At 32.5% G+C, this 69872-nt stretch overlaps 8 protein-coding genes and 1 long non-coding RNA gene across 24 annotated transcripts in view; 6 read left to right on the forward strand and 3 right to left on the reverse strand.

Moving 5' to 3' along the window:
* The window catches only part of LOC106358750 (probable cyclic nucleotide-gated ion channel 20, chloroplastic), a 5440-nt gene extending 1744 nt beyond the window's left edge, over positions 1-3696 (reverse strand). The window contains exons 1-8 of the mRNA XM_013798554.3: positions 3197-3696; positions 2913-3104; positions 2743-2841; positions 2234-2371; positions 1745-1993; positions 1372-1620; positions 1048-1193; positions 850-927 (exon numbers count right to left, since the gene is read on the reverse strand). Of these exons, the coding sequence (XP_013654008.2) occupies positions 850-927; positions 1048-1193; positions 1372-1620; positions 1745-1993; positions 2234-2371; positions 2743-2841; positions 2913-3104; positions 3197-3652 (1607 nt within the window). The 5' untranslated portion in view covers positions 3653-3696. The remainder of the gene's footprint in view (positions 1-849; positions 928-1047; positions 1194-1371; positions 1621-1744; positions 1994-2233; positions 2372-2742; positions 2842-2912; positions 3105-3196) is intronic.
* Positions 3697-12116: 8420 nt separating this feature from the next.
* Positions 12117-14529, forward strand: LOC106359536. 9 transcript variants are annotated; one of them, XR_001272567.3, is made up of 5 exons: positions 12118-12599; positions 12781-12974; positions 13061-13131; positions 13365-13751; positions 14058-14529. It is a non-coding gene; the product is annotated as an uncharacterized LOC106359536 (long non-coding RNA). The 9 variants fall into 9 exon arrangements; XR_007338352.1 differs by having other exon boundaries at positions 12122-12599; positions 12781-13131; positions 13522-13751; positions 14058-14225; positions 14337-14529; XR_007338363.1 differs by having other exon boundaries at positions 12123-12599; positions 13061-13127; positions 13522-13751.
* Positions 14530-18070: 3541 nt separating this feature from the next.
* Positions 18071-23092, forward strand: LOC106360573 (RNA-dependent RNA polymerase 6). Of its 3 annotated transcripts, none has more exons than XM_048776666.1 (3): positions 18071-18284; positions 18949-21667; positions 21950-23092. In XM_048776666.1, exons 2-3 carry the CDS (start codon positions 18953-18955, stop codon positions 22829-22831), a joined length of 3597 nt encoding a protein of 1198 aa, XP_048632623.1. In that variant the 5' UTR covers positions 18071-18284; positions 18949-18952; the 3' UTR covers positions 22832-23092. The 3 variants fall into 3 exon arrangements, with proteins under 3 accessions (XP_048632623.1, XP_048632628.1, XP_048632624.1); XM_048776671.1 differs by having other exon boundaries at positions 18124-18284; positions 18952-21667; XM_048776667.1 differs by lacking the exon at positions 18071-18284 and adding an exon at positions 18512-18768.
* A 3026-nt stretch (positions 23093-26118) lies between these two features.
* On the forward strand, positions 26119-29696 carry LOC106359534. Of its 2 annotated transcripts, none has more exons than XM_048776680.1 (5): positions 26119-26838; positions 26963-27885; positions 28046-28156; positions 28219-28393; positions 28772-29696. In XM_048776680.1, the coding sequence occupies exons 1-5, from the start codon at positions 26613-26615 to the stop codon at positions 29518-29520; spliced, it is 2184 nt and encodes a 727-aa protein (XP_048632637.1). In that variant the 5' UTR covers positions 26119-26612; the 3' UTR covers positions 29521-29696. The 2 variants fall into 2 exon arrangements, with proteins under 2 accessions (XP_048632637.1, XP_013654668.2); XM_013799214.3 differs by having other exon boundaries at positions 26120-26838; positions 26960-27885.
* A 5135-nt stretch (positions 29697-34831) lies between these two features.
* On the reverse strand, positions 34832-37826 carry LOC106360571 (serine/arginine-rich splicing factor SR34A). Of its 2 annotated transcripts, XM_013800187.3 has the most exons (13): positions 37680-37821; positions 36980-37227; positions 36774-36904; positions 36619-36684; positions 36454-36528; positions 36200-36350; positions 36060-36106; positions 35927-35984; positions 35766-35815; positions 35612-35668; positions 35404-35531; positions 35194-35317; positions 34832-35076 (listed from the first exon to the last, which is right to left on the reverse strand). In XM_013800187.3, the coding sequence occupies exons 3-13, from the start codon at positions 36858-36860 to the stop codon at positions 35056-35058; spliced, it is 864 nt and encodes a 287-aa protein (XP_013655641.1). In that variant the 5' UTR covers positions 36861-36904; positions 36980-37227; positions 37680-37821; the 3' UTR covers positions 34832-35055. The 2 variants fall into 2 exon arrangements, with proteins under 2 accessions (XP_013655641.1, XP_013655640.1); XM_013800186.3 differs by lacking the exon at positions 36980-37227 and having other exon boundaries at positions 37680-37826.
* A 327-nt stretch (positions 37827-38153) lies between these two features.
* On the reverse strand, positions 38154-42736 carry LOC106360570 (general transcription factor 3C polypeptide 5-like). Of its 3 annotated transcripts, XM_013800184.3 has the most exons (15): positions 42605-42734; positions 42260-42412; positions 41605-41845; positions 41351-41531; positions 41187-41253; positions 40887-40929; positions 40626-40797; positions 40443-40541; positions 40294-40362; positions 40036-40174; positions 39764-39965; positions 39410-39531; positions 39286-39325; positions 38987-39204; positions 38154-38425 (listed from the first exon to the last, which is right to left on the reverse strand). In XM_013800184.3, the coding sequence occupies exons 2-14, from the start codon at positions 42392-42394 to the stop codon at positions 39011-39013; spliced, it is 1704 nt and encodes a 567-aa protein (XP_013655638.2). In that variant the 5' UTR covers positions 42395-42412; positions 42605-42734; the 3' UTR covers positions 38154-38425; positions 38987-39010. The 3 variants fall into 3 exon arrangements, with proteins under 3 accessions (XP_013655638.2, XP_048632652.1, XP_048632655.1); XM_048776695.1 differs by having other exon boundaries at positions 39286-39531; positions 42605-42736; XM_048776698.1 differs by having other exon boundaries at positions 39286-39531; positions 42260-42409; positions 42605-42719.
* Positions 42737-42945: 209 nt separating this feature from the next.
* LOC106360569 lies at positions 42946-48187 on the forward strand. 2 transcript variants are annotated; one of them, XM_022719286.2, is made up of 16 exons: positions 42946-43232; positions 43304-43388; positions 43459-43561; positions 43653-43737; positions 43828-43920; positions 44188-44276; positions 44417-44486; positions 44979-45403; positions 45575-45656; positions 45903-46076; positions 46168-46221; positions 46394-46486; positions 46577-46642; positions 46720-46766; positions 46844-47527; positions 47619-48187. In XM_022719286.2, the coding sequence occupies exons 1-16, from the start codon at positions 43116-43118 to the stop codon at positions 48013-48015; spliced, it is 2664 nt and encodes an 887-aa protein (XP_022575007.2). In that variant the 5' UTR covers positions 42946-43115; the 3' UTR covers positions 48016-48187. The 2 variants fall into 2 exon arrangements, with proteins under 2 accessions (XP_022575007.2, XP_022575012.2); XM_022719291.2 differs by having other exon boundaries at positions 42972-43232; positions 43304-43375.
* Positions 48188-51524: 3337 nt separating this feature from the next.
* Positions 51525-53539, forward strand: LOC106358747. Its single transcript, XM_013798550.3, has 3 exons — positions 51525-51808; positions 51903-52115; positions 52311-53539. The coding sequence occupies exons 1-3, from the start codon at positions 51602-51604 to the stop codon at positions 52539-52541; spliced, it is 651 nt and encodes a 216-aa protein (XP_013654004.1). The 5' UTR covers positions 51525-51601; the 3' UTR covers positions 52542-53539.
* Positions 53540-65822: 12283 nt separating this feature from the next.
* LOC106356629 (probable 6-phosphogluconolactonase 2) lies at positions 65823-67289 on the forward strand. Its single transcript, XM_013796359.3, has 3 exons — positions 65823-66129; positions 66201-66336; positions 66649-67289. The coding sequence occupies exons 1-3, from the start codon at positions 65978-65980 to the stop codon at positions 67135-67137; spliced, it is 777 nt and encodes a 258-aa protein (XP_013651813.1). The 5' UTR covers positions 65823-65977; the 3' UTR covers positions 67138-67289.
* The last annotated feature ends 2583 nt before the right edge of the window (positions 67290-69872 follow it).

Raw genomic sequence — 69872 nt, forward strand, 5'->3', positions numbered from 1 at the left:
CTGATTTCAAAAATTTTTAGCTTGTTACAAATTAAAAATAAAGAAAGTCATTTTGAACTTCGAAATGCACCCATTGATCATATATCCATTACGGATATAATTTTTTGGAATAATGTGGTATTTTTCTTGAGTTTAATATCAACTATGTATTTCTATTTAAAATCTGATATTTTAATGTAACATTTTATTAATTAATATTGTTGTAATATTTTTATACGTGTGCCAGTTATTTACAAAAATCTTATGAATATAAATTAATTATGACAAATAAAAATATCATAATATAAAATACAAATAATTTTGATGTTAAATTTGAAATTTTCTTTTTAGAGAAGAGCATCTTTAAACTTCAAATATAGAGCTGTGAAAACTTCAAAATAGAGTGTCTTATTGGAGATGCTCTAAAGTCACACATCCCGTAGACAACAGTTATTTGGGCAATATATGTATAGGTGATGTAACAATCATACACCTTGAATTAGTTTTTGGATGTAAGTTAGGTATATTACTAATATTGTATCAAAGCCAATGATAAAGCCAAAAATTACTTTTGGACATAAACAATTTTTCTTTTATTTATGTAGTATGTATAACTAGCACATCTTGTTGCGGTATATCCGAGATGTTGGATTTGACTTGTTCCCTTAAATTATTTCTCACCCACATTTCAAGATGATTTATTAAAGTCTCACATGGCTTAGAAAAAATAAAATTCATGCAATTTATAAGTGATGTGATAATACTCTACTATTGAGTTAGTTTTTGAGTTAGTTTTTGAGTGTGAGTTAAAGTTTTTTTACTAAGACTAGACAAAGTTTAAATGATTAGGCATAGATATAGTACACATACTTTCTTATCCCTTCTGGCAACCGTCTATGGCTCATCCACTGCTCTACATCACGCCGTCTTAGCGTCATTTCCAAGCTCCTACGGATGCACAAAGCACAATCACCAGAGCACAAGTTGATTTATAAACCATCCATTATGTCTCAAAATATCTTATTATATACATTGATGATGTATGTAATGATGGGTTTATTTTCTAACCTTTTACCGAGAGACTGAAGGAAGTTTTGCATATTACCAATAAGAAGCGCGAAAAGCAAAAGTCCCAGTCCGATGATACCCATAGTAAAAACGACCTCAGGGAAAAAGTAGCTTGGGACTTGGTTTCCAGCAAGCGTGCTAATTTGCTTTGAAACGTTATTAGAACATGACATCAGTTTAAGAGTTCCACCACTACAAGAATTAACTAACATAGTTTGTAGCTATGGGACACAACCCATAGCCAAAATCAAGTACGCAATGGATAGCAACATAGCAATTCTGTAGCTAGGACAGTTACCAAACATTGTTTGAGTAAACCATTACCTGAAATCCCCATAGCAAAGAGTAACTATATCTTGTCAAGAGACTAGTATGAGTTGTAAGATTGACCATTTTCAAATATATTCCGTAAGAAAACCCATCTTCTTGGAAACAAGCATTTGCACTCGCACTATTTCTCCAGATAGCTCGTAGGGATGCTGATATATTACTATTTCCATGGCCACAATCAATAAGACCTCTACATTCACGCCCAGAATGACCACAAGCATTTCGAAGGCATTGGTTAACTCTCTAAAACGACCAAACACAACAAGAGAAGAGGTAGAAGGCAATGAGAAGAATCAATAAATCACTTGAAATATATACAAAAGTCTTCTATTGCATTTGGACAAGACATGCATTAAATTGAATGTACCTGCAGACCAAAAAGATACCAGCACGAGCCGACAACATGTCCAGCAAGCATGAAGGTGAGAAGATTAATAACAAAGTTAGCCCAAGCTGACTCAAATATGAGGCCTGTTGGTGTTTGTCCAGCAAGCAGTGGTAGAAGTCTATATAGCTTTGGAATGTATTGGACAAGAATTCCAGTACGTAAAAGGTTTTTCGCATAGTTTGTCCCGGATATGGCTAACTGTGCTGGTATTACCGATAGTACCAATACCTGTAAGGCCAAAAAAAAATGAAAAGGTAAGATTTGTGGTAGATGAACATCTTCCAAATACCATACTCAAAACACGAATAGTAGTATTCGGGGGCGGATCTATGTGGTCAGTGGGTGGGGCAGTAGCCCATGAAATTTTCTAGTTAGTGTAATTTTGTAAATATATAGTAGTATTTTTTTTTTGTTTTTCCCCGGACTAGATCCGCCACTGGTAGTATTGAGTATTTAACATTACAAAACCTGTGGAAATGGCATCACTATGATCATGTCTACGATAAAATATCCTCGAAAGTAATGGAGAGCAATTTTTTTGGGACGATCAACCAACTGGCCAGCACCAACTACCGTAGACTCACGAGCTACATATGCCAGTCGGAACTGCAACAAAATATAAAGTAAAAATTGTATTAAATGTAAACCAATATTTATTTGTAAGAAGAATCAGGCCTAATTATGAGGTTTGAAACAATTACGGTAGCTATCGGCCAATCAATCACTATGCGCCAAATTACATTAAGATTTTACAGACATAACAACAGTACAAAATTATTATCTTCTAGTGGTTGTAAAATGATGTGTACCGGGACAGGCTCCTGTAAATGATTAATACATATATTTTTCTTAATCAGTTTGAAAGACGAATAATCTAAACATATCAGCCACTTAAATTTAGGGCTGATGCGAATGTTTTATCTCGCTATGTCCAGTACCGACTTTGCTTACAATAAATGGAGTAAAAGGAAACACACCTGAAGCAGCATGTTAGCAAAGAATATAACATCCGTCAGAGTTCTAACAATAACAAATGCGGTAGCAATCGGCCAATCAATCACTATGCATTTGTTGTTCTGCAGTCAGAAAGATGGTCAAAAATATATTCAAACGGAAGAAAGAGATCCAAGAAGAAACATATATATACCTTTTGGACTAATATGATGAAGAAGAAGAGGGGGTCTATAAAAATGGCTAACAAGCTTGAGACGGCAAAGAACTTAGTCCATATTTGAACGAATTTGGAATGAGGATTCATGATTCCAGGTAAGCATCTATTAACAGAAGAAGCAAATCGCCTAGCCCAACTTCTAGCATCATCATACAAGGCATTATGGAACTAATATGAAAAAGAAAAAAAAAACTCCATGTCAGCAAAATTTTCTCGAGTCTCAAGCGTATTTAGTGCTGTTAGGGTAAAATCAAACATACCGTGGAAGCAGAAACAGTTGGATTGGGAAGCCGGGATGCTTTGGGGTTATAGTTAGAAGGGCAAGTGGTACAGTAAGGATCGTTACACATCCCCAGCTTTCCAGATCTCAGGCGATGTGCGTGTTTCAATAACTCATCGTTGTCTGAGGAGTTTACCTCTTCCAGGTCACCAAAAAAGCCAGAAGATCTTCGAGTAGGGGGATGAGCAGGACGAGGGAAGAGAGGTTCAGGTCTACGAGTAGAAGAGGAAAGAGGGCCAGTCACTGGGAATAAAGGAGGACGTTGGCTCGGAAGAGAACCTGCGTAGCCTAAAGTCGCAGCATTCGAGTTGCCAGTAGGGTTTGAGAGAGGAACGCTACGAGTCCTGGAAGTGAAAACCCTAGTCTGAGATGAAGATGACGATGCGTCTGAAATCGGAAGCATGTGAATCTTATCGTTTTTGTTTGGGGAAACCATTTCTAGACACGGAAAAGTTGAAGTAGAGACTAGAGTTTGCTCAATCGGGAATAAATAAGGAAGGAGACAACGAGTCATATGACTGAGTCAGGGTTTTGTTTCCTTATAAAGCAAGTGTGTCATTATTGTAATCCATAATCAAAGTGTGTGGGAAGCCACGTCTGAAATAAATAACCACATTTTTGTTCTTTCATTGGCCGAGACTACAAATTGGGTCAAGTAACCTAATATTCATTAGCTATAGAAAATTTACAACATAGCACGTAACCATTTGACATGTAAATATATCAAAATTGATCAATACGGCGCATTATTTTTAACACAAGTAGAAGTAGATGACGCCATCATACAACGTTACTAGACCATGTATTTTCAGAAGTTTGAATACTAGAAGTGTAGAAATGCTATTGATAGAAGAGTTGATTATACTCAATGATACTTTTTGACTTTCTATTACATCTAGAGACATTTTTCTCTTTTAAAGAAAAAAACAAGTTTAATCCTAATTCGTTAGTTTATTACTAGAATAACTCTAATTTTATTTTAATTACTAAAATAATTTTCGTACCTATTTTACCCCTAATTCCTTTGTTATGAAAAAAATAATTACAAAAATATCATTACTCACAGACTTATTTTGTTTATATTTTATGTAGCCAAAGATTTTTTTTAATTTTCTTTGTCAACAGATTTATTTTAAATTTTACAGACTTAATTATATTTTTACAGATTTATTTTAATAAATTTGTCAAGTTTTGTCATAGATTTATAAAATTTTCACAGATTTAAAAAAATTTAGTTTCTTTGATGACAGATTTACTTAATTTTAACAGATTCTTATAAAATTCGACTGATACTAGTTTAAGAGCCATATACGAGGATCCTGTCAAGATTTTTCGCAATAGGATTAGCCAAATGCTAGTTTGTGGCGAGGTCCGTAAGATTACACGTCGAGACAACTGCTGTGTCATGTTTTTGACACATTCTAAAAATATTTTCTAAAGTGCTTTCAAGCCTTTTAGTCCTTCAAGTTTGGATTAAAATTTTGGATGAAATATGAATCATTTAGAGCAAAACATGCTGAACTGAGTGCATTCGGAGATGATTTTCCTATGCAGTAGTTGCTCCAGACTTGGCCCCCATACCCTTATATATTAATAGATAATCATTTAAAAAGTTGTAATCTTAAGTTTGTATTAATTAAAAAAAGTTTTGTTTAGATGTCACTTAATTAAGATATCAATTTGGCTTACATGGCAAGTTGGCAACATAAGAATCAATTGAAAAATTAGTAAATCCAAAATCCAATTGATAGAAAAACTTATAATAACCTAAACACTGATGTATATGATAAACTTAATACTTGCTGATCTCATTAACTTAGTACTCGGTGTAATCACTTGATAAATATTAATTTTAACTATTTTATTTATAATATTATAATAATCACTTGAGTGTTTGTTAATAGTTAAATATAAAATTCTCTACGTTTGTTTATTCTTTTGCTTACCTACACCATACAGAAAAGAGCACAATTTAACAAAGCATATAATGAATTTTAATTAAAAAAAAAAGGACAGAGCAATACCAGATAACAATATTATCGAGAAGAAAGCAAAGCAAAACATTTGAAAGTTTTGTTTCGTCGTCAATGCATTGTCCGCAACATTTGACAACCTTGGAGTTAACAAAATTATAATTTTCATAACAAACAAAGCAATAATTCACAAACGAGCAGTAACCAAAATTGAATTTCAAATGTTCATTGTTAGTAGGTCCAAAACTTTGTTGATGTGAGAATCTCTATATCATTTGTGTAATTGTTATTCTGTGTTGCCGCACACAATTATATGCTTGGAAGAGACACAATCTATACTCAGAAGAGACATAGTCTATTATACTATACTATCAAGAATAAATTTCTAATCTATACTCAAGTTTTGTAAGCTATATAATTAAAAAACAACTATTTATTTCTGATTATCTATAATTGAAGTCGCTTAAATGTTCTTTTCAATTTCAATTGAGCCGAAGGAAATCGTAAACTGTCGGTATTATTATAATTAGAAGACAATAAAAATCCTAAAATTTGAACCAAATTTTCGTGATACACAATTTTAGAATCAAACTCTTTTGGTAAGTTTAATTTTTTTTTATACCAGGCTGTTTAAATAAATAAGAAACTTTTCCACCAAGTCAATGCTTCCACCGAATTTTTAAGCTTGATACAAAATTTTGAAGAAGTTTTAAATGGTAAGTTTAATTCAAGATAATAATATTCTATGTCACGAAGTCTATAATTTACACCATTGAAAAAAACTTGCCAAATATGTTTGTGTTAGTTATTGAAAATTTACATAAATATTGGTTCAAAGTATCACGCTAAAATACGGTTTCTAGGTAATTAATGCTAATTATTTTTAACTTTCCAAACAATCCAAAAACCTACATATGCCTACTATATATATATCCTGTTGAGTTTTTCCTTAGAAATACCAAAATCTCTTCAGAACTCTTAATATATGATTATAGGAGTATCAATAATATCACATTTAGATTGTTTGATTTGGGCTTTTATTCTTTTTCTATGTGTACCAAATATTTATAGTTAATTAATTATTCTATATTGAGAAAAATATAAATACCAAATATATTTTGACCACAAGAACACATGTATTTAGAAATAATCAGATTTTATAATATAAAAACATAACTTTGTTAAAAAAATATTTCATTGTGTAGGTCTTATAGTTATTAATAATGGAGAGCGCTCTTGAGACCCATACTTTAAAAAAAAAAATTAGATATTGACCCGTACAACCGTGCGGGTGTTTATTTTGACATATATATGTTGAAATTTTGTCTTTACATCATTAATAGTATATCTATACACATTAACCATATTTTTAAATTTATATATGATTTTTCATTTTTTACAATTTTATAGTTTATATTTTTATCATGCTAGATCCAATTCACACCGTCAATTGTATTATAACTTGTTATTATATATATATATTTTTTTGAATTTGAATATTAGGAGAATTAAAATAGACTTATTTCAACAAATATGTTAACTATTTTATATTTAACTTGTATATTATTTAGATAAAATATTTACAAATAAATACCCTATTAAAAATTATAAGTAATAAGGATAATTTTATTTTAAATCTAGGAATATATTCACATTTAATGCAATTGAAAAAAATATTACTATACGTAAAATATAAACATTTTGTATTAGTTACTTACCAATTTGAAAATTTGGCTTTTTGCAGAATTGACCTACAACTTAAAGTCAAACACAAAACTAACCTCCTTTTTTTTTGAAAATTGGTTTTACCCTATTCACCCCACAAGTTAATATAATTTACGAAAATTCCATCAAATTTTTTTTTCTTTTCGAAAATGACATTTTTACTCTTTCACCCTCATCATCTTCAAGTAATTACAAGATTGCCATTGTCATCAATACCACAACCACCATGAACAACCAATTTGAAGCTCTTAATGCTCCCAAAATCGATTTACCCTTCTTCTTTTTCCATTCTTGTGAACTAAACACAACATATCTCTCACTTTCTCTCCACAATGAGCTAAAAAAACCCAAGATTTGATTCTAAAATTTTTATGGTTCATAGAGTCATAGAAGCTAACGATTCTGGGTGGGTTACTTTCGTTTGTAATTATGTGTGCTTGGAGAAGCCTTATGTATGCTAAGGAACTTATCTCACCAATTTAAGGTATGACATTGAGTTTTTTTCCAGATCTGTTTGTCAGACGACTTACTTGGGAAGTCGTCTGGCTGTAGACGACTTACCTGGAAGTCATCTGGTCAACACAGAGGTTATTTTTGCAATTGACTTTGAAATCTGTAACCTGAGACGACTGAAAGTTAAGTCGTCTGTTTTTGTTTGGTTTCAAAAAAATTTCCAAAGAACCTAGACGACTTACATTTCAGTCGTCATAGGTTAGTTTTGCATTTGACTGGATAATTTCAGAAGTTTGACTTCCCCAGACGACTTACATTTCAGTCGTCTGGCGAAAATTAAAATAATAATTTTTTTAAAAAAAGTAAACGACTTACAATTAAGTAGTCATAGGTTAGTTTTGCAATTGAAAAAAAAACTTCAAGATTTAATTATACACAGGCGACTTATAATTCAGTCGTCCACGAGACGACTTACTTGTAAGTCGTCCAGGATTTTTTTCCGAGATTCTGGTCAAACCTCGTAAATCCTGGACGACTTACATTTCAGTCGTCTCGTAGACGACTGAATTATAAGTCGTCTGTATATAATTAAATCTTGAAGTTTTTTTTTTCAATTGCAAAACTAACCTATGACGACTTAACTGTAAGTCGTCTACTTTTTTAAAAAAAATATTATTTTAATTTTCACTAGACGACTGAAATGTAAGTCGTCCAGAAGAGTCAAACTTCTGAAATAATCCAGTCAAATGCAAAACTAACCTATGACGACTGAAATGTAAGTCGTCTAGCTTTTTGGAGTTTTTTTTTAACCAAACAATAGTAGACGACTTATTTTTCAGTCGTCCGAAATAACAGATTTCAAAGTCAATTTCAAAAATAACCTCTGCGTTGACCAGACGACGTATAGTTTAGTCGTCTGGACAACTTAGATTGAAGTCGTCCGCATCTTCTCCGCTAGTTTTTAAGTCTTCTACGTTAGTTTTTGAATAACTTGTATTTTTAAGAGTGATAAGTAACTTCAAGATATGTAAAACTCATATTTACAAAATATGTTCTCTCCCTTAGTTTTACTAAATTTGACTAAGTTTTCCAACGCAAACTTATAAAAAATATGATATGCTTTGACTAGTTACTATTGTTTGTTTCCATCTCTTAAGTATTATTATTATAGACAATAATGATGACTATTGTTATGAGTTGGAAGAAGGGTTAAAATGCTTCTTAAAATGTTGTATCAATATGAAGCTACCAACATTCTTGTTTATTAAGATGAGAAAAAGGCCATTAGAGTTTATTATTGCATATAAGAGATCCAAAGATAAGAAAAAGGCTACTGAAGTCTATTATTTCATTGATTTGTAAATGTGTAAACACATTGTTAGCACATTTAATACATCTTGGAAAACATTATTACTGATTTTACAAAAAAATCACAACTAAAAGAGTAGACATGCAATTCACAAAACAGACCACAAACAAAACTATTATAGATCATTCCTCTACAAAGACAAGCTTGGATTCCACTTGATATGGAAGAAAATTTTGTCAGAAGACTTCCAGGAAGTCCAGACGACTTTTAAGAAGTCCAGACGACTTCCAGGAAGTTCAGACGACTTTGTCAGAAGACTTTTAGGAAGTTCAGACGACTTCCAGACGACTTTTAGGAAGTCCAGATGACTTTTAGGAAGTCCAGACGACTTCCAGGAAGTCCAGACGACTTTGTCAGAAGACTTCCAAGAAGTCCAGACGACTTCCAGACGACTAACAGGTAAGTCGTCCCAGAAGTCTTCCAGATCTGAAAAACCTGCATATTAAATCCAGATCTGAAAAACCTGCATATCCAAAAACGTTCAAATGGCTTAAAAACAGAAAAAAATTAGTGAAAGATTAGATAAATCTACCTTTACAGAACACACAAAAATACATATCTAAAAATAATAGATATACCTTTAAATTAGTGGAAGATGAGTACCATCTAATTAAAAACCTGCAAAAAAGATAGATTAGTAAGAAAGACATGAGACAAAACTGAAAAATTCATATAAAGTTTGGTGTTTTCAACTCAAAGAGATTTGAGTGGGTTTGGAGAGTTTTAGTTTGGGAAAAAAGTAAGACTTTTATACAACAAGAAGTTACCAAATGAAGAAAAATCAGACATAAGAACTTACCAAAACGCTCAGATCTATTATGAAAGGGAGACTTCGTCAGAATACTTCCATGAAGTCCAGATGACTTCCAGGAAGTCCAGACGACTTCCTGGAAGTCCAGGCGACTTTGTCAGAAGACTTCCAAGAAGTCCAGATGACTTCCAGACGACTAACAGGTAAGTCGTCCCAGAAGTCTTCCAGATCTAAAAGACCTGCATATCAAATCCAGATCTGAAAAACCTGCATATCCAAAAACGTTCAAATGACTTAAAAATAGAGAAAATGAGTGGAAGATTAGATAAATCTACATTTATAGAACACACAAAAATATATATGTAAAATTAATAGATCTACCTTTAAATTAGTGGAAGGTGAGTACCATTTGATTAAAAACCTGCAAAAGAGATAGATTAGTAAGAAATACATGAGACAAAACTGAAAAATTCATATAAAGTTTGGTGTTTTCAAGTCAAAGAGATTAGAGAGAGGTTGGAGAGTTTTAGAATGATGAACATTACATTTTTGTTGCAGCCATTTGAGAGGAAGAGAGAGAATGTATAAATTTTTCTTTATATAGGGAGACAAAAAATCTAATTAGGTTAAATATTTTTGACTCAGACGACTACCTGGACGACTTACATTTCAGTCGTCTGGTGAAGAAATTAAAACAGACGACTTACATGTAAGTTGTCCAGAAAAGTTTAATATTTTTAGCGGAAAATTAAATATTTTTAGCGGGAAACTAAAATAGAAGACTTTCCAGACGACTTACAAGTAAGTCGTCTAGTTTAAATTATTTAAGCGGGAAAATAATTTTTAAAAAAAAATTTAGGCGGGAATATTTGGACGATTTACATGTAAGTCATCTGTTTTAATTTCTTCACCAGACGACTGAAATGTAAATCGTCTAGACCCTAAACATAACCCCTAAACTAGCTTTTATATGTCCGGTAAATGATCCGGTTAGGTTAAAACGTACATTGGTAAAATTAAAAGTTTGGTACGATGTGGACGACTGAAATATACGTCGTCCGAGTAAATTATTCAACAGACGACTGAAATATAAGTCGTCCACACCCTAAACATAACCCCTAAACTTAATTATCTAATTAAACACATATAGGTGAAAACTAATTTTTGAAAAAAACATTTTAGTTTTCCAAAATCTAACCCTAACAATACATACAATACTACAACATATGTTTGTCAAACTCCTAAACCAAAGTATTTCATGATTCACTACTTCCACTCATCTAACTTCAAAACAAATCAATTTTATCATATCTTAATTTATATCACTTAAAACTGTTTATAATTACTTGATTTTTATTTTTCACGCATCAAAATATTTTTTTACAAGATTTATAAATTATTTTTAAAATAAACTGGTACCAGACGACTTAAACTTCAGTCGTCCAGACGACTTCCAACATCTCAGACGACTCAGACGATTTACTGGGGCTATATTCGTAAAAATGGCTTCTGTTTTTTTGTTTGGTCACAAGGGGCTGAGCTGTAATTTCACTAGGTTTTTAGGTTAGTTTTGTATTTGATTCAAGTTTGGGTATAGGTTTGAGGTTAAAATCAAGTTGTGGGTTAGTTTTAGCAAAAACTCCTTGAAAATTCGGTAAATGAGAGTATATATCCTTTACGATGTTTGTGTTAGATTTGAACAGATTTTATTTACTTTCAACATTTTAGTTTTACAAAATATGGATATTATTGCGATATTTATGGTTTGTAGTTATTGGACTTTTAAATGTAGGATATAATTTTTTTCTTTGAAAACTAAATATGCCCATATCTTATGACCAGAATATATTAGATTTTAAATTTTCATGTAATTCACCATCTTCCTCTTCTCCAAATGCTTACTGTGTTTGGTTTAGAAAGTGATGATATTTCTCATGTCAAAGATAGCAGTATTGTAATTCAAGGCTAACGACATTTAAAAATAATGTTTTCAATTTTCAGAAATATATGAATTGAGCAATATGCATGAATATATGGAAGAAATTTCTGCACATCAATGGTAAACGAAGTTTAACACATCATTGTTGAAATATGAACCGATCAAATTTTGGTACAAACATGTACATGGTGCCATTATAAATCATGGATGTTACTCTCTACATGTACATAGTGTAAACTTTATTTGGATGTGTAAACTAAGGAAAATGACAGAGACATGAATTATATGACTCTAGATCAAGATCAAAAACTATGAAAATGTTTATCAGTTGCAATATATGACTGTAGATCAACTTTCAAAGATCAAATTATATGACAATGTTCATTACGTTTTTATATGAGTATGACAATGCACGTTCTATTTGGTGAATATCAATACAATACTAAAAGTTGAATAAGATCAACATCTAAGCTGTCCACATAGGACTAAAAAATCAACCAATAGAAAAGAGTTATTTTGCCATGTCATATGAGCTTCGTTCGAAAATGATAATTATCGAGACTTTCGTGTGGGCTTATGATATTTGGCCCAGTCAAACTCACTTCTGGAAATGGCTCACAAACTTTCTCTTCTCAGTTTCGGATCCTTGGAGATCTCCGTTACACGCAACATCTTTATCAATCAATTATCTTTTACTCTTTTCTTATGGTCTCATTTCACCTCCCTATTATATTCTCCTATAAAAATCGTTTCTTCCAAACTTTAATTCAACCAAAATTGAAAGCTATGGCCATGAGAAATAAATAATTCAGAGTCTCTTGCTCTTCCTCTACTCTTTGTACCCGGTAATCAAACCCCACAGTATTCATAGCTATAGGAACGGCGAAATCCACCGCCACAGCCCCGGCTTAATTTTATAAGGATGTGATCGTTTACCACCAAGTTTGCTTGCTTACATGGTTGCAGCTTCATAACTCGTGCCATGTTTGTCATACGAGTTCATGACTCATGGAGGTCAGACCAGTGGGGAAGACAGACAACAAACGGTTGAGATTTCGCCGACTCCGAGGAGGTTTAGTTTATCATATCCATGGCCACTCAAGAGACATGATACGAATTAGGATTCTGGGAGTGGATCTGATATCGATACTACGTAGGATGAATTGGATTGAGGTTAGTGGATTGTCTATCCTGTGAATCTTGGTTCTGACCAATCTATTGTTTGTGTTGTGTGTGTGCAAAGTACTTTCCCTTTTGATTTTTTAGAATAAAAAAGTATGAAAACTGTATCATTTTCCGGAATAAAGTATTGGCCTCAACTGATACATTGTTTTGTCTTCCTGTTCTGTGCAAGAAATTCATGGCATACAATGAAATTCTCAAAACATTTGAAGATCAAGAGGAGTTAAAAGAGGTTTGACCTTCAAATGCTAGCAAGAAGGCGGATCAATGGGTAGCTTTTCGAATATACTCTGTAGACATTCCTTTTACCTGTTCTCCTCTCCAATATTTGTGTTGCCACTTGCCAGTGGCCCAGTGTTAACAATGGTGGCTTCCCTAAACCCACGTCTGTTATTCTCCTCAACTAACAAAATGTGTTTCATGTAGCATTTAAAGCACTGAATTTTTCTCAGGGTTATGGAAATGGGGAAGAAGCTTGCAGAGAGGATAAGGAGCAAAGGGCCTTACATTGTCCTGAGTGTATGTACGTTAATCATTTCACTCTCACTATTGAAGCTTCTTATTTTTTTTTTTTGTTGTTGCACATACAGCTGTAAGACTAATATTATTATATATTACTTTTTTATAATTGGGTATAATATGCTTACGTGATATAATAGTTCAAATAAGAATATATATATATGATTTATAAAATTTGATTGTTACTGCTCTCAATGGTGTATATATGTTACTTTGTCTTATTTATTTTCCCTGCAGCTAATTGTGGCTTTGAAAATTCATTTTCTACACCGAAGAAAAGAAGAAGCCAGTGACTGTTTTTTAACGTTTTGTTGTCTTCTAAGCTCTGTGAATGTTTATAAAACTGGTGTTTTGATGATTATGTGCCTCACATTTTTTTTGTTTTTATGGATAGGTTGAATCACAGCTCACTGAATAAAAAAAATACCCAACTCCGTATTTTCGAATGGTCTTACATAACTGTCTCCAGTGGGATCAGTGGCCTTATGCTACTGTCGATATACTACAGATTCCACCAACGCCATATCTACAAAGCCAAAAAGGAGGAAGATGAACATGACAACTTGAAGCCAGCCTCTATCGCTGGGGGTGGAAACTGCAGCAAATCATAGTAGACACTACAAGGTACTCGCATGTAAACACTACATCCTTTGTATTACGTCTTCTTTGTTGTTTTTGTTATTCTCCCTTTCTTTAAATGGAATCTTATTAGATGTTTCCAAATGAAATTTGGTAGTTCATCACAAAACTTCTCTATTTCATTGACAAAGGGGAGTCATTCACCCATGATGTTTTATCGTTACACGGATTCCAGTTTTATTCATTTGAAACTCTGATACATGCTTACCGAACAAAATAATGTATAGCGACATTTGTATATATTAGTGAATTAAACATTTTACATGGTTCCTCATATTGCTTCATGTGCAGGTTGAAGCAAAAGAAGTTTTCTTTTCTGTTACAAAGCTTTCCCAATCTAAAGACACTGGTTTGGGAGAGAACGGTTTACTTGATCATAAAGGAACTTTCTCCATCAGCTGATAAGGTTCATAGTTTGTAATTTGCTTAGGTGGCTGAATCCTAATACCAATACTGAAGGTATAGTTTCTTAATTTGCTTCACCAGTGCCAACAATCACAAAATTATAATTTGTTCTTCTTCCTTCAGATTCTAATGATTGGTTGTTATTTGAGTCATTGTGATTTTCAGTAGGGATGTTTAAATGAAGATAGAATCTAACAAGTCAGTGTCGGAGGTTAATAATGAAATTGAGAGTGAGGATGGTAGTGAATAGGTTTGTAGTTGATCATTTTAAATTACGTTTCATTGTGTATAATCAAATTCATGATGAGAACGGTGACCAAGGTTGAAATTTGTAGCATAAGTACAGATGGTTGATCTCTTTGTCTTCTTTATGTTTTCGTAAAATTGTTATGGAAATGATTAAAAGAGAGTGTTTTTCTTTATTATTCTCTTTGTTTTAAAACTTCACAAAATGTTTTATTCCCTACATAATTTAGATTCTTATTTTATAAATTTGTGATCTCATATTTCTATTTTGACATGTGATCAATTCAAATAAAATTATAGATGAAAATTGATAAATTAAATTGATTTATTTGGCCAAGATAATGTCATTGTTTCAAACTCATGCCCAATTCTAAATTTACACATTTCTAACAAATTATATATAATATCCTTTTCTATATAAATTATCAAAAAAAGCAACAAATTAGTGATAAAGCAGTATAAGGAATTGTATTAATCTTTGATGATGCAATTAAATAAAACATAAAATATTCAGAAATTTACCAAGTATAGCTATAAAATAGTAATAATTAATAAATAAAATGAATAAAAACTAATTTCAATTTGCAACGAAGTAAGAAGAAAATAAAAAAATAAGGATTATAAAATGAAAAAATAAAGAGGAAATAAACACACAAATTTATTACTTCAATGTATTCGTGAATAAGTTTGAACCAAGATGAGTCTACTTTTTTGCTACCAAAATTGTTTTCAAGCAAATAGTAAACAATAAATCAATCAAATTAAAAAAAAAATTATTAATTATATTTTTAATTTATATAAAATTTAAAACTAAACATAATATACGTTTATATATATAATTAAGAACATATATTAAGGATTTTTGATGTATATATCATGCATTCCCATTATAGTATTTTTTTTACAAATGGTAATACATTCTAACATCATCTTCACATAACATTCAAATCACCCAAGAAACCACAATAATTCTATTAAGAAAATATACCCAAAATACATTCATACATCTTATGGTGAAACTTACAATCAACTGTTATGTCTAGCCACTTACAAACACATTCCTATTAGATTGTTTTATAAATGAATTTTGTGTTTACTTATTTAAATTTAAAAATAGAAATTTTTTTTGATTTTCAAGGTCCATCCTAATATTATTGAGAAAATACACATAACAGAAAAAAATTTAACACAAAAAAAAACTAAATACAAAAACATATTTCGTTATAGGTTTGCTTTTCTAGAGGTACAAAAAAAATATATAAATAGAAAGAAAAATTACAAAAAATGTTTTAATCTTGAAATATCTCACATCGAACTTTTATACATTTCTTAATATGAAATGGCCAAATAATAAATTTTGACAATTTCAAAGCATATAATAGGAAATATAAATTAACTTGATAACAATCACTAATCCAAATTAAACATATATAAAGCTGAATGGAAAATAAATTTCATTATCATGTTTGATTTTTTAAAACATTACAGAAATTATTATTCACCTCAACATTTAAAATAAAATATTATTCTTACTTTACTTAAGATAGTCACATTAATCCACTCAGAAGCTAATAAAAACATATATTACATAGAAGACTAATGTCACGTTCAAAAAGCAACAACATGTACCTTAAAAAAACTCAATCTATATACATTTGTTTTATTCTTTTAGAAGTTTTCTGATTTATAAATTCTAAATTCATTAAATTGTTTTAAAAATACACAAAAATCTATAAATATTATAGAGAAACTATTTCATAGTCTATTAATTGACCGAAATAATATGTAAAAGCATTTTCCGCGCGTAGCGCGGACAGAGAATCTAGTGAATATAAAGGTACATAAACCTCGATGGATGTTTATATTATGGGGGTATCATTAAATTAATTAGTTATATTAATGATAGGTCAAATTAAAATGTTAAGGATTTCTAGTGGTGGTCTATTTTTTTAAAAATCACACATTAAAAGAGTTATGACTTCTCTTTTAATAGAATAGATTCCAATTATTTATGTATTTCAGTATTTTACCTAGAAATCTCCACTTTTCTCCTAGAGCCGCCACATACCGAAATATATCAGTTCTTATTTTTTTATCGGACTACGTTAGTTCTTAAACAGACTTTAGAGAGAGACTAGCGATTTTGGCAATCTTGCAAGAGAGAAAGATTTATCTATACATTTTTGGAGAAGAACCCCTGAACCCTCATATATTATTTGCTATTGATATCATGTTCTCTATCATTGTTGTGTTCACAAAGTTATACAATCATAAAGTTAAAGATTACTTAGTTTCACAGAGTTAGACAATCAATACAGTTGAAGTTTTACTTAGTTTCACAAAGTTAGACAATCGAAACAGTTGAAGTTTTACTTAGTTTTACACAGTTATACAATCTTAATCAGTTACAGTTTCACTAAGTTCTTTAAAGTTATACTATTCAAATAAAGTTTCACCAAGTTCTCGGAGTTCTAATAAATCCTTATGAGTTACGTATCTCTTCATTCGAGTCCGTTTCATGTTGTGGCACTGAATCAGTGCTTATACTATTCAAATAAAGTCTTGCATGTGCTCTGTAGGTTTCCGGGTCGTCAGATTTGTAGATCGTGCTAGGATTTACAAGGTTGTTTCACCGCCTTCAGATGTTTCGACGACGGTACTTGGGACCATGGCCGTTTCTACTCCTCTATGACTCGACCTTCTCCGGGTTCACCTTCTCCTCTTTCATTCTCGTTCAGATCACTTTGATTCAACGGGACCGAAAGGTTCTTCGTACGAAGCCTCCTATATTGATGCATGACTAGAGTTTTGATTCTACTAGGATTCCGATTTCAAACCCCTCGAGAATGGGAATGTGATGATTAAAAGGAGAGATAACTGTCGATTGAAGAATGAGTGAGAGAGAGTGAAACCGCAATGACTTAGACGGTTTTGGGAAGTTATAGAGAAGAAGATCTTAATTCTATGGGTCGGATCTGGATGGTCCGCAAATAAAATAACCCTTGGTAGGATCGTAGTTATGCAAATTTCCCTTGGTTTCGTGGTCTTTTACAAATTTTCTTCATTTAAATAAAGTTTTATTAAATTAATAAAAAAGGGAAAAATATCACAATTTTTTTTTTCAGTTAATAGTATTGGAGCATTTGATTGGTCTCTTTCTCGGTTATTTGGGATAAAAAAATTGGAACTGTTTTATAATATTTCTATTTTAGGAGGTGTTATCGGTTTATATATTTTGATTGATTTAGAAATCCATATAGTATTTATAAATTCAAGTAAAATATACAGATTTTTAAACTTTTTCGGATTAGTATTTACAAATCTAGAAATTTTTCCTCGGAGTTGAGTCTTTGTATTTTTAACAAAAAAAATTCAAACAAATCTATTCAAATCCATTATAAAATCAAATTTATTAGTAAATATGTTCGATTGAATAACACTTGACTTGATATAGATCAATTTATGAATCATTAAACCAATAACACATGATTTTAATACAGATTTAAAAATTATGAAACCAATAACACTAGATTTAGTTTGGATTTTTAAATCCATTAAAATACAGCAACCAATAACTCCGGCTAATACAATTGAAGAGAATAAAAAGGCTTGTTGCCAAAAAAAAAAAGAAGAGAATAAAAAGGCCCATGTTTAAAAGCCCATAAAGAAACGTCTACTCATACGATTAACACAACACTGTCTCTTCCGTTGACTGGTAGAAGACGATGGTTGATGGTTTTAACTTTTGGCTATGGCGGTTCCAGTGTCCTAGTATACTAATAATCGCTCACTGTCCTGTTCTTCTCCGCATTGCTTCCATGTCTCTTCCGATCTCACTGCCAACCTTGGGATCGAAGATATCACTTTGTAAGTCTCCAGGGCCTCTTTGTATAATTTTGTACGGTCGTTAGGGTTTTAATTATCTGCATAATTAAACCATCAGTATCGTCTCCTAATTTGATGTTTCTTCTCTTTGTACGTTATTTGTCTGATCATTGGTTGATGATGATGTTAAATGCTACTTATTAAGAAGAATCTGAGATGTATCTTTCAGTGACTCAGAGCATTATTGGGGGTGATTGGTAGTTGCTGTAGGTGCTGTCCACAGCCCTATTTATTTCCACAGCACCAAATTCAGAGCAATCAAGCTTTAAATTTTTTTTTGAAACCACAGCTCTTAAAATATCCTACAGCTGTACAAGTGCTCTGCAGAGCCAAATATCCAAAGCAATTTTTTAGTGCTTCAATAAAATTCTACAGCAATAAAATCTAAAGCCACAGCAAAAAGTCTACAGATTTTTTTCTACAGCAAAATATTTAAAGCTACAGCCATTACCATAAACAATCAAAGGTGCTTATGGCGTCACTTTCCTTTGTTGATCTCACCTGTTTGGTTGTCTATGCATGATGATTCTAATGTCTTTTTCATTGCATCTGCTTATTTTCTTGCTGTTTTTTTTTTTAACTATTGTGTATTTTTGGTGATCTGATTACTGTGACTCAGAACATTTGTTCTTTTTTTTTATCTTAGGAGAATGGGGTCAGAGGGAAACATGAAGAACTCGGTTGTGACACAAGTAAGCATTGGTGGGTTTGGGGAGTCAACAACTGCAAAAGAGCTTACAGATTACCTTGAAGAAGAAGTTGGACTCGTTTGGCGATGCAGATTAAAAACTTCTTGGACTCCTCCTGGTTCTTATCCTGATTTCGAGATCACTGACACTTCAAACATCCCCACATTTGATGGTTACAAGAGAGTGGAGCCTCATGCGTTTGTCCATTTCGCGGTCCCTGAGTCAGCAGGTCGTGCAATGGATGCTGCGGGGCAGTCCAAGCTCATCCTCGATGGCCAGCCTTTGAAAGTCAGCTTGGGGCCTAAGAACCCGTACACACTTAACCAGAGAAGAAGAACGACAACACCTTATAAGCTGACTGGTGTTTCGATTGAGATTGGGACCTTGATTGCCCGGGATGAGTTTCTTGTTTCTTGGAGAGCTGAAGGGGTTGATTTCCTCGTAGACCCTTTTGACAACACCTGCAGATTTTGCTTCACAAAGAGCACTGCCTTCTCGTTGAAGGACACAATGATGTATGCTGTGATCAACTGTGATTATAAGTTGGAGTCATTGGTGAGAGACATACGAACAGTAAGGCAGTATAGAACTCTGGATGGCTATGTGCTACTCTTGCAGCTGGCTTCATCACCCCGTGTCTGGTACAGAACTGCTGATGATGATATATATGAAACTGTCCCTGTCGATCTCTTAGATGATGATGACCCTTGGATCCGTACCACTGATTTTACCCAAGCTGGGGCAATTGGGCGGTGCCTTTCATATCGAGTGCTCATCTCTCCTCGGTATGAGAAGAAAATGAATACAGCATTGGACTATCTAAGGGCGCGGAGAGTGCAAGAGGAACGTGTGAGGTGGCCTCCCAGGATTCGTGATGAGCCCTGTTTTGGGGAGCCTATTACAGATCATTTCTTCTGCATTCACCACAGGGAAGGAATCTCCTTTGAGATCATGTTCCTGGTAAATGCGGTGCTGCACAGAGGGGTTTTTAACCAGTTTCACTTGACTGAGCGCTTCTTTGATCTTCTTAGAAACCAACCCAAGGATGTCAACATTGCTTCTCTCAAGCATCTCTGTACCTATAAACGACCTGTTTTTGATGCGTACAAGAGGCTGAAGCTTGTTCAGGAATGGATTCAGAAAAATCCAAAGCTTTTAGGGAGTCACGTACAGTTGGATGATATCTCTGAGATCAGAAGGCTAGCGATCACTCCAACCAGAGCGTATTGCCTACCCCCAGAAGTTGAGCTCTCCAACAGGGTACTCAGGAAATACAAAGCATTGTCTGATAGATTTTTGCGCGTAACTTTCATGGACGAAAGCATGCAGACCATGAACTCACATGTTCTTTCTTACTTTGTTGCTCCGATTGTGAAGGACCTTACATCAAGCTCTTTCTCTCAGAAGACCCACGTTTTCAAAAGAGTGAAGACCATATTAACCGATGGGTTTAAACTATGTGGTAGACGATACAGTTTTCTAGCATTCTCGGCCAATCAGCTCAGAGACCGCTCTGCATGGTTTTTCGCTGAAGACGGGAAAACAAGAGTGTCGGATATAAAGACATGGATGGGGAAGTTCAAAGACAAGAATGTGGCAAAATGCGCTGCTAGGATGGGCCTGTGCTTCTCCTCCACATACGCCACTGTGGATGTCATGCCTCACGAGGTTGACACCGAGCTTCCAGAAATAGAGAGAAATGGGTATACTTTCTCTGATGGAATTGGTACAATCACACCTGATCTCGCTTTAGAAATAATGGAGAAACTTAAGTTGGATTCGCACTGCAGCCCTTGTGCTTACCAGATACGTTACGCCGGTTTCAAAGGAGTTGTTGCTCGTTGGCCTTCAAAAGATGATGGAATCCGGTTAGCCCTTCGACACAGTATGGATAAGTTCCATTCCAAGCATACAATCTTGGAGATCTGTTCATGGACCAGGTTTCAACCTGGGTTCTTAAACCGGCAGATAATTACCCTACTGTCTGTGCTTGGTGTTCCAGACGAAATATTCTGGGATATGCAGGAAACTATGCTCTGTAAACTGAACCGCATCCTTGATGATACCGATGTCGCATTTGAAGTTCTTACAGCATCATGTGCTGAACAGGGAAACACTGCAGCTATCATGCTAAGTGCAGGTTTCAAACCAAAAACGGAGCCACATCTACGGGGAATGCTGTCTTCAGTCAGGATTGCACAGCTCTGGGGTCTCAGAGAAAAATCTCGTATTTTTGTTACGTCAGGAAGGTGGCTAATGGGTTGCTTAGACGAAGCAGGGGTACTTGAACAGGGCCAATGCTTTATCCAAGTCTCGAAACCGTCTATAGAAAATTGTTTCTCCAAACATGGGTCTCGTTTTAAGGAGACGAAGACAGATCTGCAAGTAGTGAAAGGTTATGTAGCCATTGCTAAGAATCCTTGTCTTCACCCAGGGGATATAAGGATTCTAGAAGCTGTTGATGTACCCGAGCTGCATGACATGTATGACTGCCTACTTTTTCCTCAGAAAGGCGAGAGGCCACATACAAACGAAGCTTCTGGCAGTGACCTTGATGGCGACCTGTACTTTGTGGCTTGGGATCAGAGACTCATCCCTCCCAGCAGAACAAGCTTTCCCGCCATGCAATATACTGCAGCTGAAGAATCGAGTAAGGGCCGTCCTGTCAACCACCAGGTCCAATATCTATATCCCCACTACTTTTTTTCCGGTTAGCTGAGATGATGACGCTTAAGATGGATAGATGATTTGTTTTTGGATGCTTGTAGTGATTATTTATGCTTGCATACTGAGTTCATCCTGCTGCAGGAACTCAGATGAATGGGATATTAGAAAACTTAGTTATTATCAAAAGTGCAGTAGTGTCATGATGCTAGCGCTGCTAATCTAGTAATGATTTCTTTGTTTTACTTTCTTTTCTACGACAAGGACTTTGGTAATTGGTCGGTTTTGTTACAGGACATAATAGAGTTCTTTGTCAAAAACATGGCGAATGAGCATCTGGGTACAATATGCAATGCACACGTCGTTCATGCTGATAGGAGTGAGTATGGAGCCAGGGACGAAGAATGTTTGCTACTGGCGGAACTAGCTGCTACAGCAGTCGATTTCCCAAAGACAGGGAAGCTGGTGACAATGCCTTTCCACCTGAAACCGAAACTCTACCCTGATTTCATGGGAAAAGAAGAGTACCAGACTTACAGGTCGGAGAAGATCTTGGGTCGGCTTTACAGACGTGTAAAAGAGGTTTACGACGAAGATGCAGAAGCTTCCTCAGAAGAAAACTCAGACCCGAGTGACATCCCTTATGACACTGATCTCGAAGTACCAGGATTTGAAGATTTTGTCCCTGAGGCATGGGGTCACAAATGTAGCTATGACGGGCAGCTAATTGGTCTTCTCGGGCAATACAAGGTGCAAAAAGAGGAAGAGATTGTGACGGGTCACATCTGGTCCATGCCTAAATACACAAGTAGCAAACAAGGCGAGCTGAAAGAAAGACTGAAGCATTCTTATAACTCCCTGAAGAAAGAGCTGAGGAAAGTATTCGAGGAAACAAAACCGGAGCACGAGAGTCTCAGCGAAGAAGAAAAGAACGTCATGTATGAGAAAAAAGCTTCAGCTTGGTATCATGTCACTTACCATCCCGAGTGGGTGAAGAAGTCTACAGAGCTGCAAGAACCTGGTGAGTCGTCTGGTCATGCGGTGATGCTGAGCTTTGCTTGGATCGCAGCTGATTATCTTGCCAGAATTAAAGTCCGGTCAGGGGAAATGGGAATGAAAATGGACTCGGCCAAACCTGTTGATGCTTTGGCTAAGTATCTTTCTCAACGTCTCTAAAAAGTTAACGTTCGGAGCCGTAAGGCCACTCTGCCATGTATCTGCAGAAAACAGATACACTTCAATGTTTGTTATATAGCTAGTTTTTGGATGTGCTTTGTGTTCTTGTGAAAACTGTCTCTCTATGTGCTGAGAGAAACAAACTTCTTGCCGTTTACCATCTAAACTGGCTTTGCTTGTGGTTATGTATTTTACTGATTTTATGTTGTGGACCGAAATTGGCTTCGGGTTTGGTTAAACAATATGCTCTTTTCAGCTTCATAGATAAGTATATTCACTAACTGTTGGTTTAAGTAAGAAAAAAAAAATATTCAACTGAAAATCTATTCTTTTTTTTTTAAGAAAAAAAAGAAAAATGGGAAATAGATAAAATGCTACTTTCTGCACAATAAGAGATGAATGCTATTTTATTAAGATAAACTTATAAAATGATATTTTCTAAATTGTTAATATTTTTACCAGAACGGTTTTGATATTTACGAGTATTCTAAATTATTTTCTAAACTGTTAACTATGTCAACTCATAAATTTGATCATATTTTTTCTAGATTGCTACAGATTTTCATGAACTTGTGTTATCTTTTTCTATCATTTTTTATATTTTTCTAATTAAATTTTCTTTCAATATATCATGATTTTATTTTGTTTTTTTTGAAAACATGTTTGTTTGTACTATATAACGTCTATTCAATACACATATATTTTTGACGGAAACATATAATCACTTTCATCAAATTCTAGATACACTCATCACTTTAGTGGTTTGAGATGTTAGTGACAGTGATTCTCCTTTTATTTTCTCATATGCTGCAACCTCTGCCTGAACATCAACATCTACTTCAAAATCAAGAAATCAAAGAAATATGCTTGAATCGATTAATTTGTTCTTCCACACCATCTTCTTTCTTGCCCCCTTCTTCTTTTTGATCTTTCTCTTTCAAGAAACTTACAAGTGAATTATTATAGCCTAAACCGACAAAGTTACCACATATGAAAGTTTCTATGGGATCTCTAATTCCTTGGTTGTTTTTCCCGATCCCATAAACTCGCAATCTCATAAAGAATTAACATCAAAATTAAAATTTAGATTATCCATTCGCGCGCGAGTCTGTATTAATAGTTTAGTTTATTAAAAAATTTATTTACATAAATTTTATCTCTATGAAAATATATCAAAAATTATTTTTTTTTGTTTTTATACTTATTTTTGTCTATATAAGTATACTCTTTACAATATATATTGTTAGTTGTGAAATAGTTTTTGGATTCTTAGTTTTCAAGTTAAAAATTAGGAGTAGGCGTTTGGGTTATGTTCACAGGTCTTTTCAGTTTTAGAGTCTTCGGGATTAAAGATTTATGCCACATTCAGGTATTTATAATTTCAGTTTGGGTATGGTTCAGATTTACGTGTTCAGTTCCGATTAGAATAAAATTTTTAGATTATTTAAAAAAAATTCATATATGTTTTAAATTTCTGAAAAAAATAAAAAATAATATATAACATATAAATTTGATTGTTTAAATCAGATTGATTGTACATATTAATTTTTTAAATCAGATTGTCACTAGGCTACCACCACTTGGTTAATTGACTAAGAAGTTGATTGGTTGGAGTTTTAAAGTAGTTTTTATACTTATTTTTGTCTATATAAGTATACTCTTTACAATATATTTTGTTAATTGTGAAATAGTTTTGGATTCTTAGTTTTCAATTTAAAAATTAGGAGTAGGCGTTTGGGTTATGTTCACAGGTCTGTCAGTTTTAGAGTCTTCGGGATTAAAGATTTATACCACATTAAGGTATTTATAATTTCAGTTTGGGTATAGTTCAGATCTTTACGTGTTCAGTTCGATTAGAATAAAATTTTTAGATTATTAAAAAAAAATCATATATATTTTAAATTTCTGAATAAAATAAAAAATAATATATAACATATAAATTTGATTGTTTAAATCAGATTGATTGTACATATTAATTTTTTTAATCAGGTTGCCACTAGTCTACCACCACTTTGTTAATTGACTAAGAAGTTGATTGTTTGGAGTTTTAAAGTAGTTTTTGGTTTTTGATTTTTTAATATTCATTTTCTACCCAGTCATGATTTTGGCGAAGTAGTTTTCCCATTTTTTAGGGAAACTAGTTTTTGATTCCTTTTACCATTACTATCTGAATAAATTATTATTAATTTTTAAATATTATTAAATTTAAATAAATTATGTAGCATATAAGACCTATACTTACCATTCTACAAAGCACACAAACAAACGTAAAACAGCGCTACTTTTCTAAGCAATTCAAAAATTATCTTCACTACTATTGAAACAATTAAGGTTTTATTAAGGTAAGTTAATTTATTAATGTTTAAATCAATATTTTGTATCATAGATTTTATAGGAAATTAATTAAAGTTGTTAATTAAAATTATAATAGTTTTGTTAGACTTTATTAACTACTTTTGTTTTATAAAAGAATTTCTATTAATTTTTATATAAAATATTTTTAATAAATATTATTCATTTGCCATTGTTTTTAAAATAGAACTAAATTTTAGTTTATTCAAAAATATTATTATGTACTAGACCATATGTGTAGACCTATATTTGCCACAATTTTAGAAATATTTGTTAATTTTCGTTAAATTTTTAATTTAAATTCGTAAATATTATTTATCAACAATTATTTAATTCTAATTTTTTACATAAAATTATTGCATATATGGTTAAATTCAACACATAGAATTAAAATTTTGTAGTTAACCATTAATGAATATACAGTATAACCTCTTTAAATTAATACTCTATAAATTAATATACACTAAAAATCTCTATAAAATAATATAATTTTATAGTCCCAAATTAAGTTTTTGGTTTAATTAATATATCGATAAATTAATATCTCTATAAATTAATAAAAAAAAATTATACTTTTGGTGTAATCCCAACATTATTAATTTATAGAGATTTCACTGTATATAGATTATAGTTATGGTAAAAGTTTATTGAAAAATTATGTCTACTTTAAGGTTTTACTTGTAGGGATATCAATATATATAATATGTACAGTTTTATAAAACAAAGTATATATATATATATATATATATAAATTTATGTTTAAACATAGAATTAAATTTTTAAGTTTATGTTTAAGCATAGATTCTATATTTTGTGTTTGCTATTTTTTTAAATTTTTAAATAAGCTTATATGTGTTTTGGTAATAATATTTTATATTTTATTATTTCCAGAATACATATTTTACTATGAAAATATTATTCGTTTTATTATTTTTAAAGCAAAACGCAAAAACTAAAAACCAAAATCTAAAATTATCAATATTGCTTTTTAAGAAGACTAAAATCTACTGCAAAATTAAAAACCAAAATCTAAATTTAAAATCCAAAACCCAAAAACTAAAAATAGAAACAAAAATCAAAAAATCTAGAAACCAAACAAACAATCATCAAGTAAATTGTTAACTATAATAGTACAGGTAAGTGTTTCAAAAAAAATAATAATAATAGTACTGGTATTTCCTGTATTTTTAAATAATGTGTGGTCATAATTAATTGGTCACTTCTTTTTGACGGTAATAATTAATTAAATTGTTTAAATAATTACAATTTACAAGGTTTCCCTATAAGGCTTAGGCCACTAAACGGCCCACAAAGAAGCTTCTAATACTGATTTAACTTTTATATATATTCGCAGTACTTAAGATAACTGCACAGACACTTGTTCTTCTTCAACGGTCTCTTCCACTTTTTGGGGAAGAAAAACTAAACGATGGCAGATGGTTTTGGCTACGGCAGTTTCTCCGGAGCACCGTACCCGTTCTGGCTTTCGTCTCCGTCTGCTTCTCCGTTTCCTGCAACCTATCCGTCTAATTTAACCCAAGGAGGAGGGTTTGATCCGACGATTTCTCATGGCTCTTACCACCGATCGCCATCTGATCGGTCGAGTAACCCTTCTCTAACTCAGATGCCTTCTTCATCGTGTTACGTTAAAAACGGTAAATATTATAATCCCACTGTTGAACAGTGCCGAGATGGGCTTTTCATGCATTCGTATTCAGTACATGTTAGCTAGCTAGCTTATGATCTTGTTTTAATACTGAAATGGGTTTATGTTAGGAGGAAGTTACGGTCCCAGGGGTGAAGATTCGTATACATACATGATACCACCGAGTGGATTACACCACCCTTCATCATCTGATTATTTATTAGAGACTCAACGCTTTGACCGCATTCCTTATAAATCAGACATGCTAGTCAGAAACTCTCAGGAACCATTCTATTACCCTGATAATATTCAATCCAGCTTCCCCGGTTCTTCTGTTGAACCTGTGCTTGGATATGGTGAAGCCACTGGTCATGTCAAGCCAGATCTTCGCAATGAGACAGTTGGCTCAGCAGGTTTAAGAAGTCCTCGAGCTTCCCACCCGCTACAATTTGATAGCAAGTCCTCGGAGAAACGAGAAGGTAGTGGCGTCTCCTCCCTTTATCAGACGCCAAAAACTTTCCTTGCTGACAGTGAGAATGGTGTTTCTGAAACCTCCTTGGAGAATGCTATTGACGATTTAAATTGTGATGAGCATAGATCCTGGAACCACTTCATGGTATCTTCTTCTGAGGGACCTTCAGCTCCTACTATTATGTTTTCTGTAGGAAGTGTTGCAGTGAAAGCCGGTAACGGAAATGCAGCTCAATCAGCTGTCAACCGTAAAGCCCCTTCCGATGGTAGTGCTAATCGAGATGTTCAAGCCAGTGAAAAGACATGTCAATTACCCGAAAGGCATTTATGGGATCAAGGAACTTCTTGTCCAAGAGTGACTTCCGTGGTTAATGCCATGCATAATCTGTCAGAGGTGCTTGTTTATGAATGCTTCAACAATGGGACCTGGCTGAAAAAGGAACAACTTGACAACCTTGATAAAGTAGTTGAGAATCTCACCAAGTGCTTAAACAAAAGCACCGGTAACAAGACAATAGCAGCGGAAGCATCAATTCCAACTCAAGCTATGCATGTTTCTTGTCCAAACGTGGTTGACCTTAATGAGGTATGTGATGCAGCTCAACCCTGGCATTTGCGAATTACATCTTGGGCAGAAAGTTTGTCATGCTCTGAGCTGATAATTTATTTCTTATGGGTTGTGATGGTTAAAGTTTTTGATAGAACATACACATTGCTTGTTATTTGCTTAACGATACCCTTTTCAGGCCTCAAATGTAGTTGCTAAAGACCGTGAAGGGTTTAGTGTCAAGCCATTGGATAGTTTTGGCTTGAAAGAGCTGGTGGATAAGGATAAGTATGAGAATGAGATGACCCAGGTATTACTTACATATTTGAAATATTTGTGAACTCTTCTTATTTAGGAATCTTAACTTTGCAGAGTATTAAGAACATACTTGCTTCCAACTTTCCTGATGGTGAAGAAAACCACCCACAAACTCTCTTGTACAAGAGCCTCTGGCTTGAAACTGAAGCTGCCTTATGTTCCTCAGCTTGCGTGGCTAAGTACAGTCGCATCAAGAATGAGATTGATAATCTCAAATTGCAGAATAGAGGTTCGTAACTATTAAACCAACCATCTCTTTTCTCTGATCGTATTATTGACTAGAGCTGCATTGCAAGACCATTTTGTCCACTATCCTCCTGTCATAGCTGCAACTGCTATGGTTAGTTTCTTATAAAAGAAATCCACAGGCAGTTTAAACACTAAAAAGATGCTGGTAGATGAGATTAGGATGCTGTTTGCGTCTTTGTCTAAGAAGGTCTATCAGCCAATATTGGTTTAGCAAGTTTATGAATAGTCAAGTTACGGTTTTAGATATAAATATAGTATAAGAAATCCTTTACCCTTCACATCATCTTGCGAATAACCTTCAAAAGTGTTTGTTAGACATGTGTTTTTATTTTAACAGTTCATCTTTTGCTTTTGTCAGAGATCTCTGCAGGTGCATCAACCTTTATGCAAGAACCTTTTCTTAACTCCCAGAAACCAGTTTCCATTATGAACAGTGCAGAGCAGGAAACGACTGATTCACTTATCAAACACGGAAGCAATAGTGGGAAAGATATAGTAACAATGAGTCATGCACCACAAAGCTTTAGATTCAACTCTGATTCCGTTTCTGCAGTACCATCAGTTATGTCCAGAAGCTTTTTTGGTGGTTTAGAACAGGAACATCATGGAAACTTCAAGCCTGATACTGCAATCTTTGGAAAGATACGGGACGCAATACAGCAGGAATCCTCTGGATTCACCACAGAGGAAAAACATATAGATGTTATAGACAGGTTTCAGATTCTGAAGCAGCAAGAAACAAAGCGCAAACTCATGTCTCAGAACTGCTCAGAGGCAAGAATTGGTGATCAGGAGGAGAATCCAGAAGCTTCTGAGGTGGCTAATATTGGCAGGAGCAGCCAAATGAGTGATGTCATGGATAGGTTCAAGATGCTTAAACCTGAGCAAGTTGAGGAATCTCTCAACCGCTTGGACACAGATTCAGATTCTGACAAGGACCAGCCAAGAAACAAGACACAAATTTGTGACCATCTTTGGGAGTCGATGATGATTATCGGTGGAAATTCTGTGAAAGAGACGTGTGCCAGTACTGAAGAACCATCTGCATCCGGCGAAGGCTACGAGAGCCCGATCTCGGATTGGGAACATGTCCGCAAGGATAATTGAGTACTGCAACTTCCTTGGACAAGAAGTTTCGATCGTTTTTATGGGTAGTGAATAAATAAATAATTGAGTACTGTCCTCTTAGTGAGCCAATCTTTTCATTTCTCAACACACCAGTGTTATCACACAAAACGTCCTATAAGATTACTTTGTTTATAATGCTAGTATATACAAATAAAACAAAATTACTAGTTTGAAAATAACTTTGATACTATATTTGCCGTAGTGCAAATTTAATATTGCATTAAATATAATTTTGTTATGTTCAAATTTTTTTATAAAAAATCAAAAACATTTAAAGAATTTCCAAAATAAAATAAATAAAATATATTCCTATACATTTTCTAAGACTTCATTTCAGTGAAACATTGAAACATTTTCTTTTACTTTAAACATATATATATATATATATATTATAATATATACCAATTTAGAATTGAAAACAAAATATTTATATAAAAATAAATAAAAACAAAAACCTGCGCGGTTGCACGGATCGAGATCTAGTAATTAATTAAAACTCTGCGAACCAAATTGGTAACTCTATGTCCATATAAACGATGAAAATTTTTTGTCTCCGAGATTTAATATAACTTTTTTTATCCTCTACTCTTGTATTAAGCAAAACTAAATATAGTAAATAATTTAATTTATGGGAAATTGCCACAAATACCACATTTGTGGTACCACTTTTCATGTCTACAATAATCACTTTTACTTTCACTTTTAATGAAGGGTAAAACACACTTATACCCCATAGGATTAACTAATCTAGACTTAGGGTTTAGAGTTGAGGGATGGAGTAAGGTTTTTGGAATGTGAAATTTAGTATTCTAATAAATATATAAATAAATACTTAAAAATATAAAAAAAATTTAAATAGTTTCAAACATAATTTTCAATTTTCAAAAAAGAAATTTAAAAAACAATAAAAAACAAATTTCGAAAAAAAGAAATTAAAAAAAAAGTTCTAATTTGAAAAAGAATAATTCAAAAACATAATTTTTTTTGTTTTTATTATTTATTTAAATAATGATTTATTATATATATATATATATATATAACAAAGGTATAAGAGTATTTTGCCACTTAATGAAAAATATATTTTTGAAAGTGTCCTTTTAGTAGCGGTAAAAATGAAAAGTGGTACCATGAAAGTGGTAAACATGAAATTTAACCTTAATTTATTTTTTATTTTAAGTTATAAATTAAACTTGAGTAACTATACTCAAATTAATATAAATTCATGGATTTTACTACATACTTTAATTTTTAGGTAAAACATTAAAAAAATTTAAAACTTATGTTTAGCGTGGATTAGAATCCTCTCTAAAACCTAATAATATAACCGCCTAGGAAAAATTAAAATAATCATGTACATGAATTTTAACATAAATTATGAACAAAACTTGAAAATTACAAAAGTATGTATAAGATTATAATTGGGAAATTACCACAAATATCACATTCTTTTTTTTTACAACAAAAAAAAGAGTTTCATATGGACTCTGAAAACCAAATGGGTAGCTCCGCATCCATATGGACAAAGAAAGACGGTTGTCTCCTGGCACTCCGTGCTAGGCTGTCCGCCTTTTTATTTTGCGTTCGCGAAATATGGATGATCTGTGAGCTGTGAAAACTATCATTCAAAATCTTGAGGTCTTCCAAATAAGCTTCAAAAGCTGGCAATTCCTCTGGTTCTGAAACCATCTTCACCAATTGGGAACAATCCGTTGCAAATGTGATCTGAAATTGATATAAGTTTCTCATACATTCCATAGCCCAAAGTAGTACCTTGTCCGGCCATTGGGTCAAGTTCTTTCCAGGAGGCATCCACAAGTTTTTTTTATTTACACATTTATCCATTGCATTTACAATAATAAGTATTTCCTTTTTGTATTTATTTTTATTTACAGATTCTGCTATTGCATTTAAAATCAATTTAATTTAATTAATTACAATTCCAAAGCTTATCTAACCAAATCAATATTCATATATTGATCATTATTAATATTGTATGAATATTAACTAAATCATCTGTATTAAAAGGAGAACCTTTTCAGTATGGTCAATTTAGTTAATATTCGTACAATATTAATAATGTATAATGCAAAAAACTAAATTTTAGTATGTTTATTTTATTTTATAATAAATTAAAAAAACAACAGGTTAATATATGAATAGTATAATTACATCAAATTGCATCAAAATATAATTTTTTTAAATATAATATTATGAACAAATAAAAAATATTATAACCAAACATCTATATTATAAAATATTTTATTATACTCTATATGTAAATTACAAAATAAAAAAAAATATACATGATATTTGTTTTATAAAACCAAACTCATAAACCCAAGTTAAATTAAACGTCCGCGCGCGCGGATCAAGCTCTTTAAAGTAGATAAATTTGTGTGTTTGTTAGTGTGTCTATGAATCAGTTAATTTATACTTATTGATCAAAATTAAGCATGTACAAATGATGAATAAAATATAAATAATTCTTCAAAATAGTATGTTATATTATTACACTTTATTGTCACATTGTATTACATCTCTTCTTCTTTTTCACCTCATGTGGTAGTTTTTCACCTCCTTCAACTACAACAAAAATTCTACCAACTCCTTCGCAAATCATATTTCTTCATATGTCTCGTGGCTCGTATCACGCACAAGAAAGAGAAACTCTGTCTATTTCATTCTAAATTGTCACATACTTCCTAGATCGAGGCAAAGGTATATTCTTCATTTTTTTCTGCTATGTACAAATAATTTATACACATTGTGTAACGAAGATTTGACGTGTTGAAATAGAAAAAAAAATCATAGAATATGACATTGATAGAAAATCAGAAATTTGGCGATCATTTTTTCTTTGGGTTAGCCATTTGCTCGAAAGGAACCATGCACGTAAATTAAGCTCATAAATATTATAGAGGGAAAATGTAATTTCCAGTTTTAAAGATCACTAGATTTTGACTCACGCTTTTAAAAGAACATAATTTATTAACTTTTAAAAATTGTATTTAATATATATATATATTTTACTGAAAAGATATATGTTTGTTTAAAATATTTGTAACATAGTTATATTTATAATTGCGATGATTTTTTTGATAAAGTGCCTATAATTGAGATGATTGTATATGTTTATAAGAAAAGAAAATAAATTATAATTGTAATTTGTTAGTAGGTGGAGCCTAGATGTTGGATTTAAAGAGAAGTTCACTGTGTAGTAGACACACACCTTCAAATCGCATAAGTAAATTTTGATTGGTAAAAATATTATTCGGTTATTTTGTTGTTTTGCATTGGTCTTGATTTATTTAATGATCAAACTAAGATAAGATAACCCATAACCTATTGATAATTTTTTTTTAAAGTCGTATGAGTAAATCTGATTCTAGATGAAACAATCTATTAGTATAAAAATAAAAAAATAATTTTTCAAAATAAATAATCAGAATAAATTTGTATCTTTACTTTTTTGGGTAACATACCAAAACAATATTATGGTCTTTATTTTTTCTTAATATGCCTTTATGTTTTACAAAGTGTTTTTATTTTTGTGTGCTATTATTCAACAAACTTGTATATGTAAACAAAATTAATTTCGAAAGATATGTTTCCTTATTTAATAGGCAAAATTAATTAAAAAGATCCTAAAAATAAACAATGGCATGACATTATAAATAAACTGAAAATTAATGGCAAAATCGTAACAGAGATTCTGCTTTAATAGATAACTAGACTTTGATCTCCGAGCCTGCGCGGGTATATTTTTCAAAAATATGTTTCTATTTATTTTTCATGTCAATAATATAAATGCTAGGCAAAATACCCGAATCTGAAGAACCGAACCGATCTCGATCCGAAAAATAGTACCAAACCCAAATCAAAATTGATTAAATATCTGAATTATTTAAAATTTTGGTTTTTAGAGAACCAAAACCTAATCCGATCCGAACCGAAGTATTCAGGATACCCAAATGTATCTGAAATAGATTTATATACATATATATATATATATTAATTACTTTTAGATTTAGTATATATAAAAACAACTAGAATATATATGATACTCTTAAGCTGGTTTAAATAATTTAAAACATATATAAATAATCAATAGTAAATATATAAAATAGTAAAAGTATACTTAAATCACCAAAAAATACTTAAAAATAATTATTGATTCTCTATCCAAATATTTGAACTAAAACAATTTATATGTTAAGTTTAGGTATTCTCACATATGTTATTCAAATTTATATTTAATATATTATTTATTTATAGTTTTTGAGAAATTTAAAGTATATAATATATAATGAATTTTAAAATATTTAAAGTAATTTAAATAGGTTATCCGAACTCGAACCGAACCCGCAAAAATCCGAAGCGAACCCAAACTGAAATTTAGAAATATTAGAATGATGCTGGAATCTTTGACCCCGGAAACCCAAAACCCAAACAGACCTGAACCGAACTCGATTAGGTACCAGATATATAGTTTCTCATAATATAATGGATTTCCAAATTTTCTTACAAATATAAGCCAATTACTTTTTTTTTCTCTTAATATACTGCTATCCATGTTTCTAAACAAACATATTTTTCAAAACTACAATCTATGTTTCCAAACAAACTTCTCTTGTAAAACTGCAATCCATGTTTCCAAACAAACTTTTTTTTTAAAACTACAATCTATGTTTCCAAACAAACTTTTCTTTTAAAATTGCTATACATGTTTCCAAACAAATCTAATTTGTACTTGTGTTTTAATAAGATAGATATAGATTCATTGAAAAAAAATCTGATTGACATAACTTAAAAGAAATGTGGAAGCACTTAAAGGCTTTTACACCCATGTCTGGGTTCGCAACCCATACTATGCAATTTCTTGCAGATTACAGGAAATCCAAGTTTCAAGTCATGGAAAAAATAATTTATTAATGCAGACTACGGAAGAAAGACATACAAGGACTCTTCAACATGGTACAAATATATCTGATCAGAAATAGATCTTCATAGAACGGTTCAAATGATACAGTTAAACATAAATCTCATAAGACATGTAACATTGTCAGTTATCGTCTATGTAATCTTTCTCGTAGTTGCAACATCCTATAAATCAGCATTTAAAGAAAAAACTACAAAGAAATATTTCTGGAAGAGGAAATCCTCCAGATAAGATTGTTTTTTGAGCGTTCACATTCGTTAGAAATTGAATAGGGAAGTAACCACAATGCAGATCTCAGAGAGTCTAACCAATAAAACTTCCATAAACATTAGTACAGTTGAAAGTAAACTGTAATGTTGAAAACCATTTTAATAACCATTAAGTTGAGTTATTGAAGAACTACGAAGTACGAACCGAAAAGAAATATTTCAAAGAACCGGTTTTAAAAAAGACAGAGTAGCAAATAAAAACAAAAAGTATTAAAAACAAGGATTCAGAACAAATACAGTTTTGTGCTTAAAATAAAACTTCCAGTTCATCTCATTCGATCTTTTTCTGCTTGACAACTTTCGCAATCACTCACTGCCTTGTTGAACCTGACAAGGAGACAGTTTTGTAACATGTTTCAGATTAATCTCTATTTGGCTTTTATGTCCATAAGTTAAATGTATCATTTCCAAAACTATTCTATTTGTCTACTGTCTGTTGTATACCTTTGCTGGAGATTTTGAGAGAGACCTGGACCTGGACCTGGACCTAAGGGGGCTCTTCTTCCTGTCAGGAGATGGCGATCTAGATTTTGATATTGATCTGGCAGGGGATCGTCTTGGTGATTTACTGCAATAAACATTTGATAAGCACAACAAGACTCCATCTGTTTAAAACGGGAGTTATATACACATGTTTAGTGTAAAGAAACGCACCTCATATCCTTCCTTGGGCTCTTGCTTCTGCTGATGCTGCGGCTACGGCTGCGATCACGGCCTCGGCTACGGCTACGGCTTCTGCTTCTGCTTGGGCTTCTTGACTGGGAGCTTTCATATTTCTTTACCTGCACATAAGAATAAAACACGGTCAAAAGAGGGTAAACATATAAACATAGACAACTAAGACTGCAAGGATAAACCATACCCTTATATAGCCTCTAGCCCATGGGTTTTTGAACTCTGTATCATCAAGTTTCCTTATCTGAACAACAACAACAATCACAATTTCGCAATATCAGAAACTAAACAACTCACAGCTTTGATATGCAGCAAGAGAGAAGAAAAGAGTGGAATCTTACAGCATACTTCATGTCATCGTAGTTGGTGTAGTCAACAACACCATAAGCTCCTGGTCATATTAGTTATTAAAGATATGTCATGCTCATGTGTAAGAAAAAAAATAGATAAGAAATAGTCTGCCATTTCAATTGAGCATATAAGAAAGTGTAAACCAACGCACCATCACGGTCTCGAGTGACCTCAGCGAAGCACACATCACCAGCCTTCCGCATATGATCCTGAAATGATGGTTTTAATATGAAATAAAAAAAAAACAAAATGTTGCAGCGTAGAGCATAAAGTAATCATCATACCTTCAAATCTTGCCATGAAGCAGATGATGGAAGGCCACGTACAATAACTGCAGATAGCCATCCATGAATACATCAGAAAGAGGTACACTCCAGCCAAAACTTTACCAATACGAAATTTCTCACAGAAAAAATACACAAACCTCGGAATTCAGAGTGTCGTGAGACGCCAAACCGAGCAGATCCACCACCGCCGCCACCACCACCACCACCTCCACGATAGCCACCACCACCTCCATATCCACCACGACGGTCACCTGAAGACTGTCCTCGCCCACCATGGGAAAGCTCAACCTGCATTCATAATGATTAGAAACAGCTGAGAACCAAATAAAAAAAAAACGTTTGGAATCCTGTCTGTGTCAAAGTGGTAAGGAAGTAATGAACGTTTTGTTACCCTCAAGCGGCAGCCGTCAAAGTTATAGCCATCACGGCCATCAACGGCGTCTTTGGCGTCCCGAGGGTGCTCAAACTACAAACATTCAACACAGATCTTGGTTAAGTATAACTAAATCTTGTAAATTTGGTTAAGACCAATGTAATATAAGACAACGAAGCGCACCTCAATAAAGCAATAACATGGAGGACGAGGTGGAACTTTCAATTCAATATCAACAATGCGGCCATACTGCAATTGAGAAACATTGTCTTAGAACAGTTGGGATTGTCATGCAAAAAAATGAACGGAGTAAAAAAAAAAAGGTAGCGAGAACCAACCTTGTAAAAGAGATCTTCAATCTCAGACTCCCTAATGTCGCCGGGCAAGTTACCAACATAGATTGACCGAGAAGATCGATCACTCATTGTTCCCAAAGGTTGTTGAAACGAAGCAAACTGCAGATATAGGTCTAAAAGGAAACAAAATAAATAAAAGGAGCATAGTTTACAGGTATAGACAAAGAATATTCACTCAGACAGCAAACCAAGTGAAAGCAATCCTCAGTAAGAGTAGTGCTCCACAAGCTCCAAAATGCTTAATTGCTCCAATGTGCTCCAAAAGCTATTTTTAAATATTGAAATCTATTTTTTTTTTCTCCAGATCTTCCCAAAGTGAGTAAGAATCTCCAAAGATGAAAAAAAAATGAAAATGAAACAAGTCCACATGGATCTCCCATTCCCTCTCTATATCCCTATGAACCATTGCAATGCTCATGTTCCAAGCGCATGCCATCTAACATAAAGAAAACATAAGTCATGACAAGATGTAACATAGAGACTAATGCATCTACCTTGTCCAGCTCCCTTTACTCAAAACATACAGCACAACTCTTACTGCGCAATAACAGTTTGTTTCAGACAATATATCTTTCAAGTATTTTGCTCTATCATCGTTACTCAATTATAACCATGTAGGAGAAAGAAAGCCTCCAACTTTCATAGTCCTTGTAAAGGTACTAAGAACAGTGTCGCCACTACAACAGTTCTGAAACCGTTCTAACAATTACCAATTTTTTTTAAAAAAAAGATCGAAACTTTAAGATTCAGACTTCAGTATAAAGAAGACCCATCAATTGAATCAAGAAAAGCAACCACACGAGACAACACTATTGGATTCAGAATAAACCCTAACGCTTGAAGAGAACACAATCAGAGAGAGAGAGAGAGGGGTGAACGGCGTCGTACCAGGAGAAAGCAGCAGCGGAGAAGAAGCAAGTGAGAGACTCGAAATCGAGAGATGGATGGCCGTGACAGTTTATCTCTAGGGTTTTCTTTAATTTATGGACTTATGTAAATTACCGACATTACCCTTACGTGATCTTTCAAGTCTGCCGATTTTATTTTTCGGTACCTCCTTAAGCATTTTGTTTACCGAGAGATAACTCTAAATTACATAACGAGTCAAAAAATTCCCCTTCACTAAAGAAATGGTAAAAAAAAAAAGGTAAAAGTCTCCTTTTTCTCCTCTTTTTGTGTAATGGTTTTTTTTTTTTTTGTCATCTGGTAGATTAAGATTAGATCAAACATCATTTTACATCAAGACGCTAGAGACATTACCTACCCTTCCAGAGCCAAGAGCCAGCGAGGTAACATGTACCACCCGGAGCCAAAAGATGGATACAACACAAACCCATAAAACTAACAAAGACACGAAGAAAAAAGATGTCGAGAAGCAGGAGAGTAAAACAGAACTTCAGGAGAGGAGTTACAATTGAGTTTTTGTGGAAAGAAACAAATAATTTCTGTTATTTTGAATCTTAGATTTCAAAATTGAGGTGTAGAAACTTTAATCTATTTTGTTTCCTGGAGATGCAAAAAAAAAAAAAAAAACAGATTGTCAAATTGTAGCTTTGTGTTGAAACTTGCAAGCAAGAGGCCTTGTGAAGTCATCATTTCTGGACGAAGATTCATTAGAACAAAACCTACTTTACCTGAAACATCCCAAAAGAAACAACAAAGCAGTGTAAACATTATCAATCACAAGATCTTTTTTTTTTGCTTTTGGTCAAAATATTAATCACAAGATCAAATCAGCAAAAACTAATCAGTACCTTAAACTTTCAAACCAAACTGCATAAGATCAATCATGTGACTTACAAAAGATTGCGTTTTTTCAAGAGAAAAAGACCAAAATAGCATTAAATCAAGTTTTTGTTCCCAAACTAGCACTCAAGGCCAAAAGTCACAAAAATAGCACTCAAGGGGTGGGGTTTAGGGTTTAGAATTTAGGGTTTAGAGTTCAGGTTTTAGGGTTTAGAGTTGAGAAGTGAGGTTTTGGGGATATGATTCCAAATTTTGAAAAATAAAAAAAATTTAAATTTTTCAAAAGATAAAATGCTATTTTAGTCATTTTAGTTTTTGAGTGTTATTTTCGTGATATAAACTTAGGAAGGTGCTATTTTGGAGATTTGCCCTTTTTTCAACTTTATACCACTATAAAAAAAAAAAAAAGAGTTTTCTCTGCGTTGAAGGATAAAGAGAAGAAACAGTACCCGGTGGGTGGTGTGAACTGATCTTCACGCATCATCATCTTCTTCTTCCTCGCCATCATTATCATCAATAGAATACAAACTCTCATCAGATTCTTCTTCGTATATCTGAAACTCTCCATAGTCGACAGCAAAGTCTCCATACAAACCAGGTTCACTCGTTGGAAAGCTATCGAACAAGCCTTGAAGATACGTTCTGGAGCTGTTCTCAGTATCTAGATCTTTTAATCGTATAGGAATATCTAAAGAAACAATTACTCAAAAAAGAAAAGAAAAAGAAGAAGCTAAACTTTGAAGGATACATCCATGGGAATCAATAGATATCTCATCGTCTGCTGTAGGCTGCAATAAGAAGGCAGAAGAGGAACCATTGAAACACTGAACCATTGCGGGTGAACATAAATTTATCTCTACAGTATATATTACCACATATAGTTCTTCTTCATCTTCTTCCTCTTCTTCATCCAGGTCTTCATCATCTCCATACTCATTAACAATAACATCAACATCATCGTTTGTGCTTTTAAACTTTTCCATGTCTTCAGAGCCTGCAGATCATAATACTACGGTTCAGTCGCTGCTGCGTCAAAGTCTTTGAAAGAACACATGTTCAATGACTAACGATAATAATCCTAACACAGTGATACGTATTCAGATAATGTTTTCCTCATTTCAAAATTCTTATCACATACATTCCTAACACACAGCTCACAAAGCACTCACTAGACTCTCTAAAACATTAAAAGAGATGAAAACACAATATTTTGTTGAAGATTTTACCTTTAGTTGGCTCCTTGTGCTTCACTAGAGATGGTTTATGTGTCTCTTTAAAGGTTTGAATTTTTTCTGACCTCTCAAACTCTTCTTGAATGGATTTAAATACATCTTCGAAGCCTGGCTCAGGAAACACAGACACAAATCTCACAGCCACACGGAGCCTCAAAGTATCTAGCAAGGCTTCTGAGAACCATCCTGTTTTGTGCTGCAAAACAAAAAACAAGGAATCAGATCACAAAATTTCAGGACTCACAAAAGCTAAGCTGAGAACTCACGCTACAAGTAGTCTGCTTGGGAGGCTTTCTTATCTCTCGCTGGATGTACTCGTCGTCGAGTTCAAATAACTGCAGAAACGTTTGGCATTTAAAAGGAAATAACTTAAAAGCACATATGTCGTTCCACCTTGGCTTTGATCTGTAGCATAGATAATAAAAACATATAATCAGACTTTTTTCCTGCATAAATCTAAAGCTACGATACAATTTTATTCATTATCTAAGAATGCAAATGTCATTCATATGAATAAGACTTACTTGTTAGTTGCATTGGCATCGCAATAACTTCGTAACTCAGGTGGAACCCTGAATTCCATTCTCTGATATCTGAAACACAATTATAACAATCTCAATCACTACACCTAACAAATGTCAAGAACCATACAATGACAATTTATGAAACTCACACACGAGACTCAGGATCGTTCCGTGGATCGTAGCCTCTTTTAATCCAGAACCTAAGAAACGGACCGTTTGAGAAATAATACGCAGCCCTGAGCAGATACCTACAGAGAACCATGGTTGATCAGTGCAGTACCACTAGAAACAGCTCAGCATAAGAAACTTATATTAAAAAAAAGCTGCCTCACCTGTTTAACATATGATGTGTGCATTTAAGACCTTTATCAAGTAATCGTTGAACAACAGAGTCTCTGGTCCAAATAGGACGCTCTTCAAACAATGCAGAGAGTGATACCTGCCATTGCCAGTGGTGCGAGCTGGGAGATACAAATTCTTCCCAGTTTAGATTCTTTGGGATATGTATATGAGATAGTTAAGGACAAGAACCAAACAAATATAGGTCTTCCTAACGAATTGGAAGAAATAGTATAAAGTAAAAAAAAGGATATCTTTGACGCTAAAATCAATTGCAAATACTGGGCCAATATCCATCTGCATTATAAAAGAAAACAGCATGAACAAAACAAGTTCCACGTTCGTGAAACTGAGTTATACTATTTCATTTAGACGATCCAGATTAAAAAGTTGTGAACTATCATCCAAATGGAGGTTTGTAAACCATCAAGACTCTAAACAAGACAATAAGTTCAGCTACAATGGCTTGTACTATTGAAGTCAATTTTTGTTCCAACCAGACTGCGTATAGTTTATCTAGAAAACTTGGATGTTTTTATTTTCCCTTTGTTTACCTCATAAAAGTTCTGAGTGGCCGCATCATCTTTCTTTTTGGGGCCAGAAGTTGCCGGAGGTTTCAACCTGCAACGACACAAGAAAATTGAAAGCAGCACTATAACTGAAGTCACTACAATCAAAGTAAGTTGAAACAGATAGAAGAAAAGGAGAGTAATCTTACGCCAAGTTGTCAGGTATATCTTTGGGTGCAAAGACCTGTGGCAATAACATCATAACATCTTCATCAGCCAACTCCATCAAATCACTGCCTCCTGCAAGGGGATCCACGTCCATCCACTTTCTCTTCTTCTGCCGCGCTATATCCGCGTGAATAGGAATAACATGCTGATAGTCAGCCATGCCTAGACAACGAATATGTATATGTGAGATAGTCAGTCATTTCTCAGATGCACGGGAGGAGAGCTAGACTCTGACCATCGAAGTGAAATGCATCGGAAACACGAGCGACAATATCTGCACAGAGAGCTGGACTAGCCTCCTTCAAACATACATCACTAGTGGCAACAACAGGTTGGCTTCCAGGTTTCTTGATATCTTGCTTAGAAATTTTCAACAAAAACCCGCTGCAAGGACGTTGTTCTCCCAATGCAGGATGTGCGTAAGGATCCTCTGGCCGGAAACGCAACTCAAGCTTGTTTGAAATTGATCCTCTTGCCTACCCACAAAAAAAAAAAGAAGACTCAAAACTGAATTAATCGTGCACCACTTTTAACACAAGATTTTTACTAACCAGCTTTTATAAATGTACCCAAAAAAAATCTAAAGAATTATGTTGGTTAGGGTCTTAGAGCTAAATGAATACATATACCATGACTTTATCAGCATGAAGCCTACAGAATCACTGTAATAACTAGCATACAAACACAACTTTCAGCATAAAGTAAGAGGCTCTAAAGGAAAAAATTAGAGATTTACTAACCAACAGCAACTCATAGGTATATGAACTATACCCAAAAAAATAAAAATAAAATCGAAAATATTGTGTTAGTAGCATATAGACACTACGGAATCACTGTAACAACTATGATACAAAGACAATTTGAAAGAGAGAAAAAAAAAAGAAACTTACCTCAGTAATCCCTTGAACTCCTCCAAGGGTTTCAATGGCTCGGGGAATAGATGATGGGTATCCAGGGAAGTGCACTACAAAGGCCTCCTTGCTTGGCAAGGTACCTGAGACCGCTCCGTGTTCTATGATTCCCATTGTTTCTCTCCCTCTCTACTGTAAATGACAAGAAACAATGAGATAAGCCAGAGTACGTTTCTAGCCAATGAATGCTACACGATGGGGGGAATAAGAAGTAGTGTATATATTCCAATTGAATTCAACTTATATATGTTCTTCATTGCGTTTCCTTTCCCCTTGAAATTGATTACTAAATTATAAGTTTGTAATTGGGAGATTCGGTCTTACCGGACATATAAGAAAAAAACAGGAGTTGCGGAAGATTGCTTCAAGTTTCTTGTGTGTTTCCCGATATCGGCGACGGCGAATATTTCTCGCGGCTTCAAAAACCCTTTACTGTTTCTTTATGATAAATAAAATTAAATTAAAGCCCATTATTATTAAAGAGAACTTCGGCGTCACGGCGATTCGAAGTCGGGCCTCAATATCATTCGTTAAACGACACCGTATGAACGAGCGAGCAAGGCTTGAAAGCCCTTAACTACAGAATTGATTTTGGGCTTATAGCCCATAGATAAACAGACGACTTCTTACCCAGAGAAAATAAATAATATCCTTTGAACCAGGAGCGAGCAGAGCAGGTTGACTTATCTCGAATTAAAAAAAAAAGTAAAAAAAAAGAGGATCTCAGCTGCATCAATGCGATTCGAACTAGGGTTTCCGTAGTGAATCAAAATCGGTAGTTTCGTCTCGTCGCAAAGCAAGTTCTTTTCCCTCCAAAATTGAGCTGAATTTGACGATGGCGTCGCGGTTCCAGGAGGCGTCACTGGTTACTTCGCCATCGTACCCTAACGCCGTCGCTTGGTCATCGGAAAATCTGATCGCCGTCGCCGCTGGCCACCTCGTCATCATCCTCGTGAGTTTTCCACTTGAATTGAACTTGGAATCTCCTTTTTTAAAAAAAAAATTGAACTGTGATTTGGTCAGAATCCGGCATTGCCAAGTGGACCTCGTGGGGTGATCTCAGTCCCTAACGCGGAGCCTTATCAGATTGGCAAGGTTCGCTATGAAGGTTTGTTCTTTCAATTTCCCCCCCATTATCGTGAAGATTCTGATTCTTCCTTACGGATGTTGTGCTGTAGATTTGCTTAGTGGTGGACTCTTACCTTCGAGTTTGAAGAGGGAAAGACATCCCTCTGTCCGCTCTCTCTCATGGTCTCACTTAGGAATGTCTCAAAACTACGGGTATTATTATTATTATTATCCTTATCTTTATAGCAGATTCGATTCTCCCAACTCATTCTTGTCTCTGGTTTCAAATAACTCTGCTTCTCAGCTGCTTACTGGCTGTTTGCTCAGCAGAAGGCAGGGTTAAGCTATACCGACCTCCCTTTTCTGATTTCTCTGCTGACTGGCTCGAGGTCAATAATTCATTATTACTTTTGCAAGTTTTTGTAACTTTTGCTTATGCGTTTCAGTTGATTTTATCTCTGTTTCTTTATTTTTTGTAGATTGCCGATGTATCTGATTTGCTTTTTGAGAATCTATTAAGCATCAACTTTGGAGAATCCAACAATCCTTCTTCTACCTCATTATCTAACAAGGTAACTTGTATCTTCTTAACTAATCAGTCAAACTTTCTATTTTACTTGCTCTCCCAAACTGTGTTTGTGGTCCTATATTAGAGAGGCATGATCAGATGGTTTGTAATGCGCACTCTCACCTTTCTATGTAGATGAGGACTCGTATTAACAAATAGTTTATGCTATGCATTGCCAGTTATTTAATTCAATTGTTATTATAAATCTTTGTTTCTTATCACTAACTGGTCACGGGTAACATTTTGATCCTCTGTTCTTTGTTTGTTACAGGATCAAGTGGTGCAACCTGACCATGAAGATGATGAAAGGATTCCAATTCTCAGGACACGCAAGCGAAGAAAAACGAGCCTAGACAACATGTAAGGAACATTTTTTTCTCTTTTCAATTCTTTTTTTTTGCATACTACTTTAGTATTATGAGAGAGAATTTTGCATTTATCTTTTTTTTTTCCTGCTTTGATCACTTTACTAACTTGCTTTCATCGATGACTACATCTAGAAACTTGCGTGAAATGGATATTTCAGATCAAGCATCATGTTCCAAGCAAGATAACCAAACGGTGAATAATGTACTGCCTCGTTTCTCTTCACTAACTTCTTTTATGTTGCTCTTTATATTCCCTTTGAAACCTTCGTTTTCTATCCCTCCCACTTATTTTTGTTACTCTCTTAAGTTTCAGATTTAAAATCTGTTCCTGCAAATTTGATCACATCCTTCACTTTTGTGGAAACTTTTTTTTTTGATGGAGTTAGTATTAATATGAACCAAGATTATTTGATCAAATAAATCAATATCTTGAGCAATTTTGTAACTCTATCTAGTTTTTTTTTTTGATATAATATGGGTCTGTTTTTTTTTTGGATTGAAGACTTAGTTTATGTTGTTTCGTTATTGATTTGATGCATTTCGACTTGTCATAGTTTTGAGTTCTAGGTGGTGCTTTATATGCATTTATTCACACCACATGGTTCTTAAAAGTTTTGACACACTCACTCTTAAGTGTCATTTAGTAAGAATCAAATCGCCTCATTGTGTCTATACTGATTCATTGTGTTGCCAGGTACTTGCGATTGAATTGTATGAACAGCCAAGCAATGCTCACAATTGTCACTCTTTGCCTAAAGCTCCGAAAAAGTGCAGTCGAGAGATAAGTCCAGAGAAGTATGTTTCTCGTGAGGCATTATTGTCCTCTCTTTCTGTCGCCTGGTCCTCTTTACTAACCTTCTCAACAGAAGGTTCTTCTTGTCAGAATCTGTTAAGATTCTCTCTTTTGGCAATTGGTTCAAAGTCCGGTTGTGTTTCCATATGGAAAGTCCATGCACCAGAAAGCTATCACATTGAACGTGGCAATGTATCTCCCAACGTGGAACTTACAGCTATTATTCAGGCCCATAGTTCATGGGTTTCAACGATGAGTTGGGGAATTTCTGGCTGCGATTCTTCCAATCCGCAAATGCTGTTGGTTACTGGGAGTTGCGATGGTAGGTAAGTCAGTTTTACATTACAAGATTTTTTTTGAATTTGTAAACCATTACAAAAGATGCTGTCAGTCATTGGATGTGTTATAAATCTTAATGTATATTCATTTGCATAGGTTTCTCAATGGAAGCCCTGGTTATAACATTTTCTTTCCATTTCTTTCCACAATTTTTGTAGTGTGAAGATTTGGATGAGCAACAAAGAAGACTTGCAAAAATCTGTTGAGGTCTACACATCTTCATTTTTTCTATTAAAACAGGTAACGTTTGTTATTTTTTTTCTCTGTGATTTCTACTTTGTCTTATTCTCAGCTTAGAACAGATTGGGTATGGCTTCTTGTGATTTCTGAGTTTTGTGACTATCCTCGACTTTTGATTGTGATCCTTTTGTAGTTTTCTGTAGCTAAAGTTTGATTTATATTCCGATTTGTCTCTGTAAATCCTTGTGATTTTCATCAAATGGACATTAATAGTTTTATGTTTTGCCATTTTCCGGCTTTTTATAGGTTGTAGCGGTGAACCTTGTTCCGGTTTCAACGCTTTCATTTGTTGTGAACAATTACTCTGATGAAATGCGCTTGGCAATCGGCAAAGGATCTGGTTCCTTTGAAGTATGGAAGTGTGAAATATCTACCAGAAAGTTTGAACAAGTTGCTTCAACTAATGCTCATGACCAAGTGGTAAGCCTTCATTCTTTTGCTATAAACCATTTTATTGAATGCAATATATGGGTTCGATCTATTGATATATATATATGTCAATGTCTTTTAGGTTACGGGTTTAGCTTGGTCATATGATGGCCGTTGTTTGTACAGTTGCAGTCAGGTACACTATTTCTTCTCTGTAAGCTCAGCTTTTATATTGGTTGTCTTCTGTGTGACAAACAATAGTGATTTTCTTAGCCACAAGCTGAGCTATGAACTACATTATGATCGATCAACTATATTTTTCTTTTTAGCTATGTAGGTTGCATTAACTCCTTTAAAAATTATTGCAGGATAATTATGTCCGAAACTGGATCTTATCTGAGAATACCATCTCTGAAGTGCCAATTCCTGCAAACACTCCTGGTCTCAGTAGCACAAGTGATGTACGTCACTATGTGTTGCTTTCAATCTTGCCTCTTTGTATCTCTCTTCTTCTGATTTATCTTTACAAACAATGAAAAAAAAAATTGCAGCTTCCTGACGACTTTCTGTCATGTCTTGGTGTTGCATTGTCCCCTGGAAACCTTGCTGTTGCTTTGGTATGATCTTCCAAGCAAACTTGTTTGACTGTAGTTTTCAGAATATGATAACTAAGACTTGTCTAGAATGTTTGCAGGTCCGCAGCTTTAATATTGAACTCTTGAATCCGATGTACGAAGCAAGGTGATTGTCAAGAAGAAACGTTGTTGTGTCTTGCTCATTATTGCAAAACTTGACCGTTTTGTCCTGTTTGCTTTCAGGTCACAGAAGGCTGCTGTAGAGTTCATATGGAATGGTGCACAACAATGTGGAGAATCGGAATATTGTTCGGAGACGATAACCGAAGCTATTCTGGGATTCTCCAAGAACGAATACGCATACTGGGAATCTAATTTGCTATGGTCGTTGAAAGAGTTCAAAGATTATAATAAGCCTCTAGTTCTTTGGGATATGATAGCAGCTATGTTGGCGTTCAAACAATCAATGCCGGAGTTTGTTGAATTGGTAACAACCAAATGGCTCTCTGTGTCGTACCTTGGGTTTCATGCTGATATCCCCATGGAAGATCTTGTACCAAAGATCTCCAAACGCTTCTCTGATGTTCCTTCAAGGTTATTACATATTCTCAACGTAATCTCCAGACGTGTAATGTTATCAGAGCTCAAAACGGATGAAATCAACAGAAAACTGCAAGGTCAGAGAATGAACAATGAAGAAGAGACTGATCTGTGGCTCAAACTGCTCCAGGAAAGCGAAAGAGAGCTCCGGGAAAGATTGGTTGGTCTCAGCTTCTCCGCTTATCTAACTGCTGAGTCAGCTCCTTCCACTGGGAACTGGCATCCAGCGGGATTGGCTCAGATGCAACAATGGGTTGAGATCAATCACGATATCGTCGATAATCAGCTCCAAACACTTTCATTAGAAGTAAAATCTAGTCTAACAAGGTAATTAATCTCACATGTCTGCTTCTTCCCTTTCTTAACAACATACTAGAATGTTTCAGTTTCATATCTGCTATGTTTCTAATTCACACAGATCAAGTAGTAATAGCACAGAAACCGCATTAGAGGAAGAGACCTGTCCTTATTGTGCGGCGCCAGTCCATTTCAAGTCGCCAGAAGAAGCTGTTTGCCAAGCTCCGCACCAAAAGAAGAAGAAAGAGAGATGCGATCAAGGACACAAACTTGAGAGGTGTTGCGTCTCAATGCAAGTATGTCCACCCACTCCTTTATGGTTCTGCAAATGCTGCAACCGTTTGACTTTAGAGCTCGCTCCAGAGGCCTTATTCACATTGCCGTCGTTCCCGAATGATCTCAAGTGGCTTCCGGAATATTCCTTTAGCAAAGTTGCCTTCAAACCATTCTGCCTCTTCTGTGGAATTCTCTTGCAGAGAAAGCAGCCGGAGTTTCTGCTATCTGCTTCACCTGTATGATAGTAATAAGTTATTAAGAAGGGTTAAACTTGATACTGTATTTATTGGTTCTATAGTTTTTTATTTCACAAATTAAACTTTTAAGATGGTGAATCTAATCACCAATCTTGTACCATACATTAACCAATAGATGTAATGTACAAACTCGGCTATCAAAAACAATCTTGTCCCATATGTTTCTTCTTTGGAGATTTCGTGTTAAATGTTTAAAACCGATAATTGTCATCTGTTGATGTTAACACATACATGACCCCCGTTACATAACTCATTGGTAATGCGTGTTCTTATTGTGCGGCGTCAGTCCATTTCATTTAACATTCATTTAAAAAAGAAAAATAAATTGTATAACTCAAGTCTTTTTTAATTATACTTGAGATTTTACCGCGCTACGCGCGGTTTGTTTGTCTATAAACATTAAACCTTAGATTTTTTTAATAAAAATTAAGTTTTTTTTAATATTATATCATTTATTTGTTTCAATATATTTTTTGTTTGAAATAACATTAATTTATGTTAGCATATTAAATGTCTCGATTAATATTTTCGTAACCATGTTTAAATCTTTCTTAAAATTTAAAATACTCTACATTTAATAAAATAAAAATGTTTTCTATCATCTTATGTATATTATATATTTTCTTCTATATCGTCTGATTGATTTTGAATTATCTTTTGAAGCATAGGTAAATAACATTTATTTCATATAAATATATAATTTTGTAAATGTGCAATAATTTTGAATACTTAAATCTGTAAATTTTGATAACCAATATGATTCAGTAATTCTTTAAGTTTTGAAGCCATAATTTATTTTTAATATTAATTTTTTTGATATTTATTATTTTGTAAATGACTATTTGTTATAAAAATGTAAAATATGTAGTAGATTTCAATATGAAAAATTCTGTATTTCATTACTACATAAAAGTATTTTGGATAGAATGCATTACACATATGCAGATATATTAGTCATTGGTAAATTTAAAAAAAATTATAACCTTGGAATATTGTTTGTATGTTACAGTAGAAACTTATTTCAACTAGTCTTAAGCTTAAGAAGGTGTTGGAATAGCGAGAAACAATTTAGAATTTTTTTTAAAAAATTAAAATAATTCTCAATGCATTAACTGGTGATGTTCTAACCTAAATTGATCTTTAGACAAATTCATTTAATATAACATTTTAAATTAACGATGGACAAATCTAGCGGTATATTGATAGATTGAAGGTAACAATTTAAAAAAATGTAATGCGATTTACTGAATGTAATCAAAAGCAGCTCTAAACAACTTATCAAATTCATAATTTTTTATCTTATAATTTTTATTAAAAAAATATTTAAGCTTATTTCTATTTTATATTGACATATATGATTTTTAAGAATTTCAACACTTTTAAAATTTAATTTTTTTTCTTCATGTAGTTAAATTTTATTAAATTTTCACATTTAATTAAAATATTATATGCTAATTTAAAAAAATATTTATTTAATTTCTTCTTGGTATTTTTAGTCATCTTAAACTGATTTTAACCCTTTTTGGTTTTGAGAAATTGATTTTAACTTTATTTTGACATAATTATTTTTTTTGAAAGTTTTACATTTAAGACATTTTTATGTTAGTGAAACTTAGATGTTTAGTTTCCAAAAAATAGTCTAAATATAAAAATATAAATTTAATTTTAATTTTATGTTGATTTTAATTTTGTTTAGAAGATATGGAAGCTATAATGTTTTTAAAATGCAATTACAATGCTGACTAAACATAACCAATTGGTTTTTAAAAAACATTTGTGTGGTTAACTTTGAATGTGTTAAGACGTTTTTCTGGAATCAAAGAACATGTAATGAACGGAAATATATAGTGTTGAGGACGTTGCTCTAATAAACATATGAATTAAAATATATTCACTAGACTATCATAGACCATATACAAAAACAATCTCAGTGTTTTCTTGGCCAAACATGTCATAATAAGTGACCATCCGAGCAAATATATATGTATCATCTATGCATGAACATGTCCTTTAAAAGTTGTGACAATCTAACATCGTAATAGTCGTACTAATGAGGGGAAAGTTGTCAAACCAAGTGGAATTTCTGGATTATCATGAAAATATAGAGAACTTACATGGATTTAAACATCAAAGACCAAACTGATATACTAAAACAAAAAAAAGAAAAGATGACATTTTAATTTACAATTTGGCTCCTCTACAGATTCTTGATTTGAGCTCTGCAGTTCTTGGCCTAGTTCTCTTGAATAGAAGCACAAGAAATATGATTCAAAACACAATCCCTGGTAGACTTTAGATAGAAAATAAATGTGAGACTTAATTCCATGATATTTTGAGAACCATTGTAGGTTTAGGAGAGCACGCATAACTGCTTTAAGCCAAGACTCCAAGTATCATCCTCCCCGGTAAAGAGAGACTGAAGTATCTACATTAATAACTTAGGACATTATTTTCTATGCAATCATCATCTGAAAAGAAATTTACAATTTTTAACACATAACTGATAACTCGCACACATTACTGGAACCTGAAAATCAACATGAGATGCAAAAAACCCAGAGGGTTGAAACCTTCTTCTGCGCCAGACCTGGGAGAAAAAAGTCCTAACAAAACTTAAGTCTTTCAGAAATTCTCAACAACAATAAAAGAGAGAGAATGGAGCAAAAAAAAAAGACATAGATTCAGCTTATATATGAAACCTAAAACCAAAAACTCAAACGGTAAAAACATCACGTAGAAAAAAATCTTATAGTTTAGATTGATACATACTCCAGTAGAAGATATCTAACCTTGTTATGATATGGAAGGTCCAAGTGTTCTGTAACAGTTTTTGGACTCTAAGCACAAGCCGATTATCTCCATTCCAGTATACAGGAAACAATGCCTCCTCACCAAATCCACCAACAATATTATGGTTCCTTGGTCAGAAACATAAGCTAGATATAAGGACTCTGAAGGTTCAACATGTCACTCCTCTTCAACATCATATAGAGTAGATGACAAAAAAGTTTCTAAATGAGTATATTAACTGTTTATTTGATTTATTTTTAGGAACAACTTGTGGTACTTATCCGCTTGTCAATTCTTTCTTATCTTACGATATTTCTAATTACCTAGAGAGCCTTGGCTGCAATCTGCATACTCTTTCCACCAGAGTGACGAAATCTCATCTTCTATATATAGCACAAACTTCCCAGGTAACATTAGCTCATAATTTATATATACCTGCACACATAAAAAGTTAGTAACTGAAACCGTCTCTTGCAAACAAACTAAATGAATCATATAGATCCCAAGTTTAAGGACATATATTAACTCGCATTTGATGCAGTGGATCTATGAAATGAGTTTAGGTTATATGGATTCGTGTATGTTGCAGTGTTATAGAGAAACTATAAAACACAAACACTACAAAAAAAAGGATATATTGTGACTACATCTTGAGACGAACGGTTATATACTTATCCATTTGATATCATATAATTTGTAGACTAAATTTGAGTGGGATGCCTCAATTGGAAATCTTGTTAAAGAAAACTTTGATCAACTTGCCGCTACCCGTCTCAAAGGAATGGTTAGTCTCGCAAAGTCAAATGGAGAAAAACCTGATTGGATTTTGTCTGATTACTGGAGGGTAATGTCTGAGTATTGGAGAACATCAAAGGCCAAAGATAAAAGTGAGAAAGCTCGGGCTTCTCGTCTATCTAGACGTGATGGTTTAGGTGTACACCGACACAGAGCAGGCTCACGTTCTTATGCAAAAGTTCAGGATGTTTTGGTAATATTTATGCATTTTTTACTTTTAAAAACATTTATATTTCATTTTAAAAAACTTGGTAGTTTACCTTACTTTGTTTGATGTTATGCTGTAGGAGGCAAACAATGAAGACTCTTCTTTCATTGCTGTGCTGAAAAAAACACACCAGAAATCTGATGGAACTTATGTTGATGAAAGAGCTCGACTAATTGCTGAGAAATTTGATGAATGTGTTCAAGAACGCTTGTCTGAAATGGAAAATTCTAGTGGAGAGGATTTGACAATAGACAATCTCACCCTTGAAGAGAAAAATGAAATCTATTCTAAGGTAAGAGCTTAAACTTTTATTCCACTTTTAGTTTGTTTGCCCTAAATTCCGAGTTTTATACATGGTATTTTAGTTTTCGACCAAATCAGAATACATATTTTAGTTTTTTAGTTCTAAACATTTTGTTTTATTGCTTTTATGTGGTTATAAATCTGGTGTTATAATATCTGAGTTGTAAACATGACTTTTTTGTAGATTGTTGGAACATCAAAACAAGGTCGTGTATTTGGACTTGGGTCACTCCAAAGAGGTGTTTTAATGCCTTTAGAGTCTTCGACGGGTTCTCCACTAGGTAGTGCAGATGTGGAGACAATAACTCATCGAGTGGGAGAGCTTGAAGCTGAATTGCAAAAGAGTCATGATGAGTATGAAGACCTTAAGAAACGAATTGAAGATGTGGAGGCTTTCTGCTTCAACACAAACTAGTGTGGCTATGGTGTTATTTCTGGTTTTGGTTTTTGGTGTTATTTTATTGGTTTTTAGTTGCTTTATTCACTTGCTATGATTTTTTTCATTTAAATTTCTGTTCAAGTTTAAACTATATTTATAATTTTTTAATGTTATGGAATTTTTATTTTCAATAATTTGTCTTTATCAGATTTTTTTTTTTGGAAAAATAATTATCAAAAGTACGTTGTAATATAGCTAATATTTACAGAATATTTATAAAAATAAAAATATATGGATATAAATATAATTCCGTAAGATTGTGACTAATTTAATAAAAGTAATCACTACAACTTTTACATCTAAATTAGTAGCTAATTAAGATGGATTTGTGATGTTTTTTTAGTGAAGAATTGTGACGGATACGTGACAAAATATAAGTATCTAATTAAGACTGATTTGTGACAAAATTCCTGACAATTTGAGTGACAAAACTAGACTGTTTAGTGACTACGTATCGGTCCTCAGTTGTGACGGAACTGTTACTCATTTTCAGTGACAATACATAACATATCTGTGACTGCAAATTAGTAGCAAAATTAGACTGTTTAGTGACTATGTATTAGTCCTTAGTTGTGACGATTGGAGACCAATGTTTCGTCGCACCGAGTTACGAAAATGAGACGGTGTAATGGTCACATAAAATGACGGTTTTGTGACATGATTATTAGTTGCTAATTGTGGCTGTTTTGTCACTTACATATATCGTCACGACTTGTGTCGGACTTGTTACGGTCTCAATACGTTGCAAAATTGTTACGTTTTTGATACCAAAAAAAATTTGTGACGATTGTATTGCAACCGTTTGCAAACAGTTACAAATACGTCACAATGTCAATATTAAGACGAAATATTTTTTATTGTGACAAAATATTTCGTAACAATACACTCATTTTCTTGTAGTGAAATAATTATAATGAGAAAGCTAACGGTAGATAATTATCCAAGCTAATATAGGAGGAATCCTAACAGATGACCAAGTAACTATCTTTCTACCAACATCGCTTATGTGTACCTGGTGAGAACCGTTAGCTTCAGGGGGTTAGTGGCCTTGGCTTGCGTGAGCAATAAGCATAATCTGAGTTTTCATAACCTGCAACGAATCCAGGACCTTACATCAACAGGTTCACAAAGTTATAAATTATTTTTGCAAGTAAGGTTTAAACTAAACCTTGAGATTGCTTGGGTTTTGAGCTGCCACAACAGCTGCAAAGCCTGCAATTGCTGCCCTAGCTTTGATCTCCACGTCAGATCATTCTTCTTGGAGTTCACAGTTTGACGATGTAAGTGATTGGTGGTCTTCTCCATACCGCGTTCATGGTCTTCATGTCTTCTCTCAAGCTCAAGAGAAGCCATGTTTCAAAACTAAACCCAAGAATCTCACTATTCGTTCAAAATTGTCAACTCCACAACAAAGGTATATTCAGTTTTCACCTTCCTTTGCTAACTTCTTCTCGAAAAGTCCGCCGTAATCTCCATGGCTCAGTCCAATTTAGCTTTAGCCTTGGCTATCTTGCCGTTAAGAACAGTTGTCGCCGCTGATGGCTTCTGTCTATCTTCAGCTAGCCTCTAGACATCCGACCTTATCTGATCAAGCTCAGCTGCGGTTCCATTGACCACACGGGCTTCTGCCTCTGTCCTCAGCGAAGTCTGGTAAACATCATTTGCCTTAGCTTCTCTCTTGGGGGTTGTTTCAGCAGAAGTAGACGACGACTACAGATTTGTAGGTGGAGAGATGAAATTTTCTGGTGTATTTCATGGCCATGGATGTATCTTCTTCAGATTAGGTTATTTTAATTTAGGATGAATTTAGGTTTAGAGATATAGTTTTATATAGGAGAAAATTGAGGAGAGGTGAAACAAAACATTCAAGAATAGCTTTAAGATCATTATTGATTGAGAAAGTTAACTAAGAAAAAAAAATCAGACATTGGAGAAGATGAAGTGGCAGAGTCGGGGAGAGACGTTTGGAGACGATACAGTTTCTAGGCATAGGCTGAGTTGGGCCAGATAGAAATTTGAAAAAACCCCATGGCCCAATTTGAACCAACTCGTTGCTGACATGGCCGAACGCTGCTTTCTTACTGATGAATTTCTAGTCCGACGTGGACCATCTTAGAAGGTTTAATATTTGTCTTTTTAGTATAGTTTAGATAGCCTATATATAGGTGGGTTGGGTGTTGGTTATTGACAATTATGAGAAGATATAGGTTAGTTGTACGTATGATGTTGGAATCGCGAATTCAGCAAAACAAACTAGAATTTTTTAAAGTACATTAACTAATTATTGCATATGAATACGATTTCATGGTGAAACAAACTTATAGATTTCATGGCAACGCGTCATTGTTAATAATATTATATATACATCGATATTTATTTGAAATCAAGCATAATTACCAATTTTAGTTTTATAAATGTAATAATTGAACTTATTGTGGTATAAAAATATTTATATACATTAGACACTGTAGATACTTCGTAAATATAAAACTTATTACATGTTTGTATTTGGTGAGAAAGATAATCCTAATCATAAGAAATTATATATATATATATATATATATATATATATAGCTTTCTTTTAACTTTTGTATCTATGAATATAAATATGTATGATTTTTTTACCATAATTAGAATGCTTATCACAAAGTAACATGTCAATTTTCCCAGCGAACATATAATTTGTCAAAAAAAAGTAACACGTCAACGTAATCATCCAAATGAAGAAAAAAACTTGGAATTTCCTTCAGGAAGGCGAGTATAATGTCTTTTTTGGTACAACCCCATTTAACATGCAAAATTTATACCATTTTTATAATGAACTCTTTATTTGCACTGTTCATTGCTGTAAACTTGCACCAAAAAATCTATATGTATGATTAGTGAAAATACAAAAATTACACTATTCCCAGCATTTTAAATTTATAATGTGACCAATCACACTCATAATCAAAAATCCTCTATATATTAACTGAGGATCTTGTAAAAAGTTATAACCTAAATTTTGTAAAAATTAAAAAAAAAACCTTCATCCTATGTGGCACTTGTGTATGCCTTCTATATCCTATTTCAAAGAATTCTAGAACACCTTATATAAACTATAGTCTATAAATTATACTCTCTAGCAAAATAATATTTTGCAGGCTATAGTTGGTCGCATATATCAAATCTTTATTGTTTCGCAGGCTTTCCTTAAATAAAACATAAGAAATTACCTAATGTGATTAAAATATATATATATATATATATAGCAATTAATAATTTTAAACAATAAAGATTTGATTACAATCTGTATATTTTTTTTATCATTTTTGATTATTTATTTATTATTAAAATAAATTACATAATTACATTAATAGTATAATAAAATTCTAGATTTGTTTTTGTATATGTTGTATTTTGAATTTTTCAAAACGAATATAAATTACTAAAATTGTTAAAAGTCTCATATAAGCTTTTATGATCAAGGTTTAATTTATTTTAATTTTTTTTCATATCTTTTAAATTAAACTATACATCGTATGAAAATGTATTCTTATATTTTGATATTTGCAAGCATATATTGAAAAGTTAATATTTTTATTTTCAAATCTTCATTGTTTTTTTTTTGAATAAATGTTAAATTTTATTCATAAAAAAAAAACTGTTTTACATTCTAATGTAAGAATGAATACTTACTTATAATTTTACCATATTTGGATAAATTTTCATTATAAACATTAAAAATATATAAATAATGAATCAATTTAGTTGTTTTTTACAAGTAATTCAAATATTAATTCCATCTCAAATATAAATTATTTTATTTATATCTTTTCGGGCAATTCTCTTTAATAGCCATTTTAAAAATTCATCCCAAAACTAGCTTCTCTAGCTGAATATCAGAAATATAACATTTATTAATGGATCAAAAGACAACAATACTCTCAAACATATTAATATATATAAAAAAAAACTCATTAGTTTCTCTCGACGACGGGGATATTATATTCAAAATCGACGATGACAATGCTGGAGACAGCAGTGTAATCGCCGTGAATCTCACCATTGACAGTCATCACACTCGATTGTAAGCTCGAGCCGAGAATATCCGGTGGTTTCTTCCGATCAGATTATGTTATTTAATTCGTTTAAACACCACACTTCTCCTATTCGTTCACTGTCGCTTCTCCATTGTTCTTCATCTCTGTTTTTGTCTCGTTTCTCTAAATTTTCGATCGGATTCAGAGACTTGGGAGACGCCGAAGGTTCGATTCCCATTGATTTTTCTTTGTTTCATAGTTTTATTTTTTATTGACGAGCGTGGGATGAGATTTTTTGTGGTTTTGGTTTTAAACTGTTGACACTCATTGATTTGATGAGACTGTGAACTGAATTTTGAGCTCTTCGCTGCCGAGGTTTATGCTGCTGCCAAAGCCAAGAGTACACTCAAGTGAGCATAGAGCTTGTTCAAGATCGGGTTTTCGAATTTTTAGGTTGCGATTTTTGTCGAGTATTTATCCAGTTACTGTGGAAAACGAAGAGGTATATTGATTGCTTCAAGTAAGCGGAATGGATTAATTACAAAAAACTCGGAGTAAAAAAATGGTTTATGAATTGGTGAGACGTTACAGAGTTCAGATTGGCGCTTAAAGTCTGTGAATTTCATCGGGGAGGTCGCATGTGAAAGAGGAAGATGATGACGAACCCGAATACCGAATGGGTCTCTAACCGGGCTCTAGGTTTGGGTCTAATATATCCATTGTAATAAAAGCTCAGTTCTCATACGTTAAATTAGAGAACTGTCGAGAAAAAAATAGCTGAGGCTATAGTGATGCAACATGTAGCACAATTTACCCTTCTCTCTCCGCTGACGTGGACGCATGAGAAAGGAGAATACTCTACTTTATTGTTATATATATATATATATATATATATATAGATTGATACATTGATATGAAAAAAATATATATTAGGTTTACATGATCAAAGCATCCGATCATTGTATTAGTACTACACACAAATTTCTCTTTTTTATTTTTTGAAAGCTAGAGTATTCCCATTTTTTCACGTGTTAAAATAAAATATAAAGTAATTATACAACTAATTATTTGAATTAATTTTAAAATTACTTTTCTGTAAAAGAAATATTTGTAATGACTAAAGTTAATGTTGTTGAACTATTTCAAATTTCACAGATCTTCTAAAAATATATACTGAGAATTTTGATTATCCAACTATTTGAAATTAAATTTTAATTTTAATTATTATTCAAAAATTATAACAATGTAAACCTAATATATGCTTCTTCATGTAATATAATTACCCGCAAAATTGCGGGCAAACACTTAGTTGATATTTATTTAAAATTAAGCATTATTACCAATTTTAATTTTATAAAAGTAGTAATCGAATTTATTGTGGTATAAATATATTTATATACATTAGATATTGTAGATAGTTTGTAAATATAAAACTTATTACATGTTTGTATTTGGTGAGAATGATAATCCTAATCATAAGATATTATATATATATATATAGCTTTCTTTTAACTTTTGTATCTATGAATATAAATGTGTATGATTGTTTACCATAATTAGAATGCTTATCACAAAGTAACTTAGTAACATGTCAATTTCTCCAGCGAAGATATAATTTGTCAAAAAAAAAGTAGCATGTGAATGTAATCATCCAATAGAAGAAAAAACTTGGAATTTCCTTCTCAAAGGTGAGTATAATGTCTTTTTTTGTACAATCCCATTTAACATGCAAAATTTATACCATCTTTTATAATGCACTCTTTTTTTGTACAATCCCGAGTAGAGATTATCTATGTACCAAGAACGCAGAACAAGAAGGCGGATAGCTTAGCCCGCAGTGCTAGGAAGGAAACGTCTTTTGTAGTTCACATGGATCAAGATCTCCCAGTTTGGTTCACAAAGTCAATATGAGTCTGTAAAGTTGATGACAAAAAAAAAAGTTAGATTTTGAATTATATATTTTTTTGTTGGTGATACAGCCAAATTTCCCATAGTTAAAAGGGATATTACACCACAAAATATCTCTCAAACTAAAGGCGGAAAAAGAAATTATTAAGAAACAAGGCTCTCAATGGAAAGAAAACAGACACCACAAATAAAACAAAAACCGTTTAACTTTACCTAAAAAGGAATATTTGTTTCAAGCATGTAAATTTTAATACTTTATCATATGAAAAAGCATCGAAGCGAGATTTACGGTTGTCGTCCACCAGACCATAACATCTTATAGTAAATAATGAAGTTATTCTGGACTTGAAAACCTTGTGTTTTTTTATTTTTCTTTCCTTCATCATATATAGTTTTTGATCATTTCTCTTGTGAGTAGGCCTGGGACTTTTATCCGAGATCCGAATTCGATCCGAAATTCGATCTGGATCCGATCCAAAAATCCGGATATCTGAAAGGGTCGAATCCGAATCCGGATAGTAAAATATTGGATCCGGATTCGTCAAAGCCGGATCCGGATATCTTGATTTTTAGTCTGAATATCCGGATCCGTAAGGTTTATTAAAAATAGTAATATCTATATATATAAACTAATTTTATCTAATATATTTTTATTTTTATAATAGTATATGTAAATTTTGTAATATTATACATAGAAATAAATAAAAATAGTTATAGAATTTTTATTTTTAAATTATTTTTAATAATTTTATATATATTAATATTATTTATTTATTTATTTTAAGAATCTAAATCCGGATCCGGATATCCGCTGGATATTACAATTTTTAGAAGAATATCTGATACCCGGATATCCGAGAACCCCGGATCCTGATAAAGATAGTAAAATTATGGATCCGCCGAATAAGGATCCGGATCCGAATACCTTAGAGACTTATGTTCCAAAATGCCTGGCCCTGTTTAAATTTTCTAAGTTGACGACTGAGTCTATTTGCATATAGACATATTACATATATAGCCTCTTTAGTCATGAATTTGCATGTAGTTCTGAATGGCAAAAGTCTTTTGTTTAAAAGGGAAAAATAGCTTTGTTGTTATTGCACCTAAGACATTCTCAAAAGTCTTTTAGGTGTCGAAGGTATTGCACCTCTCTAGCTTTAGTATTGCTATTATTCCCACTGGAGTCTTTTAAAATGAAGGTGCTATGTAAAACCGACAGTTCAGTCCACGTTAATCAGAAAAGTCACCACAAAGAAATAAATTACAATAAGACTACATACTTTTGCTGTGTAATTATTAATTATATATATATATATATAAATACACATTAACACACCAACCTCTAAGAGCATATTTATCGAAGGTCTCTTAGATTGGGGTTCTTAGCGTAATATAAGATATGGTCTTTTAGCTTTTAACTAAAAAAGCTGCCGTAAAAAAAAAAACTAAAAAAGCTAAGAGACGTCTCTTATATCTCTTATTTAAGAAACGTTCTTAAATTTTTTAGTTAAAAGCTAAGAGACCGTATTTTATATTACGCTAAAATTCCAACTTAAGAGACCTGCAATAAAAATATTCTAACAGCACTCATCTCACATATAAAATATTGTACTACAAGAACGTGGAAATCTTATTTATTCAGATTGGTACTAAACTTTATCGTATAGATGTATAGTAGGTCACGTTTATAATAAGTTCAACTAACCCCAAGAAATTAACACTTATAGACAAAAGTAAAACTAAGTAAACAAATTTATACAGTTGTTGTTGCAGGGACGGGTATGTCTTCAGGTGTGAACTTTGCCATTCTTATTGACACAGTTGTCAGAACAGTACCTTACCTCATTGTGTATGGAACAGCTTACAGAGACAGATTCTAAAGAAAAATTTAACAAAAAAAAAAAAAAAAAAAAACAAATTTATACGGAGAAGAAGACACTGTGAAAAGGAAATCTATAGTTGTCATAATACAATATATAAATACTTTTTAATATACTAGAAAGAAAGATGTTAGTGAGGTTTTGACTAGCATATACAATTGGCTTGTTGAATTTTACTTTCAATTGTTGAATACTTGCAATAGACCTCTTGAAAACCTAAAAAAACCTGAGGTAGATTATTTCTTATTACTAAATTTTTTTATCATGTTGAAAGTGTTTTATGTTGTTTTGATTCACTTTAAACCACATATGGGAGAAAGCATGATCGAGTATGAGCAAATTACTTTTCAAAATATATAAATATATATATATATATATATGTATATATATTGGTATATTTGTAACTATGTTATTGATTGTTTGAATTTATAGATTATTGTTGCAACCTAATAACTTGAGATTAATTATTTTACATCAAATAATATTTTTTTATAGAAACAAATTATATCAAAATTTTATAATTTTTGTGTTCTATAAATAGAGACTAGATTCTTTTGATTTTGATAAAATAAGAAAATCTATTGTAATATAATATAAACGTTAATTTTTAAAGAAAATACTCTTTTCTGCTAAGTGGAACATAAATAGTTTTTTTTATTAAAAAATAAATTACAATTTATTTAAATTTTAGTTATTATTGTTTTTAAATAATATTTTCAATGTTGTTATTTAAAAGTATAATTATAAAAAGGATAAAATGAGATAAAATGGTGGATTAGGGTATTAATTTTTATTAAATAAATGCTTGTGAATATAAAAATTTTTATTTAATAAAAATTGAAAAATATTAAATTAATAGGTGTAAGAAAGAGAATATGATATAGAATGTTAAAAGTGTAAATTAAAGTTTCGAATAACAACAACCGTTGCACATAGCCTAAGAGATTGATCTTCGTTAGCTTTTAAATGTATTTTAATGTTGTTTTTTAAATCATTTTTTTATCTAATCAAGTTTTGATTTTCTATAAGTTATGAAAACTAGTTTTTCAGAAAAGAAAACTTTTTAATATCTAATCAAGATTTTAACAAAAAAACTTTCCTATAAAACTAGTTTTTATATGTTTTGAAAAAATTTCAAAAACAAATTATATCACAATTAATGTTTTGGTGGTTTTGTAAAAAGTGTACAACTAGTTCCATATGTATTTTATTATTTTTATAAATATTAATATAATATACATGAGCATTAAATGTATATAATTTCTAATTTTTGTTTAAGGAATTTTATATTAGTATTTATATTATGATTTATTTAAACTAAATTATATTTTTATCAAAAATACAATTAACTAAAAATAACAAGCTAATATATCTTTTTCTTTTTTAAATAACAACTTTTGATATTTTAATACCTTTTACTGGAAAATATAAAATTCTATATATTTTATTACTATTTTCTGTACTATTTTAAAATAAATCACCCTATTTGTAAAAAAAACATTAATATATAAAAAAACTAAAATATACAAAACTAAAAACCAAAAATTAAAAATTAAAATCTAAAAATAACTAAAACTTAAATTTAAAAAAACTCTAAAATCTAAAACAAAAATCAAAACTTAAAAAAATTTCAAAAAATTATAGCCTAAGATAATTAGACTAAGAAGTTGATTGTTTGTAGATTCTAGAATAGATTTGGCTTTTGTTTTCTAAAATCTATATTTTATCTAATCAAAATTAAGGTAAACTAGATTCTCTACTTTTTAAGGAAACATGATTTTCAACTTTTTTATAATTAATAAATTAATGAATCAGTTAAAAACTACTAAAAGCATGAAAAATAAATTAAAGAGTCAACTAACTTTACTTAAAACGTGAAAATAAGCAAAATAATCTAAAATCATAGAGAACATGACACATAAGCATATATAATTAAAAGGTTTGAAATAATAATATTATTTAAATTAATAAATTAATGAATCAGCTAAAAAATATTTAAAACATGAAAAATATATTAATGAAACAGCTAAAATTACTTAAAACATGAAAATAACCAAAATAATCTAAAATTATGGAGTAAATGACACATAAGAAAAATTAGAGCTAAAATTACTTAAAACATGACAAAAAAAACAAAATAATCTAAAACTATGGAAAATATGACACATAAGCAAATTCACTTCTCAAATAATAGTATAGATAAACATATTATAAAATTAAAATCTAAAAGAATTTAAAAAATATTTTAGTGTAACAAATATATAATACTTATGGCTAAAATTACATAAGGTTAATGGTATATTGATTAAAACATAATGAAATTAACTTATTTAAATAAAATATTAAAGTTTGATTTGCATAGGCTATTATTATTTTTGATATTTCTCATGTGTTTATAGAGCGGTAGATACAACTCTTATATATGTAAAATAATTAATCTGCTGAAAATAATACATGTTTTATTTACGGAAAAGATAGATAAAAGTTGTCATATCATTAGGGAAAATCCATAAATTGGGGATTCTGGGTTTTATCTATAATATTATGAATTTTTCTAATGATATGACAACTTTTATCTATCTTTTCCGTAAATAAAACATTTATTATTCTAAGCATCTTGCCAAAAACATATAGTCTCATTTCATGAACGTGTTCACTAAATTTAGAATATTGAAACTTTTTATACATCCGTATCACAATACTATTGTATAAAATGTAAACTTTATGGATAATATAATTTATATGCCATGCTAAGTTATATCAATACTTTTTAACATCCATATCAACTCGAGATAATATTATGTCATTGGCCATCTTATTATATAATTTTTCAAATTTATGTTATAAAATATACTATGCTGAATAAACCAGAAACAAATAGAATGTTGTGCGGTTTGTTTCTATGTTGTTGTATATTAGTTAGTTATTATTAGTAATATGTTAGTATAATAGTTCTGTATACTCGATCACATCAACAATATAATCATATTTTTATTCTGATTATAAATACTTAGATACAATATAAATATATTACTGGAAAATAAAATATATAATCCATGATAAATTTGAATGAATCGGAAAAAAATGATGTTATTGGATCTTGATTAAGCTATATTTTATTAATGGAGTAAATTTCGGTGTCAAATATTGAATGCTCCAATTCAAAAGATTAATAAAATTTGAGTCAATCAAATATTTTTGGAATGATTGACTTTCGTGTTTGTGGTGTCCAAGCTAATGTCAAAAAGATTCATCTTATTAATTGTTCTTTCCATGTATTATTTTGCTATGTCAATGGGTGAATTAAAAGTAGATAGATATGCAAATTTCTTAATTATAGCCATCGATTTATTACAGCGATTTACTGTTTTATACATATGTGGCCCCTATATTTGAATCCAGTTTGTTTTGAGGAAATTATATATGTCTAATGTACCACTAATTTAGTGATAATAATTAGTAAATGTTTGCCTTAAACATGTCTAACTCATGTCCATTACGTACGGTACCATGCAAATGTTTCAGCTTTTTTTATTAGCTCAAACATGTATTTTATTTTATTTTAAATATATAAATTAGGAAAAAAATTTATATTGGAGCGTTAAGCTCAAATTTCATCTACTATCAATCATATATTTGATATAATTAATGGTAAAAAACAATGGAAGAATTGTGGTGTGTTTAAGAAAAATAACTTTCCTTTTAATATATACATATGTAATGTATAATTTTGACAAATATATAATATATAGTTTCAAATAATCACCTCATCCTGCCCATGACGCAGGTTATTATCTAGTAGAATTCTATTTTAATAGAGTAGATGAGTACAAACCATTAATTAAAAACTATGCAGGGCAAACAACGTAAAGTCAAACATAGGTGATTTTTTTTAATCTTATATTAATTTAATAATAGTATAGATAGTATGTAAGTGATATTTATCGTAATTCGTAATCAATGTTATATTATAATAATATATAAGTCCTAATACAGAGAAAGTATAGAGTATTTGCATTTCCTACCCACACAATTTATCATATTTAGTGATCTACCTAAACACTCTGTTGGACACTGTCTTTGCCTTAAGTTTTACTCACTCCATCATCCCTATTTCCCTCAAAGTTTTACTGTGTTAGGCAGATTCTTAATATCTAATTTCTTTTAGTATTTCGAAACTATATATGATGCTAACTCTTTTTTAAATATTGATTAATATTAAGCCACCAAGGATAAGGTTCGAACATAGTTTTAAAACAAGAAACCAGAACCATATCAGTAGGCAGGGAAGATACATGACCTATAGGCTATAACAACTTAGGCTGAAAGTATTAAACAGTACACAAGAACAAACCGCACACACTTCAAAGGAAGAACACTTAGGGAATTAGATGCGATGTCGCTGCCTCTGCAGTACTCAAAGCGAGAAGCCAGCTTGGACCACTGATAGCTACGTATGACTGGTACCTATGTTATGCGGTTACGCTATCTGCAAACCGTTGGACCATAACGTTCCGACCAGGAAGTACATGTTTCAGTGACCAGACTTTCAGTTTTCTGTATTCAGAATTTGGTTAACCAAGTACTAAGATAAATTTCAAAATATTATGTTGTGTGTTTTGAATTTTTTTTTGTAGTTTCATGTTTATTGGTAGTTTGAAGAGGTAAAGAAGGTTAAAAGAGACGAAGGCTTGACCTTCTTATTTTACTTTATTAAATAGAATGTTTGATAAATGGTTATGTTTTCATAGTATGATACATTGGTGTTTAATAACACAAAGATTATTCAAAAGATTATTATAAATTTATCATACTGGTTTTAAAATTTATAATATATGTACTAATTAGTATTCTTAAAATGATTATGCCCGCATGTGCGGGCAAAATGCCTAGTTACATAAGTATTACACACATTTATCATAGTATTTAAATTTTGTAGTTTGTTTATATAAAACTAACTATTTGATGTAGTAATGTTTTGTATGATTTAATATTTTCATAGTAAGTAATATCTTATTATTAATAACTTTTATTTTGTGAATTTAACTTGAAAAAAAAATAACAACTTAAATATAGTCAAAATCAAAAAATTACAAATCAAAAAATAGATTACTATTCAATGTTTTCTAAAAACTACAATTTACAGCAAAATCCAAAATTTAAAAACTAAAAACCAAATTAATCTTTCACATTCTATTTCATCTTTCTTAGCTACACTCATAATAAAAGTTTGAACAAATGGATTTAGGGGAAAAAACTTGAACCACTAAAACAATCTAATTTCATGGAAAAACATGAATATATAGTTATATAGAGTAGATTAATAAGGACGAAAGGAATAATAATAAGGTTGTATATGATTAAATGTATATACTACAAAGAAAGAAAGGTATAATATTAAACCTTTTTTCAAAAAAAGTATAATATTTCAAATATATTATTTTGTTTGTAGTAACATACATACCCTTTGTTAATCCAATTTTCCACGTACAAATATTTTAAAAAGTAATAACTCCCCACTCACTTTCTTATAAAAAACAAGGCTCCTTCGCTTGCCATCATCACACCATTACAATTACCATTATAATCATCATCTAGTAAAATGGCTCCGGCGAAGAAGATAGTATTCAAAACAAAGCATGAATTGGCGGTGGAGCTGGCCAAATACACAGCGAATCTCTCCTCGAAATTCTGCAAAGAAAGAGGAATCTTCACCGTTGTTCTCTCCGGCGGCGACCTCATCTCCTGGCTTTGGTATAACAAATATAAAACCATCTTTATCACACTCTTAATACAAGTCTCATTATATTTGATTCATCCTACAGGAAATTGTTGGAACCTCCTTATGCTGATTCAATTGAATGGTCTAAGTGGCACATTTTTTGGGTCGATGAGAGGGTTTGTGGTTGGGATGATGCCGATAGCAACTATAAACTCGCATACGACGGTTTTCTCTCCAAGGTACATATATAATTATCAAGCAGTATATCTGAATACAGTTTCTTTTGTTACAAACACAATAAAATATTTCCTGTGGATGTTAAAACTAATATCATATTAGTAAAATAGAGCATATTTATAATTTTCATCTAATAGTTTTGAAAATCTTAAGGAAATTTTCTGATGTTCGTGTTTATAATGTACATAGTTTATGATAAAATTTTGACTAAAACACCAGAAATAATGGGTTTATTTTGATACAAAACACACCAAACGTCAAGGCAAGATCATGTTCATAGATATATATTTGATATTTAATAACAAAACATCCAGGTTCCTGTTCCGGCCGAGAACATCTATGCCATCGACAAAGGGCTCGGAGCTGAAGGCAATGCCGAGCTCGCAGCCGAACGGTATGAGGAATGCCTCAAAGAAAAGGTGAACAAAAACATAATCCGAACATACAAATCCTCGGGTTTCCCACAATTTGATCTCCAGCTTCTAGGAATGGGACCAGACGGTCACATGGCGTCTTTGTTCCCGGGACATGATCAAATCAATGAAAAAGTGAAATGGGTTACATTTATTACCGATTCACCAAAACCCCCACCAAAAAGGATCACTTTTACTCTACCGGTTATCAATTGTGCTTCATACAATGTTATGGCCGTATGTGATAAAGAACAAGCCGATTCGGTTGCGGCTGCTCTTACTCATACCAAAGATGTACCAGCTGGTAGACTAACAGCGGATGTTGAAGTGGTCTGGTTCCTTGACCAAGCAGCTGCGTCTAAACTCAAAGGCTGGTGCTCTATCCTTTGATTTCAACGTTTGTGTGTCCAGTTGTATCGGTTTTGTTTGGCTCGTTTGTAAACCGTGTATTGCTATTACTTGTTTATGCTGTGTAACATACCAAATGATTAATTTGGTTTACAAGTATTCTCTTTGGTTTTAATAATAATTGGTTTCATAAATGAGAGAGGATGTTTAGCCAACATATGAATCAGGGAAAGACAAAATTCCCCAAATCAAACTTAAGAAATCCATTAATTGATTGGATCTTTCCCATGCTATCCATCGATTAATGGGGACACTGAACTTAAGAAGACGTGAGACAGCACTACACTCGGAACTGGAAGCGCTAAAATGGGCAATTGAGAGCATGCTACAGCATTCGACATGCCAGAGATTTGAGACAGAATGTAAAGACCTAATTGTAATGATAACAGATCCACAAGCTTGGCCAAACCTCTCAACTGAGCTGGAGATCATTCAAATTCTCTATATGTGTTTTTCGGACTTCAAGATCAGCTACTTCCCGAGGGCGCAAAATGAAATCGTTGATTCGCTGGCTAGGAATGCTCATTCTTTCCATAGATCTATTTGTTTTATTAGTTGTTCTATTATAGTCTTGTTACCCAGCCACCTCAAATTTGAGTAATAGAATAGCCGTTTGTTGCAACAAAAAAAATCGTTAATTGATTATTACCCTACAAGAATTTAAGGGGATGGAAGAAATTTTTTTAATTCATTGTTGAGAAGAAACCAAAAAAAGTCAAAGTTAACGTTAATTTATGTCTTACCAAAAATCCAAACTCGGTTCCAATTTTGTGGTTGTACCTCACTAGGCCTGTTGCCTTGGGTTGATTCGATTATGAACCTATTATTTTAGCATTGGTTATGCTTAAGACCAATTAAGTATATTTTCAATCTGCCTCAAAGAATTTAGAGCACCCACATCAGTTCATTTTTAAGTGCTTTCATTAAAGAGTATTTCGACCATATTCCAAACTTTGGGTTACACGAAATCTCTTTGTAGGATAAGACAATCAAAGTCTCACTTTTGTTCTATGCTAAGATACAAGAGAAACAAATAGAGATTTAGTGTTTATATCTGTTTCTTCAAAGTCTTTGATGAACTTTGAACAATAAATATTTTTCTCTCTCTCTTTCTTACTAACTATTAGCTTCTGATTTTTTCTATGTCTAGTTGTCAATGACAATCAAAGTCTCACTCTTGTTCTATGCTAAGATACAAGAGAAAAAAATAGAGCTTTAGTGTTTATATGTGTTTCTTCAAAGTCTTTGATGATCTTTGAACAATGAATATTTTTTTCTCTCTTTCTTACTAACTATTAGTTTCTGATTTTTTCTATATCTATTTGTCAATGCCTACACCTCCTTATATAGATAGTGAAAAGTTGCAACCAATAGTTGCAATGGTTAAACTAAAAGTTGCAAAGGTTAATGATGAGTTGCAATAGTTACTAAATAGTTACAATGATTAATCACCAAATGTTGCAATTAATTAATATGGTCATTACCAAAAGGTGCAATCATCAATAGTTGCAATGTTTTATTTCTATAGTTGCAACTGTTCATACGAACAATTGCAATGGTTCACATGAAACATTACACATATTCACTTAAATATATAACATCCCTCCTCCATTAAAGTTTAATCATAAATTTATTATATAAATAATACATATATCAAACTCATGCATAAATGAAAATGTTCGAAGAATTAAATTTTCATCTAAGTGTACTACACATTCCAAATGTCCGAGAATCAGGATGTCATACGGATTGAATCATTCAACCCATTTTGGGCACATGAAGATAATACACACATGTGTTTCCACACTACTCTAAGTGTTTATACTTGACACTATTATAAGCTATGTGTTCCTATCCATTCTTAAGCGCGTACAAAGCCAAGACCCAACTTATTGAAGCGGCATCACTTCACACTCATATAGGTAAATACTTTTAGTCATGCACCTGCAAAATGCACTTTTTCAAAGTATTTATTAAGAATAATTTTTCAACTATCTCATTCTTGCAGGTCCAAACACATACCTTGGGATGATATTAACAAAAAAAAAGAATGTGCTTCAATCTTTAAATGCATGCTTTCCACATTGAATTCAGCACCTAACATCGTATTAGAGGAGAATTGGGTATCCCACCATTAAAGATTTTAAATGGACTTTAAACCTATCCCTTTAACCGACTTATCACTAAGTCCCTAACTAATCCTTTCGTCAAATGATCAGCTAAATTTTGTTGAGACCGAACAAATCTATTGTAATCACCCCGTGAGTGATCAGCTCATGTACTGCACTATGTCTAACGCCCAGGTGTCTAGACTTACCATTATACACTTGGCTATAGGCCTTTGCCAAAGTAGCTTCACTATCACAATGGATAGAAATTGGTGATACTGGTTTCGGCCACAGTGGAATCTTGTATACTAAGTTTCGTAGCCACTCTGCTTCTTGACCAGCAGCTGCTAATGCTACGAATTGCGACTCCATCGTCGAACTTGTAATGGAAGTTTGTTTCCTCCCCCGAGCAAAAACACCCAACCACTTGTAGAAGAATGATCTTCTATGTTGGTAATCCAACTTTCATCTGAATATCCTTCTAGCACTGAAGGAAATTCGACATATGTCAAACCATAATTAATGGTTCCTTTCAAATACTTGAGCACCCTTTTTAAGGCTTGCCAATGGTGAGTACTAGGATTACTAGTGTATCTACTCAACCTTCCT

This window comes from Brassica napus, chromosome A1 (genome assembly GCF_020379485.1).
Source record: "Brassica napus cultivar Da-Ae chromosome A1, Da-Ae, whole genome shotgun sequence".
NCBI lineage: Eukaryota > Viridiplantae > Streptophyta > Magnoliopsida > Brassicales > Brassicaceae > Brassica > Brassica napus.

Excerpts from the sequence above, each read along its gene's own strand:
- LOC106360573 (XM_048776666.1), top strand. The coding sequence starts at position 18,953 with ATGGGGTCAGAGGGAAACATGAAGAACTCGGTTGTGACACAAGTAAGC. Across the intron at positions 21,668-21,949 it reads GCCGTCCTGTCAACCACCAG|GACATAATAGAGTTCTTTGT; the intron begins GTCCAATATCTA and ends GTTTTGTTACAG.
- LOC106359534 (XM_013799214.3), top strand. The coding sequence starts at position 26,613 with ATGGCAGATGGTTTTGGCTACGGCAGTTTCTCCGGAGCACCGTACCCG. Across the intron at positions 28,157-28,218 it reads ATGAGAATGAGATGACCCAG|AGTATTAAGAACATACTTGC; the intron begins GTATTACTTACA and ends TTAACTTTGCAG. Across the intron at positions 28,394-28,771 it reads TCTCAAATTGCAGAATAGAG|AGATCTCTGCAGGTGCATCA; the intron begins GTTCGTAACTAT and ends TGCTTTTGTCAG.
- LOC106360571 (XM_013800186.3), bottom strand. The coding sequence starts at position 36,860 with ATGAGTGATCGATCTTCTCGGTCAATCTATGTTGGTAACTTGCCCGGC. Across the intron at positions 36,529-36,618 it reads CATGTTATTGCTTTATTGAG|TTTGAGCACCCTCGGGACGC; the intron begins GTGCGCTTCGTT and ends GAATGTTTGTAG. Across the intron at positions 35,985-36,059 it reads CTTCATGGCAAGATTTGAAG|GATCATATGCGGAAGGCTGG; the intron begins GTATGATGATTA and ends CCATCATTTCAG.
- LOC106360570 (XM_048776695.1), bottom strand. The coding sequence starts at position 42,394 with ATGGGAATCATAGAACACGGAGCGGTCTCAGGTACCTTGCCAAGCAAG. Across the intron at positions 40,930-41,186 it reads CCACTCAGAACTTTTATGAG|ATGGATATTGGCCCAGTATT; the intron begins GTAAACAAAGGG and ends TTTATAATGCAG. Across the intron at positions 39,205-39,285 it reads ATCTATTGATTCCCATGGAT|ATCTAGATACTGAGAACAGC; the intron begins GTATCCTTCAAA and ends TACGATTAAAAG.
- LOC106360569 (XM_022719286.2), top strand. The coding sequence starts at position 43,116 with ATGGCGTCGCGGTTCCAGGAGGCGTCACTGGTTACTTCGCCATCGTAC. Across the intron at positions 43,738-43,827 it reads TCTCTGCTGACTGGCTCGAG|ATTGCCGATGTATCTGATTT; the intron begins GTCAATAATTCA and ends TATTTTTTGTAG. Across the intron at positions 46,222-46,393 it reads GTTTGTACAGTTGCAGTCAG|GATAATTATGTCCGAAACTG; the intron begins GTACACTATTTC and ends AAATTATTGCAG.
- LOC106358747 (XM_013798550.3), top strand. The coding sequence starts at position 51,602 with ATGGTTAGTCTCGCAAAGTCAAATGGAGAAAAACCTGATTGGATTTTG. Across the intron at positions 51,809-51,902 it reads CAAAAGTTCAGGATGTTTTG|GAGGCAAACAATGAAGACTC; the intron begins GTAATATTTATG and ends GTTATGCTGTAG. Across the intron at positions 52,116-52,310 it reads AAAATGAAATCTATTCTAAG|ATTGTTGGAACATCAAAACA; the intron begins GTAAGAGCTTAA and ends ACTTTTTTGTAG.
- LOC106356629 (XM_013796359.3), top strand. The coding sequence starts at position 65,978 with ATGGCTCCGGCGAAGAAGATAGTATTCAAAACAAAGCATGAATTGGCG. Across the intron at positions 66,130-66,200 it reads GACCTCATCTCCTGGCTTTG|GAAATTGTTGGAACCTCCTT; the intron begins GTATAACAAATA and ends TTCATCCTACAG. Across the intron at positions 66,337-66,648 it reads ACGACGGTTTTCTCTCCAAG|GTTCCTGTTCCGGCCGAGAA; the intron begins GTACATATATAA and ends CAAAACATCCAG.